The sequence below is a fragment of the Nipponia nippon genome, unplaced genomic scaffold, assembly GCF_047370975.1.
Source record: "Nipponia nippon isolate SJK-2023a ecotype South Korea unplaced genomic scaffold, ASM4737097v1 scaffold_2, whole genome shotgun sequence".
NCBI lineage: Eukaryota > Metazoa > Chordata > Aves > Pelecaniformes > Threskiornithidae > Nipponia > Nipponia nippon.
Window position 1 is genome coordinate 59493586 of NW_028262336.1, and position 60979 is coordinate 59554564.

Below are 60979 nucleotides of genomic sequence, written 5' to 3' on the forward strand. Positions count from 1 at the left end.
CCCGCTGGCCGGCCCTGGCACCCTGCCGGGATTAAACTTGGTAAGCGCCAGGCGGGCTGCCATGGGGCCGGCCGGCCGGGCCCGGCACTGCGGCGGGGCTGGGCGGTGGCGGGGTTCGGTGGGGACCTCGGCGGGGGGCTCAGCGGTGGCGACCGCCGCTCTCCTCGCCGCAGCACTGGCGGCCCCTCGCCGTGCCACGGCCGCTGGGCTGCGCCCCTGCCCGTGCCTCGATGGCGGCGCGCTCGCCGGCCCGCGGCCGGGCACGTGTGCGAGCAGGGCCTGCGTACGTACGTATGCGTGCGCGTGCATCCATGTGCAGGCACGTGTATGTGCGTGTCTGTAACGTGCGCACGTGCACACACGAGCATAGGTGCCTGCACGCGGGCACGTACGTCCCCCGTAGGAACGCCTGTATGCATGTGTATGTGCACGTGTGTGCCCATCGACGCACACACGTATCTGTGTGCCTCCGTCTGTGTGTACGTGCGTGCATGTATACGCTAACGTTGGCGCGCGTGCCCGCGGCGACCCCTCGCGCCCCGCCAACGGCCGCGCGCCTACCCCCGCCACCCCCGCCCGCGGCTCGCCCCCGCCGCCTGCGCAGGCGCACGCGCGGCTCCCAGCTCCGCCCCGCCCGGGGCGTCACCACCCCGCGCGCCAAGCTGACCGCCGCTCCCTACGGAGGGAGCCCCCGCCCCCGCCCTCTTCCAACATGGCGGCCCCCGCCTCGCGCCGGCAGGCACGCAGGCGCCGCCTCCGCTTCCTTCCGCCGGGCGCCGCGAGTGGAAAAGGCAGGAAGGAACCGGCCCGGGATCTCTATGGTTTCGCGCGGTGGGTAGCGCGGCGCAGCCGCCTCGTCCGCCCGCCCCCGCCCGCGTTGCACGCCGGGACACAGCGGGTCCTCCTTCCTGCCCCCCACCCCCGCCCGCCGCTCGTCCTCCGCGCCTGCGCCGCGCCGACATCCGCCTCGCTCCCAAGATGGTGGCGCGGGGCTCGGGCTGAGAGCGAGCGAGTCCGCGAGAGGAGGCGCACCCGCGGGCCCGGCCCGCCCTCCCGCCCCTGCGCGCCGCGCCGCCGGCCTCGCCAGGCCGCTCGCCTCTCCCCGCCCCGCCAGGCCGCGGCCCCGTCTCCTCCGCCCCGGGGCCCCGACGGCTCCACCGGCAGCAGCGGCGGCGGCGGCGCCTCCTCCTCGCCTGCGGCCCGGCCCCGAGCGCGGCGCGGCCCCCGCATGAGCCCGGGCGGCGGCGGCGGCGGGAGTGACCGGGAGCAGCAGGCCGCGGCGCCCAGGTCGGTAGGCGCTGCGCAGCGCCCGGCCCGGGGGAGGGCCGGGAGGGGGGATGGCGCCCGTCTGACGCCGGTCCTGAAGGGGAGGGGGCCGGGAGGCGGCCCTGCCCGCTTCCCTCCGCCGGGGAGATCCCCCACCGCGGGTGGGAAGGAGGGCGGGAGGCGCCGGCGGCGGGGGTGCGTGGCCTCCGTGGTCCTCTCCCTCCTCCCCGTGAGGCACATGGGTGCGGGGCCGCCCCGTCCCTCCCCGGGAGCGGGAAGGCCGGGCGGGCGGGTGGCTCCGGGCTTCAGCCCGCCCCCGGGGAGACCGGGCTTGCTGGGCGACCTTGGGTGAACCCAGCCTGCCCCTGCCTCGGTTTCCCGGCCCGGCCGAGCGGCGGTGCCCGCGCCGCGGGGCTGCTGCGGGCATGGAGAGCCTGGGTGCCTTCGGCAGGGCCGGCCGTGGCAGCTGGGGAGGCAGGGGCGTGTGGAGTGCTGCGGGGGTGCGTAACTAGTCTGCAGGGCCTGCTTAACAAAGTAGGTACGTGCACTTGCTCGTGTTGCCTCCTATCCGGCGTGAAGAGTTGGACCTGCTAACCTGTGAACGGGCTGCCTTGCTGTTAAATATGGTCTGTCACTCCTGACCGTGGGACGTGCTGGGCGTCGGTGTTTCAGTGTACCTGCAGTATTTCTTCTAAAGGAACTCTGTGGGTTGTTTTGGTTCACAGTCGGTTTGCAAGTCGGATGTCTAAGATGGTGTGACATGGTCATTCAGAAGTTGCTACTGCTTAGGAAACAAAACATGTTCCACAACTCTCCTTTAAGCAGCAAGAGCCTGTAATCTGTAGACTTGTAGTTATGCTTTTTTTCCTCCAGTTAATGGAAACACTTGTTTATGTTTCCTTCTGTGTAAGCGATGTTCTAATTCTGAGACAAAGCCTGCGTTCGCACATCGCTTCAAGGATGGTCCCTCTGTGTCTGTATGGAAACTTCCCTACCTCAGTAGGAGTCTGTGCAAACCTGAGGCTCTGTGCGAATCAGCTGCTCGGATTAGTTTTACCACGCCTCTTGCATGTCTACCAAAAAGTTCCTCAGTGGGAAATTGTATCAGATTTTAGCTTTGATTTCCTAAGGAAGTAACACCTATGTGATTGTATTGTCAGGTTTGGTTGGTTTTTTTTGACTGGTTTCAAAGGGAGAGGTCTAAAAGATAAGATTAAGTTCCTAATTCATGCAAATAGCATCCAGCTGGAGAGAGATTCCGTGCTAAGGGAGAAGCTATACTCTAAGTTTAACTGCATTGTTAGATATCTATGACTGGGTGGGAGAATAATGGAGATGGTGAGAGGTACCTCTTGATAAGTATGAAAACTGCTGGAAAATGCACTTCACAGTTTTCACAAACTGCTTGCTTTGGGTGGTGGTACTAAATACTCTGTGCCCTTTCATCTTGGAAACACTTAAAGGTACTTGGTGTTTGGTTTTTTTTAATTTGAAAATGCTGTGAAACTCAGAGTTTGAGTGTGTTGAATTGAAAATATGTGCATTATCAAATTGCTATGGATATTCGATAGTTTTCCTCATGTAATTTGTCTTTTAAAACAAATGCAGTTTGCAGTGCTTATGACTTGTCTTTGTAACAGTAATGTTCTGTCAATTCAATACAGAGAAACCTTGGAAGAAAAGCTAGACCACTATTTAGGTTTACAGGGCTGAAAAATACCTTTAATTGAAATTATTTCTGTGCAATATTACAGATACTTCATCTCTCTTTTTTTTTTTTATTAATACCTTCTATTCCACTCTAAATGTCTGCTATTTAATGTAGCATCTTTCATACTGGAATTAGCAAGTTATTTTTCTGTTTACCAGAGCTGTTTGCTATTTTTCCTCACTGGAGTATCCTAAGTATCTCCCAAGAACTTAGAAATAAAAGCACCAAGCTAGATGGCAAAATAAATGGTTTGATTTGTTTGGGGGTTTTAGGGGTATGATTGTGTGACTGTATTTAAAAAAAAAAGTTACTGAAGGAAAGGCAGGCTTGAAAAAGCAGAGGTGTTTAACTTTTTCACAGCAGTGAGTTTCAAAGCCTAGATTTCTCAGTCCAGGTCCTCTTCAGAACTCTTAACACTGTGTAGGTTTGATCCTTTTTTTTAATAGCAAACAAAACTTTTAGTCTATTTTGTTAATTACTGCTGCTGCTTAAAGACATATGCAAGTGATGATTCATTTGTGAATGGAAGTTAAAACTGTGTATTTGTTAAATATATCTAAGGATGTTCTCAGCTTCTTAGAGTCCTTGTTAGAGCACCTTGACTTTGTCTCTGTTCTAGTCAGTTTGAGAAAATAAAACAGGTGCTCTTTATTTTCATTTGACTTCGTTTTTTGTAGGAGAAAACCTGCTTTAGAAATATGAAATGACATGTACCCCAGTGTAAAATCATGCTTGTTTTGTTATGAATATGTGCTTTGTTGACATGTTTTTCATTAGTTCTCTATGAATTCACAGGTGTTCTACTTAACCAAATACATAATTGGGGGTGGAAATATCTTTGAGTCAAGTTTTAATAGTCATAAACATGTTTAATTGTGAACATGTTTAAGCATATAACACTTTGTATAAACAATAATTAGTGTAGTACATGATATGACACTTATCATGGCACAGATTTAGTGTTTACATTTTTGTAAATATGCATCATCTTAGTTTTTGCTATGCAAGACAGATTTTTTTTTTTTTTTTTTTGCCTCTGCTACTTTTGGTTTCAGTTTACTTAGTGAATGTCCAGAGAGAATTGATCTTTTTTTAAAAGCAGGAAATGTCTTTCTCCCTCCCCACACCAGTGTATTCATACACTGGAAGGTAAAAGCCGCTAATTCTTATAAATAGAACATGCAATTGAGGGACAAGAGGAGAGAATTCCTAAAGTATGTAGGCATATATCTCATTTCCAGTGTCAGTCTTCATTTCTGGTACTGTGGGCCAGGTCTTCACTTCACTTTAGTTAATGAATTAATATTGATTTTTAAACAAAGGAGGTATGTTTTACACTTTTTCTGAACTATCCAGTATATTTAAGGTAGCTATGAGTTTTATAGAGAAGCAGTGTTGAAAGGTTTTCTGTCATTAATCAAGTTGTGATTTGTACATGGAAGGAGAGGGGTAATACATTTGCTATCAGGGTCTGTAACGAATAGTTCAGAATATGATATTTACTTTTTTAAAAAATAATCTCCTCCTCCTCCCCCTGCTCCCAGGAGAGTGTTGTAAGCTTTGCTAAATAGTTGGTTCCCAGAGACAACAGCAATGAGCAAATCACATGTTTGAAGTTACTTTTGTCACCTTAAACACATTGACTTTAACATTTACTGCATTAACTTCCTGTATTTACGGGCAGTCCCTCACAGCCTCTTAAGGCTGTATGGCCCATGAATGAAAGTTTGGAAAAAGGCTAGTTCATGTGAATAGTTATGTGTGTAACGTATCTCGTTGGTTAGCAGAAAGTCAGCAAATACAGCGTAAAGTTAATATTTTGTAACAAAGCAACGCTTCAGTAGCTATACCAGCTGGCGAGACATTTCTTCAGGAAAATAACTGCATAGGAGAAATATAAAAAAGATCAAATCATGTTGAGATCCAGGATTCATGCTTGGCAATGTAACATGTGAACCAATAGCACTTTAAATTGCTATTTTTGAATAGTTCCACCTTCTTGTGGCTAGGAGTGACAGAACTTATTGATGACAAAATAACTTACTGGTTGCAAAATTACATTATAAATTAAATATTACCACAGTGTTCTGTCTCACAAATACTCTTATGAATGAATCTCTTAAAGGAAGCATTAACTACTTCTTACTTTTAATAGGTTGAGCCTGCTTCCCTGTATTATGCAAACTGCTGAATGGAGGAAGGGGGCGGAAGTCAGTCTTTACCGACACTCTTTCCGTTACCATCCTGCATGGTTCTTTACCCATGTTTTACAGGGTGGTGAAGAATTAGGAGAAGCTGCAGTTGTTCAGCTGAGTGGAACTAAATGGGTGGCTTCCCTCTGGACCCTCACTTCACTGTCTTAGGTAAGAGGGGTGACATGCTTCTTTTGAAGCAACGTGCATTTCCTTAGAATGCAGGTATAGGTGTTTTAAGAGAAACTTCTAGTTAGCGAAGCAGAGGTTTGAACTCTTTTTTTTTCCTTTTTGTGATCTGGTGGCTTGAAAAGGATATTCACATTATGTAGCTGTTCAAGACTTTTCATCAAAAAGCCTTACTGTTTGCAACCATCCAAATAGCTTTAAAAACATGCTCTATGTTCACATACTTTACATTTGAGAACCATGCTTATCTTGTGTAGTATGTCAACAGTGGGACTGTACCAGAGGTGAATTACAGTGGTGATGTTTTAGCACAAACTTGAATTGATGTACCAGTTGGCTGCTTCATATGGAGGGTGCTACTTTTTTCATGTTCGGTCCTGGTATGACGTAATTTCAAAGCTGTGGCCTAAGTAACTAAATAACAAAAAATTTAAGTGTCTCAAAACCTGTAAGGTACAGTATCTCAGTTTGAAACCCAATGGAATATTGGTCTTGTTGGGCCTTGCATCAACTGGTGGGATCACAAGCAGAAAATCATGGAAGCCATATTTGGGTTTGGTGGTTGTTGCATAATTGTCTGGCAGCGATTAGTCTGCATGGTTTGCTTTTCACGCTGGTGTGCTGTGAGGACTGTGGCAGGACTTCTGCTGTCTTGACCGCGCTAGAGTTGTAGGGGTGAAGCTAGTTCTTCATCTCTCCTTCATAGAGGAGACCATGCTCTTACTCCCTTTGGTGGACCCCTCTTTGGACTTGTTGATACTTCCTTGGTAATCATTGCACCAAAGAAATTGGTGAAATGAGATTAGAATGACAAATACACACCCCCTCTCCTGTACCTTTAGAAGCTGCGTGCAGGGGAGGCACAAGAGCTCTCTCTAACATGTTGCCAAGCTTGCGCAGTGCTGAGAGATGCCAGACTTGTCCAGGCAGCCAGGCTCTGGCACTACTTGTGTACTCCTGCTCTGGTATGCTCTGTGGGACCCAGGTTGGAGCAGCTGCAGTTCAGCAGGCTTGGGGTGTTGGGGGGTGGTGGAGCGGCTCTTAAAGGAGCTGAACTTCTAAAATGGGCTGCAGGTCAAAATACTTGAGGAAATGCTACCATAGTTGTAGACGAGTTTTTCTTTTGCGTTATGGTTAGTCCTGTGTTTGAGCTGGTTACTTTAATGCTTAAAATCTTTTCATTTTGCAGTATGGTATGTTTCATTGTCTTAAAAGGTATCAAAAACTCTTACAAAGCTAGATAATACAGAAGAGGTCTATCACTACTTCAAAATTTCTATTTCCAATATGATGTTTTCATTTTTCTTATTTGTATAGCCATATTCAGATAATGATTACTTTTTATTTCATAGCAAAATCTCATGTCCAAAGCCTTGGTGATTAATATTGTGGTTTAGTGTGTGTATATACCCTATTTTATTTTTAGAAAGCCCGAGGTATACTAGCATACATTGATTGCAGTAGCAGCACCTCGATGTATTTCAGCTATTGTAGCAAAACTTGGCTGTTGTGGACCATAGAAAGACATACTTACAGTCCATACAACCTGCAAGTCCCATGGGAGTTCAAGGACATGCACACTCTCTTAAGAGCTGCCATCACTTCTGTGAAATACTGGTATTTCTTGGTTGCAAAGGTTGAGCCCTTTACATTGTAAAGTGGTGATAAATACTCCATTTGCACGGTTCCTATGACCTGAATATCTTATTGAAAGAAGCGTGTTTGTGAATACTTGTTTTTTATTTAGCTCACATTGTTATATTAAGAATGTCAGTCGTGGAAGAAAATGATTCTTATTTGAACTTATATATTTGTCTGAGACAATCTATAATATGAGGTAAAATACCTGCTATTTTCTTTAGGGTAGTGCGCTCAGAACTTCCTCTTCTACTCCTGTCTTGTGACAGTTATTACAAAAATAAAAAGTGGAAAATGTTGTTTAAGCACCTGATAGAGGCGACTTCATGATGCCTTTCATCAGGCCAGACATGAGTTGCGAAGTATTTTTCATAATTTATAATTCATTTCTTAAATATTTTGTAGTTTTGTATGCTACAGTTTGGTTAATTCAGTAGCTTACCGTCTTTGTTAATATCATTCAATGTGCCTTGAAGTCCGGTTTGTCTTTTTGTTTTTAACCAAATCTCCTGTCTCCATCTCCTCCACTGTGGTCTTGTTTCTTCTGTAAATTGTACTGACCTAAACTACATAGCCTCAGTTGTGTTGGGAACCTTTGTTTTCTTTTCTCCTATTGCTGGGCAATAATCATAAGATCCCTGATAGATGTGTTTGTGATACTTTTTCATGCTGTACTTTGTGCTCTGCTCATACTCTGTGCACACCGAAGGTTGGTGCTTTTGTGCCTTAGAGGAGAGTGAGTGAATTTTATATAGATGGCATTGCTGTGTGTGTGTACATGAACAAATACATACATTGGCATTTAAGCTGGAAGTCCTGTGATATAAGGTGTGAAAACATTCGTCACATTTGTCAGAATACTTTTAACTGAGTTTGCCTAATAGCGTCACAGTGAATGAAGAATTAGTCTTCAATAGAATATATGATAGATATTCTGGATTTCTGCTGTTGGTATGGAGTGGAAGTGCTACTTCCAAACAGGAAAATCATCGGTTACAGTCTCATACTGTTCAGATAAATTTATTCATTTTTTTCTTCTGAATGGTAGTAAAGTTTTATTGACACAGTTGCATAACATTAGCTCATTAATCCTAATTGTACGTAAATCCATATAATTATCATAATTGTTTGTTGAAATAGCAATCTTGTTTCATGAAACAGGTAGGGTGCCCTATTTAACTTTTTTCTTTAAATACAAAAAATTGTGTACAAACTGGTTGTGCTGTAGAGCTTTACTGGCATGACTGTGTCAGTCCAGGATCACCCTATTTCACATCCCTGATAAAGAATTGGGCCTTTGGTACTGGATGGGTTCTCTCTGGTTTGACATCTTTTAAGACAAACCTGAATGTATTCTTAAGGTAACCAGATCAGGGTTTCCTTCATGGGAACTCAGATCTATGTTGGAGATCAGCCTAAATCAGCTGCATTGGATTTGTTTGCTCTTAATAGAGTTTTAGAACCAAGAAATTAAGAATTAAATCTTCAGAGTACTGAAAATGTGATACTCTCTGCCAAATGAGTAACTTTTTGGAAAGTAATTACTAGATTTCTTTAGTTATATGCCTGTTTCTGTCACTTTTTCCACTGAAATTGGTTGTGCTTTTAGGTGTTTGTTGACAATTTTTGGAGTATGTTTTAGTCATGCATCCCTTGTTAATTATGGCTTCCCTGAAAATGAACAATTTATAGAAAAGCTTATCAAACTCCGGCAGTTTTGTGCAGCCAGGACAAAGATGTGATTCTATTTGTCACTTCTTTTGAGTGTCTTTTTTTTTTTCTTGATATAAATACCAATTCTTAAAAAAAAAAAAAAAAAAAAGGAGGGGGAGAAGGAGAAACTTTGCCAGAATCTTCCAGAATAGGGAAATGGATATTTGTAATGAACTGGATAAATGGAATTGTAAAACTCTATTGCATCACTAGAGAGGAAAGAATAGGGAACACTGTGTGTGGGTATTTTCTGCATTTGTAGTTTCCCTAACATATGAAGTATTTTCTATTGTGGCTTTTATGGGAAGTATGATTTAGCTTGGGAAGTCCTATATTTAGTTTTAGGTAGTCCTGTGAGGAGCAGGGAGTTGGACTCTGTGATCCTTATGGGTCCCTTCCAACTTGAGAGATTGTATTCTATGATTCTAATTATATGTTTCCTTTAGTTGCAAAATTGTGACTAACTGAATGGCCATTCTTGAATGTATTGTTCTGAAGTTGTACTGAGTTTCAGATTGGTATGGAGCATAGTGCGAAAACTGAAATGTAGTGTTTTGCATTATAGGTACAAGAACTGTAGAAGTCCACTTTAGAATTTGAAAGAACAAGTTTCTGCAGCTCTGGAAAGATATGGTATGTTTATGTTTTCACTTATATTGTGTGTATGCTAATAGTCATAATAACAAATATTTATATTTTTGTTCCCTGATTTAAAAAAAAAAAGTTGAAAATAAATTCAGGAAGAAACACACGCATTCATTTTTCCCATTTGACTGTGATGTCTATTACTTCAGCATAGTTCTCTAGAAAACTGAGTTACTTAGTTTTTCTTAGAGAAAATAAATACTGATGATAGAACATTTATGCATTCCCTTTTAATTTGTTTTACAAGCTCAGCTTCATGCTGCTACCATCTATCTATTTCTCCATGGATTGGATAAGAATCAGTACTGTTTCTGAAAGTTGTTTGGATTTTTTTCTTGCTGCTGAGCGTATTTGTAGTAAGGCTTGTACAGTTTTTAGGTATGACTTGCAAAGTAAGTTCAGAACTACTAGAAAACTTAAGCAGATGTCAGTGTAAGTCAAATTTGCAAATTGGAATGTTGGGAAATACAGAAATGTAACCTTCAGTAGCAGTGCTAACATGAGCCTATGGCACATAGTATCTTTTTGTCTATGCTCTTAAATGTCCAGCCAGCTTAAAAATACGTACATGTGTTACAGCAAGGTTGAAAAGTTAACTTCTAGTTATTTTAATTTCCATTTTTCTAGCTTTATTCTGGTGTAGTCCAGTGGAGATACCTGGTAGTATGGAATAATTGCACCACTCTGTACTATCTCTTAAGTTCTGTAGTTCTGCAACTTGGTACATAGAGAATTGTTGAATCTTTTTGCTTCGCTGCATTCAGAAAAGCAATTATTGTTTAAGTTCATTTTTCTACCATATTAAATAGGTCTGTTAATGCATACATAGAATTGAATGTAGTGACTTCAACAACTACTTCTAAGCCATGTGTGTACTTTCTTTTTTGACTACTTAAAATGTGAGGAAGAACTCAGTAACTGCTGATGGAAGTTTTATACCCTGTGTGTTTATGTCTAGATCTTTCTTTTGAAGATACTTAACGTAAGAACATATTTAAAGTTCTGAAATCTCAACCTTGCAGAAGGGTTGTTGGGTGTCTTTTTTTTTTTCCCCTTAAGTTCTGTTTTGTAGGAAGCTATAGACAGGAGCTAAAATGATTAATTCTAAGCTGAAACTTTAAATAGAGTGTGAGCTAATTAAAAACTGTAAATCTCTTAAAAAGCCATAATGTTACATTATCACAACCCAGATGTTCCTGAGAGAATTGTATAGATTGGTCCTTTACTCTAGCAGGCATCTGGCAGGTAGTGTATATTCATTTTTGCACCCGCAGCACCACTGGGACCACCCACCTGCTTCTTGCTCTCCAGTTTCAATACCAGTTGTGTATATGATGACTCTTCTTCAAACCTAAGCTGTTATTTCTTTATTGTCATTATTTTTGCTGGCTGTTTTTTTCTGAAGGTTTAACTGCTTGCCACTGTATGTATGCACAGTGTCTTTAATGGTACGCGCTCTGTAAATTGATGAACAAGAATTCCCCTCTAATCCCCCACAACTTGAGTAATGCATACTAAAGGAACATCAGAAAAGCTGAATATTTTGCTACAGAATTGCGTGATTGCTTGGTCTTAATATGAACTATATATCAACAAACATGCTGGTGACACTGGAGAACTTGGTGAACAGAAAGGTACTTTACAGGGAAGGCTATGTGGAAGATGGGTGGCAAAAGAAAGCAAAATAACAAAGTATAAGCAAAAGGACAGATGGAATAAAAGTTTAAATGTTAACGCTGAAGTGAAGCTGTAAAACTTACCTGTTTGGAAAATAACTTAACATGATACCTAGCTGGTAAAAGGAGAGCTACTAAAAGAAATTTAAATAGATGATTGGATTTCACCTCCTGATGTAGGAGGGGCTTTCCATTCATAACTGTGTATCATTTTGGAGGGAGCCTGATGTAGCAGGCATAACTGAGAAATGATTCTGCTGCAAAACATAAGGAGTGTGTGTAGCGGAAGAAAAATCAGCTATGGTCTAAGTGAAAAATGCAGAAGCTAAAGATATTTTCAGGTCTTTCCCTCTTTTACAAAAGGGAATAAAGTACATCTATGATATTACTGAAATATCGAACCAAAAACAAATGTTGAAGGGAAAATCTAGTGTCCAGAGTTGTGGGGGCAGTTGTGGAAAATGAGAATAATGCACAGGCCTTTAGCTTTGGGGTGGGAGGAGGGAATGGGAGCAAACACTAGACCTTTTTCTGTTACTATGTGATTTGTGGAATATTGACATCAAGGCAAAGTAAGTATACAGATGTTATAGGATGAAGCTTTTATATAAATCTACAGTTGATCTCTGTATATTGAGATGCACCAAATTCTACCTTTATTAAATTCAGTAACTTGTGTTTTTACTGAAGTGTAAATTCCAGAGTGGCACCAGCTTTAATTTGAAGATAGTAGCAAATTCAGAACCCCACCCCAAATAATGTATTCAAGTGTTAATTGTCCTTGCTATCCTGCATGGTTGTGTTCCTACTCTAATTTGAATTTGTCAGCCTTCAGTTTCTAGTCATGTGGGGGTTTTATATGCTTTCTTTTAACTGGAGGTTCTTTTTTTATATATTCTTTCTGTGCTGTGAGAAGACTTAGTTTCTTCCGGTGTCCATATTGATTAGCTTGATTAACTTCAAACTCTTTCCATTATCTAATCACAAGGCACTTTCTCCTATCTTCATGCTGTCTTTGTAGCTCTTTTCTGCTACTTCTGGAATACTTTTGAAGAATACTGAATAATTGGAGGACTGGGCTCAAGTTTTGAACATGTCTGAAGTATTTTGTGCAGATGAACAGATACCTTTCCAGGAACCCTTCAAGAGTCATATCTGGTGTTCTGGCTGTAATACTGGGAGCATGTGTGTGCTCATCAGTTGTGACTGCCTTAGTGACTTTAGGTTGGCATTTTCCAGGATAAACCCCAATTCTTTTGGTCTTCTATCTATGTGATTTTGTATTTGTTGTTATTAGTTGAATGGTTTGGTTTACCGGGCAGTGGAAAAAAAAATTGTATAGATGCCTTATTACTGTTTTTTTTACAGCTCCATTAGGATTTATGTGATCAGGTTTTATTAGTGGCTGTTTTATTTTACTTTGGGATCATTGATAATTTGACCTGTTATTAGCTGCATGAAGAAAACTTCTGGAATCTGATGCCTTTTCATGTTTTCTGTGTTGGAAGCAGCATGCAGGCAACAAAAGCAATTGATGTTTCCAACCTTATCAGGAAATGAAAAGTCTCAAGCATGCCTGTTACATTTTTTTTTTTTTTTTTTTTTTTCCTGCAAGTGACAGTTAAGATCGAACTTAGGGATTTGGTGAATGTTCTACAATTTCCTCCAGGCCACTTGGTGCATCAGTCTCAAGTTATAAAAGGCCAGTTTGCCTATTAGTTGGCAGTTCCTTTTTTGAAGTAGTAAGCTAGCTAGAGTAGTTCTGAGGGCACGTTTTACTGCATAGATGACAACTGTCCGTTTCATGACGGTACTCAAAGTTATTCTGGAAATGTATCAAATTTGAGAAGAGCATTCATTCTTGGGAGTTTCAGAGGGATTCTTCAGAAAACATATAAAAGCTGTCTTTAGTTGTATCTTGAGAGATGGTTATTTTTAATTAAGCAATTCAGATTCTGGCACTGGAAGGTAAGGAGGGTCATGGTACTTCTTTTGTACAGGTGAATCACCCCATTTTCATTAGGTCATCTGTCAAAAAGAATCAAAAAAGTTTGGATCAAAGATTACTTGGGTGGAAACTTAAATTCTTTTGTAAAGGAAACATAAATTCTTAAAAATGCCACCTTGCAGGGCACCCATCAGTCAGTAAGGTCAATAAGAAGTCATAGTTTAAATAAGAAAAGTGTTCCTTCACTCAAGTATCTTCCTAGACCTCAGATGTTGGATGTCAGGGGTCAGATAGCTATGCTGAACACCTATACATTGAATAACATAGGGAAAGTAATAGGTATAGGAAATGCGTGTTAAGTGACAACTTTCAATTAAATGATATGTAGCTGGAAGTTTTTTGGCTTTATATTTGATTGGTGACAGATAGGTACTTATGTTCTCCATGGTGTGGCTTTAGGTTCTGGGTTTGGAAACTGGGGCCCTCTTCTTGGCTCATGTTTGTGATTCCAGACTTCCAAGACTAAATGAAATATGCAAAGAGATCTCATCAGGCTATGCAACAAAGTTGGGTTTTAGCCCCTTTTTTATGCACCTGAACTTGGTTTCTAACTTCTTATTCTTTCACTGATTTATTATTTATTTTCTTCTTCTTTTTCAGTTGGTAGGAACATTCTTTTCAGAAAATCCACACTTTTTTCACCTTAGAGAAATGAGTGTAGTCTCAAACTAGTGCATAAACATTGTTTATCCTGTTCCCTCTTGATGAATGCTACTCTATGCCGTACAGGGTTCTTCAGAGATATGGGTTGAAGGCATGAATCTGTGTATTGTCTTGCTGATTATAACAGGGGTTGCTGCAGTCCTGGTTGAATCTACGTCTTGTAAATAGTCACTAGGCAGATGTAGATGTGTCTGTGCTGGAGCCTGCCCAGTCCCAAAGAGCCTCTAGCAGCCATCTCAGATTTCTCAGACTTATTCAGAGGCACAAACTGCGTTTGATACCTTCAGCTGCTCTGTGTCTGTGAAAGCCTAAGCTGTAAGCCCTGCTAATCATGACAGTGAAGACCCGAGAAATCTGTTTGAGTAACTGTGCTCTAAGAATAAATATTTGTTCTGGGGCTGCGGTTGTAGGGTCTTACCTTCTAGAGAGTAAGTTATATCCAGAGGTATTTTGTAAAGGAATTCCTATGACAGAAAAACAGCTGGTTTAGGTCGGTTTCCTATTCTTCATAATCCTCTCTTCCAAAAAGTTAGTCTACTCATCAGTGTGGTTTCCCTTTCCTGATCAAGTAGTGTCCTTTGACTCTCTTACCGTTGGGGGTTTTTTTCTGCCTTGTTTGGATACACCAGTCAAAATGTCCTTTGTTCAAACTAGGTTCAGAATAAGGGATCTATGATGGCAGTCTCCTTCACCACCCACTCCATGTTTCAACATGCTGGACTCTTTGCCAGCAGACAGTACTCTGGTGATGCATGAATGAGTAAGGTTTTAGAAAAATGAATTCTTTCATCTGTGCTAGGAAATCCTTGCCAATCATATTCTGTCTCACAGGAGTGGCAGCGAGGATAGGTGGGGAAGGTAGGACAAGAAGGAGATAGAAGGGAAGATGATTTATTAAGATTTCTTGCATCTGGATTGTTGAAAAGTATCATGAAATTTTTAGACCCCGCTACAGTAAATCTAGCCTTAAGGTATCCTGTAGCAGATTAGAAATGCTGCAACTACCTGATTCAAAGCTCTGATCCACGATAAATTTAATTTGTAGATACAAATTTCACTGCAAAACTTAGATGGATTAACTTCAGCTCAGTGAGATTCATGCCGGTTTGAATACTGCCTCTCTTCATGGAGCTGCTGTAGATACTATGTTCGGTGGTGTGGTAAATCTGACTAACAGAGTTGGATCTGTGTCAGGCCTGGGCACAAACTTGTCTTCACCATGATTGTGGAGCTGCCATCTCAGTGTGTATTCTTTAACATTCCAAAACCTGGTGTTTTTTAATCCAGCACCAATACTTCATGTGTTCCTTCACTGCTGACAATCATGTTCATGACTTCTCCCATATGAAACAGCCTCAGGAAAACCCTGTTTTACTAAGGCTGCAGTCAGCCTGTTGTTGTCACATGCTTCTGTTTGAATGGAAGACTAGCGTAATTAGCTTTTGCCCATGGTCTGCGTGATACAGGACACAAGTCTAGGTAGGGAGTGATTGATTCGCTGCACTCCAGAACGTGAGCTGGTACTTCCAGCAGTCAGACAGAATGCGGGTGTCCCAACCAACGAGGCATTAGAGATTACACCACTGTCCTCTTTGACCAGCATACTAAAAGTTACTTGGGCAAAGAGCTAGAAGGGGTTTTAATTTCTAAATGCATTTTTACAGAGCTATTTCACATCAGTTCAGAAAGCAGCAAGAATTTAGATTCAACTTTAGAAGAAAGCACTGCCTTAGAACAGGCATCTGTTTCATTAAAGCTAAGGCTTGCCTGAAAGTGCACATTGTCAGGTCTTAAACAATCAGAATGCCATAAGCAGTGTTTTAAGGCTTCTTGGTTTTGCATCAGCATCTTGGTTTTTGCTGTTTGCTTTTCTGTACAGCTGATGGTCAGCAAGCATTAATTTGAAAATCTTCACCCTGTTTGTCATTTAATCTTGACAGATGAAGAACCTTTCCGACTGACTTTTATTCCTGTACTATGTTCCTGGCATTGTCTCAGTTAAACTTTGACAATTTACACATGTAAAACATAGGTACTAGAGAACCTCTGTTTTGTTTTGCAGGTTTTCGGTAGCCTGCTTCTTTTTTTACTTTCCTTATGTCAACTGCACTTGCGTTTAGATAAGAAGACTCAAATAGTACTGATGTTAAAATAATTAAATGGCACTTTTCCTACCTCAAGGAATGTACCCAATAAAACTAATAAGCATCATTCTGAAACTAATACAGATTTTGTTCCCTTGCAGAGTTTGTAGCAGAACGGCAAATTGTAGCAGAATGGCAAAAGTCAGCAGCTTTTCTGACAAACTTTAGAAAATCATGGGCCTTGCTTACTGATCAGTGATTTCGTATCTCTGACAAGTCAACAGATACAAATTAACATTGAGAATGCTTGATTGCCCATCAAACCTAAGACCTTACTGAAAGACTCTTGTCACAGGTTGGGCTGAAGCACAAAAGCTTTCTTTACTGAAACATTAAAGCTGTCTGATATGCTCTTAGTATTTGCACCAGATCGTTATGACTGCAGGTGTTGCAGAGAGCGGCAGGGGTGCCCTCAATAGCTCGCTAGCCTTTCTGCACCTTGCTTCTGTATGAGGCTTCTGCTGCACGGCAACCTACAGCTGTGGGGTTTCGTCTGGGTTAGAGCCACAGGAATAAACTTCTCAGATACTGTACAGAGGTCTGTCTTCATAGCTGCTGGCTGTTAGAGAAAGTAAGATAACTTTTTATTTACTAAGTACAGTTATAACATTTCAATTTTAATCAAAACTTTATATTAACAGAAAGTAAATAATGCTGTTTGTGATCCGAGTCTCCATCAGAAGCCTTTTTTCTTTACAGTCTTTGTCCAGTGCACCTAGGAGCTTGGGTGGGAGAGAGGATGGGGTGAACTGAGTGTTGAGGGTTATGTTTGGAAGTATTTTATCAGTTAACTTTAGTTTAGAGTAGATAATAGCAGTAGGTAAGAGACTAACTGGTTCCTTTTCAGCCATGGAAGTAATCAGCTGGGGTGGTCCCAGGGCGCTCTGGGCACGAGTATTGCTGAGTGATCATTGGCTGCCACCTGCGTGACAAAGTAAAGGACCAACCCTTCAATTTATACCGGTGGAGCCAGATCACAGGAAACAATTGACAGGTAAAATACACTTTTGAAAATTTAAGGGAGAGGAGAGAGTACATGTGGTGTAAATGGAGCAAAGAACCTAAAAGATTGGCCACAGATATCAAAGGTTGCTCCTCTGAAACCTTTATGTAGCTTCAGCTCACTTCATTTTGGGGAGAGGTGCACAGCAAAGTGCAAGTTACATGTTGCTCCCCTGGGAACATAGAGCCTCATTAGGAACCAGTATTAATTGAGTTGTAGCAGGGAAACAACTAACAGAATTTTATTGTAGTTAGAAATTACAGTTCATGTTTACGCACGTTTCCAAATCTTTGAATGCTTGTTGTCTTGACGTCTGGTGATTTTCACTGGTCCAAGAGATGGATTTTGGTTTTGTTTTTTTAGAGAGGCTAAAAATAAGTTGATGAATTTTCAAGTTCACCAGTTGAGTATACTGTAGTGAATTACTCTATAAGTCTTAGAATGCCATTCAAAAATGAACTAATTTTTGTGCAGTAGGTCTTAATCTCACAGATAAAACAATGCTTAGCATCAATATTTTTCTTCTGTTTTATGGTTTTAGTGGACTGGCTGAAAATAATTTGTAAGGACTTTTAACTAAATTATTTTTACTTATTTAGAGTTGTTAAGCTTATGCTTAGCCCAGCGTGATACAGGACTGGTGTGACAACTCGTTTTTAATCAGTGACTCAAAATTGTGATCACCCTGATGTCACCGAATGGCCACAGCTTGTAAAAGGTAAGCATAAAGTATATTGTGTTGTTTCTCAGGATCATTTTTAGTGTAATGTTTATTTTTAAAGTATTTCATTTGTATGGCTTGAAGTTAGTTTTCTAAATACTATTAAGGTGTATTGTTTGTTTTAGATAAGTCAGCTGGCAAAGTTGACTTACCCTCTTGCTTAGAGTGATTTCAAAGCTCCCTTAGCTTGTCCCTGTTTGCTTTTTAAAATATGAGCACTGTGGTGCTCTGAGGTATCCCTCGTAAGAGCAATATTATCACTTAAAAGTCTCTGGTGGTTTTTACTGTCACACTGAAATTCTGTATAAATTGTTTAGCGTACTTATTTAAGCAATTTGTTAAATTTTTTGGAAGCATTTGTCCAGGAGGCTTGATGATGATAAAATTCGTAGGCTTGCATACCTTTACTTTTCTCTCCTAGGGAGGTACAGTGGAGGTAAAAAGAGTTGCTTGCACAATGGAAAAGTTGCTCCCTGTGTTATTGGAAGTGAGCCACCATTTGAATTTGCTAGCTCATACTGCAGTATTCAGATTAGTTGGTGTCTTGTGATCAGTATCTACGATCTAATTCAAAGCTGAAATTTGTAAGAGCATTTGCTCTGAGATTTTCTCTGAACAGATCTCTTGTTTCAGATTTTAAGCATGAGGAAAGGATGTCTTGCCATACTATATAGTTGTTTTTCAGTACTGTTGCCTGCTTAGAGGAATAACAAGGTATCTTGTTTGTAAACAATTGGGTATTGCAGAATAAATAGCTTCTCAACAAACAACTACAATTCCTGTAATTAGATTGATCTTCCACGTTGTCTTAATGAGTACTGAAAGCTCATTTTATTTAGTGCTTACATTGTCATTTGAAACCTCTTAAAATCTGGTTAATAAGCGCATTAATAATTCTGCAAATCATAGTGGTGGTAGGTCTGCTCATATTGTGGAAAACAGTAAGCTGAAGGAATTTGATCCCTGTTTTCTGTAGAACCACTTACCTTAGAGGACCAAACCTTTTTTGACTCGGCTAGGTTTTATTTTTTGTGAGCTTCCCTGAAACTTTGTCTTCTCTTGCATCGTTTGTCTTATAGAAGAAACGGTTGTTGCAGAATAGCACGTACTGAACTGCACTGTCTGCTCAAAGCCCAGATAAAACTCACACAAATGATAAGGATAGGGAAAGATTTTTGGATATACTGATAGCTGTGTTTACATGACTGTACTGCAAATCACCAGGCTACCTTTTTTACGTGATAAGTTTAGATGCCAATCTGCTCTTATTCTGTATTTTTTCATACTTCTGTGTATTTTAAAGGCTCAAAGTGATTGATACTCTTGATGTTTTTGTTTTAATACCACTAGTTCACTTGTATTTTCATAGCAACTTAAAGCACTGCTCTTATGCAAAGCTTCATTGTGTTGTATTTCTTATGACTAAAAGATAGCAACCACCTCAAACTTCCAAGCTCTTTGCTATCAGTTTCTGAAGTCCTCGGTGTGAACAGAGGAGCTAGCCACTGCTATTTTTCCACTGGTCCTCAGGTTGTATGGCTTCTAGCACCTACATGCTTAGGTGAATAATTAGAAAAAAGGTTCTTTTCTCTCAAAGTATTTAGTGACTTGTTTTGGTCACTGGAGTTGAAGGGAAATGAAGTTTTGATTTGTTTTGCTGTTGAGTATTATTTTTGTCAGCAGCTATCTCATCGGTCCTGAACTTTAATGAGTAAGGGAAATGTCATTTGGAGGGAATAAATAGAGACGAAATTTTGGCACTGGCCAGTTCTTGTTATTTTCCAGTTAAAAGGTATTTGCATTTTAAGCATGAGTATAAAGTTAGTTGGGTAGTAAGTTCAGAATTCTGTCCCTAGTGTCAGTTGAATTTTATAACTCGGTGGAATATAAACAAATAACTTCCTGTGTTCTGCATCATCTGTCACTGCATAGTATCCAGCTAGCCTAGGAATTTTAAGTTGTCTGCCAGAAATGCTTTCTAGGCACTGGGCCTGTTAACATAGTACAGTTTGGTAAAATCCAGAAAGTTGCTAAGATCTGGTGTGTCAGTAAAGGAACTAAGATTTTAGTAGAGAATTCAGAGAACAGTCCAGGCTTTAATAGGAGGGACCATCCAGTAAGGTAGCATAATGAAACATAGAAAAAAAGGAAATGTTTCAGGCTACAGGTGGAGATTTCCAATAGTGTTTAGAGTAGTATAGACAATCATATAGTAAATAGAGAAATTCAGAAATTCCATTCCTATAAACAAAGATTTTTTCCCCGTAAAGCTATAGCAAAGCCTGCTTAGCTGTGCTAACTGAAGTCCCCGAGTAAACTCTGTTGAAACCTACAAAGTGAGTTCTATTTGCAGATTTTAGCTTACTTCTGTTTTCAGAAAGCTCTGTCATGAAAGACATTTTTGTTCATGTAAGCTACAGAGTTTTACTGTAATGGCTGTGCTCTATTACCACTACTCGTGCAATATAGCCAACGTGGCAGTTCTGGTCAACTGTACTAAGATTTATATGCAAGTGAAGGTTGGGTAAGATTCTTCAGGATATGATTTCAAGGCAGCTTAAGGTGATTGAAGTCAAAACTGCTGCATTTGTACTACCTTGTCTCCTGGCTCATCCGGCTACAAACTCTCACCTAGCTACAAACTCACCGGGTAGGGGGAGGTCCTGAAGGAAGGAAAAAAATAATCTGTTTAAAAAAAAATTAAATATTAACTTCTTGAATCAGTGCTGGCATAAGGAAGATGATGGGAATAAGGAGGAGCTAAATAGCTGTAACTTAGCCTACTTAAGTTAATATGGAACTATACCCCTTAATTTACAGAGTAATTTAAGTCAAGGGGGTTGTCAAGCTGAACACAGGTGCTGCTTGTGTGTTCAAAAATGCCAGGCAATAACACCTAATTCTGGATATTACTGGCTGACTTGTTGGCTAGAAGGAAGAAACAGAAAGCTGCCTGTGAGATTATGTCCGTAAATTCAAGTAGAGAGAGACATGAAATTTGTTTTAAGATTCTGTTGAGACCTGCTTCTGAGGTGCTGCTTCTTAGAGTTCAGCTGTGCAGAGAATCTGTTTGTAACAGTTGATCACTGATAAACTTTTGAGTATACGTTTTGGTTACAGAAGTGGTTATGAAGAATTAGCCCAGAACTGGTGCACTATGCAACCTCAATACGGAAGTACTGCCAGCAGAACTGTCCTCTAATGACTGCTGCTGTGTAAGCTGTGGGGAAAAAGTGTGGTCCTCCTTAGAGAAATTTGGCTGAATTATATTGTCAGGTTTTATAAACTGTCTTCTAGAGTTTGGTCAAACAAATTAAATGTGCAAGTGCATAAAAGTTGTTTCTTTTAGTGGCAATAATACATTATGGTCGCTTTCCACCTTTCCTAACTCTTCATATTGTAATATGAAAATTAAAATTAAAATAACAAACAATGCTTAAGGTTTTGTTTCTGTATTTGCAGATCACCAGGAGAACCTCACTCTGAAAACATTGAAACTAGCCGAATGTAAGTAAATGAGTGGATGAGTTTGGTATATCTTGTTTAAAAGCGTTTTGAACATACGTAACAGTTACTCTTGCACCTCCTTAAAAAAAAGAAGGCAAAAGCTGAGTAGAACTGTGAAATGACCTTAGAAAATTTCAAGTTAGTATTTTGCTACAGAAATATAATTTTAACCCTCTGTAGAAACTGATTCTTTTTTTTCTTTTCTTTTTTTTTTGGAGGGTGAATGAGTTGAAGGGAAAGTTCAGAGGTTCAATTTAACGTGAACCAGTAGATGGTAGCATAATACAGTGTCAGAAGTCTTCAGGCCTATATTCAGGCTTGACAGTAGGGGTGTAATTTCTACCTGCTATTCACTAACATTTTGCATGGGTTTGAAGACACTTCAGTACTAAGGCACAATACCTGCTAATACTTGTTGTGGCAGATGGGATGCTCAACTAAGAAGGAAAAAAAAAAAGAGGGTCTGACTTAATTTGGCAAATTTATGTACTAGTTACTTCTAGAAACAGAAAACTAGCTTTCTTTCACTAAACAGTGTTCATGTAGCATCTTGCTCACAGTTCTGAACCTTGTTTTGGTCTGTCTTCATTAGTCTAGAAGCCAAGATTCACTAGAAGCAAGATTGTGATAGGCTGAAATGTTCATTTCAGTTTCAAATTCAGAAGGGTTGCAGGAATGAGAGGACCATTTTAAAAAAAGAAAAAGGTTATTTGAGACTATTCTGTGAGTGAGCATTCTTTTCTAGCTATTCGAACTGTCCTGTCACAGAACTCAAATAGGGAAACCACAAACTCTGCTTTTCTGGCTTAGAGCATAAGTTCCAAAATAATAGAGGGAGCATAGCCAGTAGTTAGGGTACTGTCTGAGGCTTCAAAAGATCTGGGTTCATTTCTCTTCTACCACAAACTTCTTCCCTGACCTTAAATAGTCTCCTCCACACCCTCCCCCTAAGTGGTGTAGCATGTTACGCACTGTGGGCTGAATGCCAGTTTCAGGATGTTTTGCAGGGTAGGGACATAGTGTGAATTGCTCAAGGACTTCTCTGCTATAGCTGCCCAATGTGGGGAGGAGCAAAGCTGAGGTGGCCCCTCCACATTGGGCTGCGTACCTAACCTTAAAAGTGATGAGAAGGAAACAAGGAACGCTTTTACCGTGTGTTTTTAGCAATTCACTGCAGTGAAGTCTTTTCTTGCACTAGGAGGAGCATTTCTCCTGGGATGATGAATTTACTTTCCTCTCTCTGATGCTGTCTGTTACAGAAGTGCTGTCTAGCTGCTTTCTTGGGAGTACAGGTTGCAGGGATCCAGACCTGAGAGGTGACTGGCTGTTGCCACGTGGACACATGGTAGAGACAGAGGTTGCAGGGCAAAAACCCAGCCACAGTCTCTTCTCCTGCTCCAGTAGCAGCCCCTGCTGCATTATGTTTTATTGTTCCTGCAGCAAGCTGAGTTGTGTTCTTGTGTTTCCCTGGCCTAGCCAAATGGGAGGACTCGGGCTGTAGACTGGCTGTAGTCCACTCTGGGTATTGTCAGTTGGACTACTGCTTTTTACACGTTGTAAGGAAAGATGTGTCAGAAACAAGGATCTTGACTGGTGTGAAACAAAGACTTTATCAGGACCTATGATACATCAGAAGGAAAAGGCAGTACAACTATTTTTCCTTCTAGCAGTTTGACAGTTCTTTTTTTGTGTGTGTGTTTTATCTTCCTTAAAGCTGAACCTGAAAAACTAATCTACAGTAGCAAGCTTTTCTGTGTGAAAGCTGAATATTTTTTTGGCACAGAATGATGATCAGAGTTGCCCTGACTGTAGATTTTGGGTATCTGTCCAAGAGAGATGTAAGCCAGTCAAGCTGTAGGGATTCACAGATTTGTTTGAGTAATAGTTATATAGTATTAATGCATGGTATACTTGCAAAACTAAATTTTTTAAAACTGTATCACAATGTGATGTGTACATCACATATTACAGAGAATTTCTGCAAACCTGCTGCATAGTTGCTCTTGCCACATAAGGTGGAATGGCAGGCTGGGTAATACAGTGTGACCTGCAAGTCTACTGTGTAGCTAAAATAGTTACTATGTTACTTACATGCCTATAATTCATTAGTAAATGCAGGGACTTAAGCAAGTGTTTTGTTATTTGCACAATGAATGGTTAAGTTGTTTTTGCTCTGGTTGGCTGATATAATTGCTTTATTTGTTTCCATGTTTTGCATTGCAAAGCTTTATACCAAGAGCATAGTTACATATGTTTCACATGTGTGAATTAAAATAAATTGAAAAAAAAAAATCCACTGACTATTTCAGACTCTAATACAGCAGATTCTTCCATGGATAAGTCTTGCTTATCCCAAGCTTTTCAAATTTTGGCTCTATGCGTGACAAACATCTTGGTGCTAGTTCAGAGTCAGGAGTCTCTTTTCCTTAGCATTCATTCAAGTCTTTGAATTTTTAAGATCAGCATCTTCTCTTGTCTGCTCTTGTCAGAGGTCTGCATCAATTTTCAGCTTCAATTAGTGTAACTTTCTTAAAACCTCTTCAGTACTAGATTACATAATTTTTAATTGTTTAACTTCTTATCAGTTTGTGTATTTTCACTCTGTGTATTGTATGTTGTCACAAATCAAGGCAAAGGTTTGGGAACTTCGATAGGACGGCTTTCTGTGCATTCATCTTTCCTTCTTTCTGTTTTGTAAGGATGGGATGCTTTGCAATTTTGAAACTTGTCTCTCTCTTTTTTAAAGTCATTGAGCACCCCTCCATTTAAAGTGTTGTTACAGTTAGTTGATATATAGTCATCTCACATTGGAGTAGATTTGATAGCTGGTTTGTTTCCCTTGAAAGAATGGCAAAATAAAAATTCTGCAGCAGCCTCAAAATATGCCAGAAAAACAAATTGCAACCATTCCAAATATATATAGTAACTGTATGAGTATTAGTGTTTCATGATACATACTTTCAGATGCCATCCTAGTGCTTTCTAGATATAGAATGCCTTAAATTACTTTCCTCATAGCCGGAAACACAGGTGGGTTTGCATAACATAACCATGGGACATGCTGATCATGGCCTCTATATCAAACCATGCCACATATAGGTATTTTTGTGGCATTTGCTGCTTGTTTTATTGCCATTCTTGGAAGGAAAAGATGTAAGAAGTATCTTTATGTACACCTGCAGCCTTGCACTGTATTCTACTGTGATCTGTCTAGGATTAATTAAAAAATTTCTTCTCAGAGCCTCTTGCAATGCATCATTTAGCCAGGCAGTGATTCCCTTGAGGAAACTTCATCAGTCAATACAACTGCATTGACTCTACTCAAGAATTATTACTTTCTTAAACTTAGCAACTACTTAAGTTACAATTAAGTGTCTGTTTTACCTTTGCTTCCAAGAGCAAAAGCACAGTAAGATAAGTTGAGCAAATTTTATAATGATTTGCAAGAAAAGGAATTCCAGATTTTGCACTAGAAAATAGAACTGAAGTGAATGTATTGTAGACCTTGGTTCCCATGGAGCTTGGAGGATGCTGTAAATTTACTGGTTAAAAATAATTTAAAAAAAGAAGGCTTAAAGAGGAGATATTTTGCTCTGGAGCTGTCTAATCCACAAATGCTAGACTGTTCTTAAACTGGAAACTCAGGTGTCTTATGATCCATGTTATTTGCACTTAGTTTCTGTGTGATCATGGTCATCCTTCTAGGACAATGTCATGCAGAAGGAAGGCATAGTAAAAGAATGCTACCATGGAAACCTAACTTAAAAATATTCTGGAGTTCTTAACTTGAAAACAGAGTTGTGTGATTGTCTCTTTCCTGTACTTGGCCTCTTTTGTTCAAGTTATACAAGAAGAGTACAACATTGATCAGCATTTAGGTCTCTTATCTGCAGGTCAGTCTTACATGTTGCAATGGTCAGTCCTCTTCTTATATCAGTATTTTTGTCTGAAATAGTTTTTCTCTTATATCATGCTTTCTACTGAAACACTCCAGTGGTCCAGAAGTAGACAATCAGAATCAGTGTCTCCAAATTACTGTCTGTATCTTTTGATATCTCACTGCAGTGGTAATATTAATCTCCTTTCTTTGGTTGGGCTGCTGATCAGAATACAGTGTATAAATTTCATACTTGACAAATTTAAGCTTGTTCGGTAGAGTACAACATGAAGTTTAATTGTATTTGCTTGAGTGCCAGGACCTCTTTAACCACGGGAAGACAACGTGGAAGGTACTAAACAATATGTATTTTAATGAATATTTTATCAAATATTAAGCATTTGTTTTGTCCTGAATATAAGACAGACTGAAGGATTCTGGCAAGTATGTGAAGTCACTGTCATTTAATTTCTTTCCAATAAAGACAAAGTTGGTCGTCTTGTGGCCTCATAGCCAGTACAGAGTATTAGAGTTTAGGGCTCCTTACTTGATAACTTAAAACAAAATTTGGAGAACTGTTGAAATATTTTGTGTGATTAGATGTGATTATTCTTTGTAAGTTTAACAGCTGATAACAATTGTGTACTTTTTTCTTTAAAATATTAAGAATAACAAATTTGTTCAAAGAGAGTGAGATCTTATAAGTTTATAGTCAGTTCTAAACTTAGTAATAAGTTTATTCCAGCAGTAATTCAAGTTACTTTTTCTTTGTAGTTAAATGAATTTATGGGCTTTTTTGAGGGCTATATTTCTCCCTGCCTTTTCAAAAGGTACTGATTCTGTAAATGTGAGCATAGTATTTAAAAAACAGTCAAGTATGCTTACAGTCATTACCATTTACATATGTTGACTGCTTACAATAATTGCTGAATAATTGTTTCCCCATAATCAGTTATTTAATGGCTTCGGCCTGCAATGTTTGGGGCGAGGGGGATTGGGGATTTTTCTTGGGTTGAAAAGCCAGGGTATAATTGATACATTATTCATCTCTGTTTTTTGGCTAATTGAATGTTGGAGGGATCAGATAGGTGACAGGGCACAGCGTGCCTTCTTAAGAAGATAGCAGCCAGGGTATGAAACCAGGTGGTCTGTGGAATGACGTTATCTCTGTAGAGTCCTGGAGCTAATAACCTGGAGAGGAAAGGGCAGTAATGAAGGGTGCTTTTCTAATAGGACTGTAGCAAGGTAATTTGTCTGTGAGACAAGACAGATACATGCTGACCATGTTCTTCACCCCCTCTCTCTAGCCGTCTTTCTGCATTGCTCCATAAAGCCCGGACAACTCTTCTGTTCTCAGGTTCGCCCTTCCTGAGGAGGTGCCGTGCCTGACTTTGTCAGCACACGACGTTCCCGGAGGCAGAGTGGATCTAGAATCCGTGGTGGGGCGGGAGGCCCCGTGGGTGAAGGCAGTAGGGTCCAAGGGAGTTCCCAGCTATCAGGGCCCACTACGCTGGAAAGGAGGAGGTTTGGAAAATGCGAGCTCCGTGTGCGTGTGCATTTGCAGACGTACGTTCGCTGGGGTGCCAGGGGCCAAGGCGGGCAAAAGGTTACAACACTGCTGGATCAGAGGGCTCGGCTCCGGCTCTGGGCGCAGCATTTGGCAGTTTGGGCACGCAGGCCGCTTCAAAAGGGTCTGTGCGGGCAGTGCTTCTACTGGAAGCTTGTCTTCTCTAGCACTGCTCTTCTTGCTCTAACTAAACAGAAAACCAACACACAAGGTTTGAAACTGAAACGCTCAGAAAGCAGTATTTAACTTCACAAAGATGTCCATCTGTAACCCATGCTTTTTTTTTAACAGCTTTTGATCTGCTGGTCATCTTATTTCCACAGTGTAGTATAATTGTTGCAGATGTATGCTCTTTATGCTCTTGCCTGTTAAGGCATATACTGAAAGTTGTTTTGCTGTTAGTACTAAAAAAACTGGTCCCTGTTTTTTTCCTATCCAAAAGACAAACATAAATTTTCCTCTAGTTTCCATGCACATTAATACTTTTGTTGGGGCTTTTTTGTGTTGAGAAAGAAAACAGCCTATGAATGTTTTGGTACTTCTGAATTCCTAATGGTTTTGTTAAAACAGACTATTGTAAATTTCCACTTACTAAAATTGGCCATCTTGGAGCAATGTGAGACTTCTGTGTAGAAATAACATGAAAGTTGTGTAGCAGACACAAGCAGAATCCATTCAGAAATATGTCATTTCATACTGATATTGCCAGACAAGTATGAAACCTTTTGGTACACTTAAAGCAAAAATGATGCATTTATGCAGATATTTTTAACTTCAGGCAAGTGTTGAAACTTTGATAAAAATTCTTTGCTCTGAATTCTTTGCTTTGAATGATATGCTTCAGATTTTTCTAAAATTCCTTAAATGTTTAAACATCTGATTTTCTCTGTTGCAAAAGTTTCCTTTATGTAGCATTTCTCTGTATTTAGTTTAAGATATTGGGAAAATACAAATTAGATGCTGTTCCATGGGAACTTTTGAACCAGTGCATTTAATCCCTTGTTTTGTATGTGGTTTAGATATTTAAAAGCTACTTAACGACCCAAAATGCAGTCCAATGCACCTTTGTCTTAGTATCTAGAAAGGCAGAGGCTCAGTGGTGTACGTTTCTAGTGATACTCCACAGTTTTGGCAGCATTTCAATTACAATGCAAAGTACTTATTATCTGGCTTTTTATTAGTTAAAGAACAATTAAAAAGTCTAAAGGTGTTCTTTTTTCTTAAGTACTACAAAAGTAAGTCAGTGAATACTTTTTTTTTTTTTAAATGGAAAACTGTGCTTGTGAAATTGTTGAAGGAAGGAAGTCGATGTCTATTTTAGATGCCTCTGCCCCTCACTGAAGTAGTGAGTCTTGCTTGAGGAGGTTATACAAGGCCCACTGTGTGGGAAGTTACCCTTGAGGCTTCAGAATATGCCTGTGATATGTCTGTAAAATGTTTACAACTGCAGCCATACCAGTGCAGTTTCATACTTGGATGTGCAACAGCAGTGTGAGTCTTTGCAAACATATATGCAAGTCAGTCACTGCAGCCTTAGCCACACTAGAAGGTATCTGTGTGCTAATGTACAGTGAACTAGTGATTGAGTTCATAAGGGACCATTTACTCTTCACTAGATCCCTGTATAGGAACTTAAAGGGAGCTGCAGTCTTCACTGTATAGCGTGAGCTAAGAATAGAGGGGGGGTTTGTGTTACCTTGCTTGATGAACCAGTTTTAATGCCTCAAGCTAAGAACTTAAGTTTTCTACATGCTAAATGAGCAGGGGAATGTAGAAAGAGATCAAGTTGTCACCTCTGGAGAATGGAGAAGGTATGCTACACTTTTTTTCTGAATGATATAGAAATGTGGACTGTTGGCACTGGACAGTGACAATAATCCCTCAAGTACCCCAATGGGAATGTGGTATGAAGTATCTTACTGTTCTGTAAAATCACACATTGGCTTCCATGGAACTGCGTTCTCTGTAAGTGCTTTGATGGATGGACCTCAGAAAGGGTAGCTCTTGATGGAAGGCTTGGTAAATTCTGTTCTACCTTCTTAGGTCTGTATCCTCACTTTAAGTCTCCACCTTTTTTATTTACTTAAATAATTTATCTGAGGCTGTGTCAAAAGTCTGTGGACTAGCTGCCAGGGAAAGGTGGGGGGGAAATTCTAATACTGTTGTATTCTAGTACCGTTGTACATTGTATTGTTTGCTTCCATAGTTGATTTTTAAAAAAAAAAAAAAGGTAGAAATTCTAACTTTCAGTCAAACCTTCCATCTCTAATAGAATTTCACAGAACTTGAGTCAGTGAGTCTGTGGCCATGAGTCAAAATGAAAATGTTTGTACCAACAGCATTATTATAGGCACGGCACAGTTTGAGAAGTAATTGGTAGTTAAAATTAGAAGCAAAAAGACTTGAGTCCCTCAGAAGTTAACTGTTAGAGACAAGTCTAAGCTTAGCTTTGTCTCCTGGCATCTTGGATACGACCTGATTAAAGTGGAGTGTTGTTTAATATAATAAAATGTGTTGTTAGTGTATCGGTGTTTATACATTGAAATAACTTTATTCAAACTAGATGTTACGTAAGCTAGAAAGGTGTGCGTGCTTCTTTAAGACTGATAATTTCTCCAGTTTGAAAACACAAATTCTTTCTTCTTAGGGAATTGGTCAGCTTTTCACAATGTATTTAATCTGAATAACAACTCCAGCTGCTTTAGGTAAATAAATAAGTACACATACACCCCCCTCCCTAATATATATACACTTAGAATATCTGTGAGAAATAATCCATATAACATTCGTAGGTGTATTACATAGGTCAGAAAACACCAAAATTATGGCAAAGACCTTGTGATCTACATGTAGACTGCAATGGAGAAATAAGATGGAAGGAAAATGCAATGAGGAAGGATAAAGTTAAAATGACAATGTGTATATGAAATTACTGCCATTTTTTATGTGCTGTGGAAAACATGGTCAGTGACAGAGGGGGCGGAAAATTAAAGGAACAGTAAGTTTCAGCTTGGGTTGGAAAGAGCTTTCATAAAGGCATCAAGGTGATGCATAGGAGAGACTGCAAGAGGAGTAAATAAAGAGCATGTTGGTGAAGACAGGTGGCCATAGCCCAGGTGTAAAAATTCAATATTAACAAAGAAAAGCTTTCACATGATATACTTATCTGCTTACAAATGACAATGTTTCACACTGTAAATCTGAAGGTCTGGAATGATTGAAAGTCAAGAATGATCAAAGCACAAAATCTTGGCATTCAGAAATAGATGTCTATGAAATCATGTACTGGTCTAAGCTGTATTAAAAAACTGTTAGTTTTTTAAAGTCCCTGTACTAAAAGCTGAAGTATTAAAGACGATCAAAAAAACTTAAATTTTTATATGTATGTGGAGAGAGGCAGGTTTTCCTAAGTCCACATATAAAAATTGGAAAGGCTAGAACTCTTTACTTGGATCAGAATACAACTATTCCCTGTTTATACAGTAGTGGTTTTGATGGTACTGCTGGTGCTGCTTTATTTTTTTTTTATGGTCTTCCACCTCTGTCTTGATGTGCCAGGGAAACCTTTCTCTTCAATTTTTTCTGTCTTGGAACTCACTGGGGCATTTGGAAGGTCAGGTAGACATTGAGGTAATGGTTTTCTTTGTAAGAAATATTTTCTTCTCTAGGATGATGAGATCTTGAAGAGTGAAAGGGAAGGAGCAAAGGTGTTATTGCTGAATAATAGTTACTTTCAGAACTTGAGGACATTTTCCCTTCTGAAGCAGCTGCATTGAAACTCTGATACTTAACCAGCCAGTATTAACAGCTAGGTGCAGCAAGTGCTGAGTAGTACCAGTGGGTCTAGCACTTCAGTTCTCAAGTGCTTGTTTTATGCAGAATCTCTGCATGCATCAGCATCCAAAAAGGTAACTTTAATACCACAATTTCTGATGAAAATCTTCCTTCCCGTGTTCTAATCTTTACAGTACTGTATCACTAAAGTTAGGTAAAAAGCCTGAATGTTATAGCTAATCAAAATGTTTGAAGTGTTTCATAGTTGATATTTTTCATTAATAACTTGTTTAATTCATTAATAACTTGTAACATGAAGTGAAGTTTTGGGGGTTTCTTTCCAAAATGTGGTGAAATATGGTACTCTTGGTGCTGTCTGCAGCTTCTTCTGTCCCAATTACCTGCAGCTTTCTGGTGATTTCTTTACCATTTGCATGTTTCTGTAAAAGTCTGTGACCTTATTAATTGGCCAGTTAAATTTTCTTGTGTTTGTATATATAGTACTGAGCACATTGACTTGTACAGCGATACAGTTGTAATTCTTCAAAATACATACTTGCCATGTATAATTGCAGGAGAAAGAGGAGGATTTGGTGAATAGCTTTTTTTGGAGAACAATATACCTTATTAAGCTGAGGAGACACATATTCAGCCTTGAGCTCATCTTTAATCATGGTTTTGTTGTCAGTTTAATTAACCAAGGAATATTTTTCCTACAGATTTAAATAGACTAAATATCAGATAACTTGGTTACCTGGAATCTTCTTTTTAAAAAATGGTTTAAATTTTTAAAGGGTCTATATCCAGTTGGTGTAGTATTGATAGTATTACTAAATAAATGCCTGGATCATTTGTATTTCATGCCTCTTCCTTCTGACAGTGGCAACCATACCTCAGTACTATACATCAGACTCAATCACCTGTATGAGATCCAGTTCTGTTTCACTTGCAGCCTTGCTTTGCATCTAAATTGCTCTCTCTTTCAGTGACAATTGAGATTGTTCAGAACTGAACAAGATTGTGTCCATTGTAACACTAGAATGTAAAGCTGAAAACTCTGCATAAACAGGATTTACCTTTCAGTTGCATAGGACCCACAAATTAAATTGTGTGTTAAATATATTTGCATTTGTCAAGGTGAGAATCCTGTGTTTAAAAAAATCTCCTGATGTGTCCTCTCTGATACAGAAATCTTGTGTTTCAGTGCCTGACTAATCTCTGCCTTGCTGATGCTTTTGAATGAGCTTTGTATGTGAAAGCTCTACTAATCCTTGTACTTACTGTTTGAATGTTTGCTACAGGAAGCGAGCAGCTGCAAAGCATCTAATAGAGCGCTACTACCACCAGTTAACTGAGGGCTGTGGAAATGAAGCCTGCACGAATGAATTTTGTGCTTCCTGTCCAACTTTTCTCCGTATGGATAACAATGCAGCAGCCATTAAGGCCCTCGAGCTTTATAAGATTAATGCAAAACTCTGTGATCCTCATCCCTCCAAGAAAGGAACGAGCTCAGCTTACCTAGAAAACAATTCCAAAGGTGCCCATAACAATTCCTGCACTGACAGAAAAATGAACAAGAAGGAAATGCAAGGCCCAAGAGATGACTTTAAAGGTAAGATATTATTTTACAATTTTCCTAAAATAAAATGCATTTAATATGCACGAGTATAACCCTATAGAATTCACTGTGGTGGTATTCTGCTGACTTCTTAAGTAAAATACAATATTTGGCAATCAGGTATTTTACTATGGATTCTGAAAAATGGCTGGATTAATGCTGAACACTGATTCCAAATCTGGATCTTTACCACATCTCTATTAAAATCCATAATGCATTTGTTGCCTTCTGAGATTACAGGGTTTGCAAATATGGAGAGTTTTTTAAGTGCTGTTGTATGACTGTTTTAGTTTCCCTAGTTTCATAACTCTTCTGTAGTCAATGGGTTAAAAAAAGCTATACTTTAACTAATTCCAGATTCTGTGTTAAGAAACTTAACAGATGAACAAAAAATGATACAGTGGATGATGGGCAATACATCTACCAAGCTCAAAAAAGTTTAAGCAAAGTGATTTCTAAGCCAGTGTACAAAAATGAAATACTGTTCTGTATGTCTTTTCTGACTTCTGTTTAGCTTTTCAAACTCTCTAGAATAGTAAATACATACTACGAGAATAATTTTAGTTGTCATCAAAACCTGTGCAAACAGAAATCACAAACTAAATGAAATGAAAGCCGTTAACCTTTGAGAAACCTTTGAGCAGACCTTTTTTAAATACCATTGCAGTAAGTGGTTATAAACACAGAAGTTCAGATTCGTTCATTTTAGGTAAAGAAGGTGAAACTGTTTACAGCAAAGAATTAAAAAGGCCTGTAGAACCAGCAATAAAGCATAGCACTGTGTTATAAGGGACCTAAGACGCTCCAGTCAATACCTGCATCAGTTTGTTCTTTATCTGATGCAAGGATAAACTTGTCCCCAAATTATTTATGATCTGAGTAAGCAAAGAGGCAAAACAGTAGGGTGAGGAGAGGGGAGCCAGTGTAGTGTTAGACAGACAAGAGGCTCATTAGGTCTGTTTTATGATTTGTCTCGTAGTTTTGGGTGTTTTTAATGGAGGTGTGCACGTACAGGATTTTCCTCCTTCTCCCCGACCCTACTGTCCTCTCTCCCCAAAACAGATATCTAAGAGTTTTCTCAGCCTATCTCCAGAGACAGTCTGTTGTCTAAAGCAATGACTTTTCTGTCTTCTGACTTTATCTGTTGCAGCATCACAAGTATTGACCTGTCTTTAGCTGTATGGACAGAGAGCATTAATGTGTTCTTAAAGCCCATCTGAGACTCTTAGTTACCTCTGGAACTGGATGATGTCTAAGGAATCCAGCGCTCTGAAATTTTTTAAGGTCCATCTGCAGCAACAGTTACTGGGAAAACTGCAATTAAGTTTAAGAAAGCCAAGGAAAAGGATGCGCAGCTTGCTTTTATGCTTGACATAGGATTGAAAGTTCTAAATAAATTGAAAGAAATGCCCTTGAGAAAGAATTATTTAAATTACTTTGCTCTAGTGCTAAGCTGTAAGACTGTTACCTCAGGGAAAAATGTATCTGGAGACCATTGGCAGCATCTCAGTAATATCTAGAGATGGCAGTCCAAAGAGGAAAGAAATAGAGAAATTGCAAACACATAAAAAGCATGGGTTTCAAATGTAGTCATATAGAGACAGAGCGCCATTTCAAAATCAGTGTTACAATTACCTGGGAAGCTATTTTCAACTTCCGTCACCAAAACATTAAATTGGGAACAGAGAAGGTCAGTAGACAGGCAGTGAGCACACAATCATAACAAAGTTTCTATAAGAGATAATGAAAAGATAATTAATAAATTTGCTAATTAGGGAGCGTGTTGGCAATATATAGATCACATGCAGTCTTTTTCACAGTCAAGGACCACTGTTAAAAGCTTGACTTCACGTACAGATCTGTCATGGAATATTACTGAGAACAAGATCTGAGAGGAGATAAGTTTACTTCACTGGATCGCTTAGTTGCAATAGAAAGGGTGAGAGGAGAAGGCATGTAAAAGCTCACATACTCAGACACAAGTCACCTAAAATTGACTTGAGTTAGAAGAAAGCTTCACTTATGTTTGTTTTGCTCCAGCTGTTCTCACTGCTGTAAAGTAAAAATGGGGCAGACCTTTATGGCAACTCAGACGATGGTTACAGGATATGACTTAAAACTGTTACGAAACTGCTGATGGTAATACTAAATATTTTAACTGGAAATAGCATATGGTTTGTTCCTTAAATACTAAAACCTGTAAAAGAATGACTGGGGAATTCCTGTCGTAAGTATGGAAATCTGAAATGTGTTATATTGTTATATCGTCAACTTTACTGATAATTTTTATGCTGTGAATAAGCTCTGCAGTCCAGAGTCAGTGAACTTGAGGCTATGGTCCTCACTTTGAGGAGCTATGGAACAGCATCTGTATCGCAGTTCAATTTCTTTTAGGCAAGTTGAGCATGCACTGCAACAGATAAAAATAGGAGATGTTGCACTAAGCTTGAATCCTTTCATAATATTTTCACGTTTTTTTTTTAACAGAACATTTTAGTTTTGAAGCTTTTTCACTGTCTTCAGATTGGTTGGAAGTCAATCTCAGTAGCCTGACATAAGCTTAATCTTTCCTGTGTTTTGTGCTCCAAGAATGGCTTGGGGCTCTGCGAAAATCAATAGGTTGTCTGTCTTTGCATTGTTCAGTTTGTATTTTTAATTTGATGACTGCTTGGAATGAATGTTAGTGTAGGCAGTCACATTTCAAAATACTTTAACATATAACTGTCTTTATTAAAATGATACGCTTCCTTCTTTCTGCAGAGCTAGTTCTAGCATGGTTGATGAACACAGTGCTGTGATGTGTGGTTTTTAGATCTCAAGAGATGCTATTAAACAGATTCAGTTTTAGTTCTAAATTACGTGTCAGTTTAGAAGAATCTGCTTAAACTAGAACGTCTTTTCAGGGTCTGATCATGTGGTAATCCTACTCTAAATCATCACCTGATGTGAAAGCACCTGTGGGTTCTGTTTGAGAAGAAGCATAGAAAGCTATAAATAATGTTTTCTCCTCATTTCTAAAGAAAAAGGAAGATTTCAAATAACAAATGGACGACCAAATGACTTCTTTCATATCAGGGGCTTGGGGCAGGGGGAGAACAGGATCAGGGGCTTGAGGCAGAGGGGGAACAGGCAGGTATTTGGAGCCCATGGAGGTGATGTGTGTACACCAGCTTGGTCATCTGAATAGCACGTTGATGAGTGTACTCAAGTTGTTTATGCCAGTGAGGCCAAATGTACAAAGAAATAACCCACATGCCCAACTGTGCCTGTAATTTAGAAGGCAGCATAAATTTCTGAGCATGTATTGCGGGTTTTGGGGATGATTTTCAGGCATCAGTTTGGTATAAAAACAGTGCAGAAAGCATTAAAAACAGAAATAAGAAATCTTATATTCTCGTTAATATACAACAAAACAAATTCTTGAGTTTTTTCTTCAAGATCTGCTTTTAAGGGAGAAAGAGTGTGAAGTCCATATGCATGTGCTATGTTTGAAAAAAGAGGTTGATGTAGTTTAGTTTGTGTATAGTTTAATCACTTATGCATTAACTGTGCAGATTTACCAGAGGACTGTATTGTCACACAGTCTTATTCATTTAGTCTTCTAAAGTTTAAGCATCTTACTGATTGATTTAGTTGCTCTTGTTTAGATGATACAATACTGTTAACTACCAAACGTAGTTAATTGGCTGCAAAACAGTTCTACCATTGAGCATGTTCTCCGATCAACATCCATGAATAAAATATTTTATAAAACCATAGTGAATGAAATCATGTTTCTTCAAGCCAATGAAATGATAAGTGTCTTGAATTTATCCAGCACTGACACTGTTTTTTAGTGTTAATGATGATCATGATACACAGATTTCTTGAGTAGAGCAAATTAAAAGTATTTTAACTTTTTAATTTTTATCTTAATAAAATTAATATTTTATCTTTTTATAGATGTGACTTTTCTAACAGAAGACAAGATATATGAAATTCTTGAACTATGTCGAGAGAAAGAGGATTATTCCCCTTTAATCCGGGTGATTGGGAGAGTATTTTCTAGTGCTGAAGCATTGGTACAGAGTTTCCGAAAAGCCAAGCAGCACACCAAGGAGGAGCTCAAGTCTCTTCAAGGAAAGGATGAAGACAAAGATGAAGATGAAAAGGAAAAAGCTGCCTGTTCGGCTGCTGCTATGGAAGAAGATTCAGGCGCATCGTCATCTTCGTCGTCAAGAATAGGTGATAACACACAGGGAGATAATAACCTCCAAAAACTAGGCCCGGATGAAGTGTCTGTAGATATTGAAGCAGTCAGACGGGTCTATGATAGATTACTTTCTAATGAAAAAATAGAAACTGCCTTTTTAAATGCACTTGTGTACTTGTCACCTAATGTGGAATGTGACTTGACTTACCATAATGTGTACTCTCGGGATCCTAACTATCTGAATTTGTTTATTATCGTTATGGAGAATGGCAATCTTCATAGCCCGGAATATCTGGAAATGGCTCTACCATTGTTTTGCAAAGCAATGAGCAAACTACCCCTTGCAGCTCAAGCAAAACTGGTCAGATTGTGGTCTAAGTACAGAGCAGACCAAATTCGGAGAATGATGGAAACATTTCAGCAGCTTATTACTTACAAAGTCATAAGCAATGAGTTCAATAGTCGTAACCTAGTGAATGATGATGATGCTGTTGTTGCTGCTTCAAAGTGCTTGAAAATGGTTTACTATGCAAATGTAGTAGGAGGGGATGTGGATACAGATCATAACGAAGAGGAAGATGAAGAACCCATCCCAGAATCAAGTGAACTAACTCTTCAAGAGCTGTTGGGTGAAGAAAGAAGAAATAAAAAAGGTCCTCGAGTGGACCCACTGGAGACTGAACTTGGTGTTAAAACTATAGATTGCAGAAAACCACTTATCCCTTTTGAAGAATTTATTAACGAACCACTGAATGATGTTCTAGAAATGGACAAAGACTACACTTTCTTCAAAGTAGAAACAGAAAATAAATTCTCTTTTATGACCTGTCCCTTCATATTGAATGCTGTTACCAAGAACCTGGGTTTGTATTATGACAATAGAATCCGGATGTACAGTGAAAGACGGATAACTGTGCTCTACAGCTTAGTTCAAGGACAGCAGCTCAACCCTTATTTGCGACTTAAAGTGAGACGTGATCACATCATAGATGATGCGCTCGTCCGGGTAAGTCATGCAGCAACATGGAACTTAGGTTTGTTGGTTCTGACTAGTGCAAACTACGTGGGCTTTGACTAACTGAAAAGGACTGCGTGTGAGTGCAGTGTTTTACGTACTAGATTTCCTCTAGAAGAAACTCAAATAGCTTTACCATATTAAGTTTGAGTGATAAGCGTGCTGCTGAAGATTTGTATGTTCAGCAGAACCACTTCTCCTGAGAGTGGTTGCAGACTTAGATGTTTTAAAGTGTCAAATAGTTCTTATTCCCCGTTGACAGATTCTGCGCTGCTACGGCTATTAATGGTGAGAGTGACCAACTTCTGTTTCAGTACTTTGTCCTCTGGACTGTCTTGGATCATCTTCTGATAGTATGGTTTTTCAAATGGAAGTTGGAATTAAAGCCTTTCAGTTGTGTACTCTTCTTGTGGGCTTCTGAACGTCTAGATATGAAGTGTGTGGAGTGACTGCGTGATAAGTAGAACTTCTCGCTTCTCTAAGCGTTGTTGCAATTTGGTGCAAATAATGATAGGACTGAGAAAGGAGAAGTAAGACCTGTTAGTACCTGAGAACTGTGAGAACAGCCTGTTTCTGAATATGCTGGCTTCTTAAAGTAAAACTTAAAGCCATTTGTTCACACATTTTTTGGAAGGTGGGAATTATACAGGATACAAATGATAAAGAATATTTCACAGTAAACTCTTTTCATAAATATCCTTTAATTTTAGGAGTATTTCTCCCCTTTATTTTTTGCTTAAAGCTGTTATTTTTCAGAAGGTCATTTTTCTGTGTTCTGTTACTAAAGCACACCAATGTTTGCAAAATTTTAAATTTAACCATGGTTTTAAAGCTTGTTGCTGAAGAGCCAGACAGGTATTTGGAGACACTCTGGGGAAAGTACCTCTTTTTGCCTCTCAACCCAGCTGTTACTTCTAGTTAAATTTGACTTCTTTAACTGCTACTGAAGGTCAATTGTGAGAGCCTTAAATGAGCTCCCACCTTGATCTTTCTGTGTACCTCTGAATTCCAGATGGGTTAGCTGCTTCATGGGAATTGCTGATATTATGACTCATCAGGGGAAACCTTTGTCTCCAGTACCAGTAAGAAAAATAAAATTGCAATGCAGAAATGGCTTCTGTCTGTAAACCCAATTATTATATTAGGCAAATGAGAAATATACTGTTCTAAGATTAAACCCTACTGTGTACCAGTTTTCTAATTTAAGAATAGTCTTTGTAATTTCACTGCCTATCAGACTTACAGTTCTATCCAGTTACGTTTTGTCGCATTATTGCAATGGAGTTTATTTCCATTTCCAAAGCTCTGTTCAGCTTTGGGGTACATAAATACTGGAAAAAAGGGAGGGACAGTACCATCCCTTTAGGAGAGGATGGGCTGAAAGAGGATACAAGCTAGTTTTAGGGAGATTTTCATTTTAATGTCAGTTCTGGCAGAGAAGAAGCAGACCTCCCTCTGATAATGGTAAGGAAAATCTGTAAGTATGAGAAAAGGCATCCTTCCGCATATTGCTTGTTGTGGAAGGAAGTTGAAATCTTTGAGGACAAAAAAACCTGTGTAGTGTTGCTTAGAAAGCTCATGGGCAACATCAAGTTGGTGCAGCTACTATATCACAACAGAGCCACAGCAGTCATCACTGTGCACACTCTTGGTCTGTTGGAAATTTAGGTAGTTTAAATCAGATTAAGCTCAAGCATACTAATTTAAATTGTGATGCACTTGCAGCAGCCCTTGCACTGCCTAGCAGTCTACGGGTATGTGTCTGGGCAATTGCCATGGATCCTCTTATGGCTGTTAATTTAAGCTATCAGAACATGCTGAGTTATGGTGATCTGGCTCTGTCAAAGCTCCAAGGAAAGTAAGAATTTTAAACTGTTTATTCTGGGACAGAAAATGAAGGAAAAAGATGAAATTGTTCTAAATTCAAACAGTCTGAGCTGAACTGTAGTGTTAGTCGATGACAGCAAGTACAGCCCAGGCATTTCTCAAAAGTGGAAAACAGATTACATTCAGTAAAATGGAGATGAATGAAGACTCGCCATCCTAGCTGGAGGAAGGGAGCTGTGTGTGCCGTTTCAAACAGATGCAGCAAAGTTACTGTTCTGAGACGATGTGGAATATTAGAGAAAATTGTGTTGATAAAAATACGTAGTGGGTACAGAAGTCACCTTTTAATTATTTATGTTTTAACTGATGATATGAAGTATCAGTGTTCAAGGAAGAGATTTTAAGTATTCCTGAGGAAGTGTTAGAAGGTAAGGGGCAAATGGTGCAATACAATGTCTCTGTTTACTATGGTGTGCCTATGTCTCTTTTTTTCTTTGTTCTCATTTTAATATCAAAAAGGATACAATAGGAATACGTTTGGAGAGTTCAGAGTCTCTTCAGAGAGATTGTAAAGTCCTTTTAATAGTAAAAAAAGATGACAGAGACGACATAAAAGATGGCATGGAGAAGTTGAATGGGAAATACCAGTTTTCTCAACTGGTAGCACCCAGTCGTATTATCAGGAAGCAGGCTTAACATCAGCAAAAGGACATATTTTTTTCCACACAGTGTACCTTAAAACTATGGATGTCATTTCCCAGAACTTGTAGCTCTTCATGAAAGAAAGATCCAGCAAAACCTAATGGGCATTACAGGCATTTTGCTGTGACCCACACACAAACCTCAGGAAGCCTGCTGGTAGCTGGAAAAGTATCATAGGGAAAATACTGTTCCGCAGTCATCTTGCACTTTCTTCAGTGGGTGCCTGATCTGTTTAAGAATTGCATGCTGTTGTTACACAGATGCTTCCTGTAACAGGCTGAGAAGTGATTTTTTTGTTGTTGTTAGTAAGTTTCACAATTTGTTTCCACTTCCTAGTTGCCCTGTAATTGGTCTGGGTGAAGATCTTCAGTCTTGCCTCCTAATCCTTAAAGTGACTTGCTCTGTCTCTGATTGTAGTCGAAAGTTGGCACTGCAGGTCAAAGATGGGTACCACGTGCTTCTGTAGTAGCACTGACAGCATCAAACCTGAGCGAAGGCTATGTTGTATGGGTTTGCTTCAGTGATGGTTGCAGCTTTGGGTGCGGTATTGAACTGTGGAAGGGTCTCGCTGAAAACTGTCAGAAAGATCTTGCCAAGATAATAGTCTCCAGTAGTAAAAGTGTATTCTTAGATCTGTTCAGTGACAAAATGTTTCCAAACATGCTTAAATTACGGGTAAGTAATTATGATTTCCAATATCTTTACCCTTGCATTGCACTTCTTACTTCTGGGGTTTGAATGCATGTAGAGTTGTTTGAAATGTAAGTAATTACATATTCATATTACTAGACCTGTGTCTTTACAGAACAACCATGGCAGATGACTTTGACTATATATGGAGTAACTTTGATAATTTCATGATAAAAGCATTTTCAGAAATATTGATTAAAATTAGGTTGAGATGGTCTTATTCACATTTTCCTTATTGATGCTGGATATTTTTCAAGCAAATATATTGATCAGTCTTCATAATTTCTTTTTGAAAATGGACTAAGTACAGGTCTTTCTCTGCTAATTAGTTGAGCTAATTAAGCTATCACCAAGCTGGTTTTCTCTTCTCAATATTTAATATTTAAACTTTTAGAATTCACTGTGTACATCTTCTCATTTTTGGACTTCATTAAAACCAAAATGAGCACTGGTAAGTGATTTTTTTAAATTACTGCAGGATTTTTTCTTTTACTGCGAATTCGAAGCAATAGCTTTTAAATACCTTTGAAGCAATAACTTGTTTAAAGCTGCTTATTAAGAGAATCGTAGTTGACCCTGGAACAAATATATCCAAGCAAAAATTTTATTTACGCATTCATTATTAATTTCTTTGCATGTGTGAAACTTGCCTCAAACTTATTTTTCTTTTTTTTAATTGAAATGGACTTAATGAAATATGCTTTCTTTGTATTGTATACTTATTGTGTACTTATTTGTATGTATGTTAGTCTGAAAAGTCACTGGGGGCATGGGTTGCAAATAGTAAAAGTGCTAGTCCCCACTTTTATTAAGGAACCCTTACATTTGGGAGTTGGTAGCTGAGTTTGCAGTTCTTGAAAGCAGTTAACACGCTTTTTGTGTCTAACAGGTTTCTTTTGAGATGTTAGCTGTATTCCTGCTGAGTCATCTTACCTCAGTGTGATAGTAATGAAAGGAAGTTTATCCTTAAATCCCTTCTTCTGCCTCTTCATTTCCCCAGCAGCAATTTCTTTCCTCCCCTTCTTCTGAGTTTACTTTTTTTTTTTACACAGATTGTATGTGGCTTTCTTCTCAGGTAGCAGTAATATAAAGGGTGTGAGTTGTGACACACGAGTTCTGCAAGTGAAAATGTGGTGGATTCTTTCAGCAGAGTCTGGCTGGTACTTGCTCGCAAATTAGAAACTCACTCTGACGAATTTCATGTTGAATGTAGACAGCTGGCAAGCAGTGAGCCTCTCCTGCTTGTAAATGACTCTGCTAAATATATGGATGAGCAAAAATTCTTATGTGACAACGGAAGCCAGTAGGCAGATTCTCTGATAGTATATTAGCAACAAAGTACTCCAGAAGCTTTGAGGTTCTCTTAGACTAAGAGGATGTTTATGTGTGTTCAGTTGAATACCTCGGCATTAGTGTGCCTCGGCTGCGTGCAGAGTATGTCTGACTGTGGTGATGGATGTGTGAACCACAAAGTACAGCTTGAGAGGATGCTTCTTAGTCACTTAAGTATTACTTCACCTGCAGTTCTGCAGAAGATGTAGTGACTGACTTATGTCATGATGTGTCACTGGTACTTTCAAACTTAAATTAGTTGTGTTCATGTCCTTTTTGCCTTCTAGCATGGCAAGTATTTCTGCCACTGCCTTAAAGAGAACTTTTATGTTACATTGCTAGAACTCAAGGGCTTTTTGATCATTATTAACTGAATAGAGATTTGAATTAGTATCAGTTTTAAGAAGGTAACCAAACTCTGGTGTTAAGTTAAGCTTTTAAATGTTGTCATATTTCTGTCATCCAATGGAAGGTTCCTGTCTCTCAGGAAAGCACAATGCTGTTCTGTAAGCAAAGAAAATCACTCTCTCATGCTGTGGCACAGTATCATGTTTCAGCCAACAAAATACAGATATTCTTTATAACATCATGTCTCAGCTTTCAGCTTTTCAGTTTGTAGATACTCAATTTTTGATGCTACTGCTTCAGACATGCTACATGCATGCTTTCTGGGAAGTCCCTGGAAAATTTAATGATGACTTCATCTGCTTGGACAGTCGAACCATCATGACGGAAAACATATTAGCTTCTAAAACTTCAGGAATTCACACACACACACATAGACTGGGTTTGTCTAGCAGCATCTGTGTTGACACAGTTGGGGTAGCTCTGTTTAAAAAAAATAAAAAAAAATAAAAAAAAACCTTCAAACTGAAGTTCATAACTTCCTTGCTATAGAAACACTGCTGCAGTTCTGCTAAAATTCAGTGCATCTCTACTATTGTGACTAATGCTGTGTTTTCGACTGAGTTCCAGTTTTCTTGTGAAGCATCAGTGTTGAGAGACATGGAAGTTCAAAGGAGCAGCTAAATTCGTAATCTTCAGTTGAGCAGCTTAGCAACGTTGTCCTGGTTATAGAAGCTACTTCAAGGAACATTAGGCTTTGACTCAAAACACTGGCTTTTTGGTAATCCTTTATCTGACTCCCTCGCAGACATCAGTGCAGCATTCCAATCTGCCCAGCCAGCATTGCTTAAGGAAGAGTGTTTCCTTCCCGTTTTTTGATACTGCATTTCTTTTACATCGCTCATTGCAGCATAGTTCTCAGCCAAAAAATAATTTTGAAAGAGCTTTTTAAATTGCTTTATAGGTATAAATATGAGCAATCTCCTTAATACAAGTGTATTTCTATGATACAAGAGAGCCTTTGCACCATGGCAAAGGGTTGCTGTCCCAAAAGAAATGCAGAGGTAATACTTGCTTTCTCAGAACTCATCAAAATTCATAAAACTTGCAAAATAGTAAATTGCTGGTGGCAAATATTACAAAGCCAACAAAGTCATGACTGAGGAGAAAAAAATAAAGTAGTATTAGTGCCAGTTGTAAATGGAAGCTTTCAAATAGGAGAACTTCTGTCTGTCCAGCCTGAATGTATAACCTGTACTTAAGGTCTTAAAATAAATGCTACTTCTCTGTTTTTAAAAGGTCTCAGTTCTATTAACATGGCTTAAGCTCCATTGTTGTCCTATTCAGGAACAAAAATTTTTTTACGCATCTGTAAGATGCATAATTTTAAGACTCACATGAAAGGCAAGATGCAAAACTATACTGTTATGGGAAGCATGTGATGAGAATACCAGTGGGGGCAGAACTGCAACATGTTTTTGCTGCAGAAGTATTGTTGATAAAATATGGTGAATTTCAAAGAATAAATGTTACTTCGTCTCCTTAGGGACAAAAATAGCTCATTGCAAATTATATGCAATAGAATACCCAATGGACAGACTGCTTTAGGTAGTACATACCTAAGTTTTCCACATAATCTTGTAATTTAATATACATCTCGATCTACTAATCTGAATTTGCCTGCTCTCGTTCTTGGGGTCTTCATGGCTTACCTCCATTTATTTAACTGAGCTTTATATGCTATCAAGTTACACTCTTTCCCTTCCTGATACTAGTTTTCAGTACCAGTTAGTGCAATTCTTTCCCCACACGCTCCTTTTGCATGAGGAGCTTCAGAGTCTTCGAATCTGTTACGCTAACCACCTTAGCTCTGTCACCCATCTACCCCTGCTGTGCTGCTTGCAAGACTGCTGGCTGACTTGGCGGTTACTGGGAGAAAATGTATCTTACTGGTGGTGTCATTTTATGAGTTGATGGTGTCATTATTGCTGCCTTTATCCGCTCTGTTCTGTTCCTGTTTTCCTTTACGCTTCTGTAGTAAAATTCTGGGACATGATATGTTGGCGTGTGTGTGGATAAGGTAGGGTAGTGAAATAAAAAGAAATGGTTTGGCATGTCAAGGACACCTGCTGGTAAATAGTTTGTGCTAGCCCAGACTAGAGGCGAATCTCAGCAGTAATATGGTCTTGGCAGAGGAATGTACAGATCCATCCGTGCCTTACTTTACATTAAACATACCTACATGGCAAAGAAAACTCAACAGCAGTAATCACGCTGCACAGGTTTAACCGATATGTTTATGCTTTTAAGCAGCATATTTTTTATCAACTGCAAAATATTCTTGTATCCTTTCAGTAAATCAAAAGTTATACGTTTTTTTGGTTGGAAGAAAGTGAAAGACCTGTAATGGCCTTTATAGAGACATGAAACCCTTTCCTATGAAATGTCATAACTATTTGACCTTAACTGAGTTTTCACTTTCTTGGAGCAGTGCAGTATATCTATTTAAAGATGCTGAAGAGATAAGAGCAAGAAATTTCTGAGACTTCTTCAAAGGGGGTTGATTTGACTGTAACATTAGTGTCTTTATTTCTGTTGGGTTCCCCCTTCCCCCCCCAGCTCTTTGTTTGTGAGGTGCAACCACCGGTCAAAGGCTTGTCTTCTGTCTTCCACTGTAAATTATCACATGAAAGTTCTGAAAACATCTGTGTAATCCCTTCACAAAACCATTCATTGTCAGATGTAGATCAGATTGCAGTCTTTTTTTCATTGTCAGATGAATTTAATTATCCCAGTAGTACATCTTGTTTTCACACTGTATTCTGTGAATTTTGTGCAACGCAATGCTTACTTATTTAAAATAAGTGCTTAAAAGAATAGAAATGGAGAAGCCTAACAGTCTTAATTGGCTAACAGATCAGATCTGTGGTGAGTTTCTTGCTGCATTAATCCCTGAATTCTAATCCATGCTTAGGGTGATTTAGCATTACTATTGGTTTCTGATATTTTATTGTTGTGATTTATACGCACTTTCTTCTTAGGTTTGGAGGGTAGTTTGGATTTCATTATTTGATACTCAATTGACTCTTCTAGTAAACAGATTTACTAATGAAATACTTTCTATCTCTTCACTCAATAGCTAGAGATGATTGCCATGGAAAATCCTGCAGACTTGAAGAAGCAATTGTATGTTGAATTTGAAGGAGAACAAGGGGTAGATGAAGGAGGTGTTTCCAAAGAATTTTTTCAACTGGTTGTGGAAGAAATCTTCAATCCAGATATTGGTATGTGTTCTAATAATTTACTAATTTATCAGATTTTTCCTGTGAAAGGTTGGACCAGATGATCTTTCAAGGTCCCTTCCAACCTGGGCTGTTCTATGGTTATGCAATGCCTTTCTACATCTGCTGCTGCTTCTCTCTGAACCTGTCCAGGTTTCTTGGTGATCATGAGAGTACTTGACCCATTGAGGCTCAGTATTTCATCGTCAGTCATCCTCCTAAGGAGGAATGATGAAAGGTATAACTGTGTATAGTTAGTGAAAGCTACCATTGCTTGTTTAGATATAAATCAGTATAGGGTTTCTTTGCAGGGTTCCTTTGTTTGTTCTCTCACCTTTCTCCTCGCTTTGCTTTGTGATTAGCTTCTAGAATTAGTAATCAAACCAAAGAGGAAGAGCTTCTGCAATAAAACCAGAGTAGGACTATGGTGAGTTTTTGAGTTATTTCCTCCCCTTCCTCCAGCTTAAAAAAAAATCTGATAGTCTCAGTTCTTCTAACGATTTCTTCTAAAAGGGGTACAGATCCAAAGTGTGGCAGTAATGTCGAGTTTAATTGTAGTTAGCTAAGAACTAAGAGTCATTTGCTATATCAGAGCCCCAGTTTTATATTTGTGTTTTAACAGTCACATTTCCATCTTGCTGTTTTTTCCCTTGCTCCCTGCACCGGTCTTTTATGCTTCCGTTTTTATACATGCAAGGACAAGCTGCTTTTAATATGCAGCTTGTCTGCTGCTCTGAAAAGATTAAAATGTTTTAAAACATTATGAATACTTTGTGTTAGAATAGAAATGAGACCTACCAGGTTCCTATACTAATTTCATAGTTTTGTGAAATATGATGTCGCATTGTAGTTCCTGTAATGGCTTCCATTAAAGAAGCTCAACAGCTTATGGCCATTAGTTAATTTGGGTTCATTGAACTGTTTTAAAACAGAAAGCCGTTGTTCTTGGTTTTGTAGCTTAGAAAATTGATGAAGAAACACAGAAATTCATTTTGAACCGGTTAAAGAGGAAGTCCCCAGAACTGGTAACAGAATCTGAACCTTGGCACTTGCCCTTCACTGTACACAAGCCAGCTCTTGTAATGAGTGATACAGATCCACAGACAAACCTTACTCTGAAAACTGCTATTAACTTGGAGAGATTTGGAATCTGAATTAGCAAGGTTACTTGGAATAAATTAGAGTATGGCAAAATAAGGAAGTCTTAGTACTTTGACTGACAAAGTTGTATTTCCAATGAGAAATACATTTTTGACCTGAGTTTATATAAACAGAAGTTGTATGGGGTGCCTATATTGAAATACTCCTATTTAGTAATCGAAGTCTGATTCAGCTAAGATCCAGCCAGTGTATGTATTCTCCCTGTGTGTAAAGATGGGTGATAGATTAGATGTGCATGCATGTTTTAAATTTTACTTTTGTATTCAAAATACAGAAAAAAGTACGCTTTTTTCTATTCATATCAACTTTTTTTTAAAAAAAAAAGGCATTTATTGGCTTTTGGCGTAAATGTGTAAAAGCAGAAAATGTAGCTTGCTTTCACAGTCGTCTCTTCTTTTACACCTATTAATATGCACCACAGGATAACAGTTTACACACCATATATACCAAGTGTGACTTTTGTTGATTTGTAAATACTTCTATTTACCTGAGAAAATGAAGGAAATCCTTTAAATGGAATTTAAAATGTCTGTCCTCTGATAGGTATGTGTGGAGTGATGTTTATTGCTGTAATAGTTTCTTTGCCATTACATTTCAAGTGTTTTCATATTAAACTACCTTAAAGTTTTACTCAAAGGAGGCAATAACTCAGGCAAAATATCAGATTTATGACCAACAGTCACCCTGGTAAAAGGGAAGAAGGAGTAAGTTCATATAATATTCCTAGCAACACTATACAATTGTTTTCCTCTTATTGCAGCTTCCAGTTTCTTCTGGTGTTTCATTATGTTTTTAATGTACTATAGTCTTACTTGTGGTCAGTGAATAAAATATTGTATTTCGTGTTAAAGTGTTTCCAGATGTAGATCTGGGTAAACTGTTAGTCCTTCATTATTAGACATTTGCTGGAGTTGTTTGTTTTGACTGTTTAACTCTTCCATCATCTTCCAGAAAGTACAAGTCATTGGTTTTATTGTGCCAGTAATCCAGAAGTTACTTCAGTCAATTCAGAAAATGGAATGCAGGCTTCTATTTGATGTTTCTCCTATATATGCTTGTGTTGCTCATCCATTTCTGATTTCCAGTTGCCTTACCTGATTTGTTAGTCTGTTACTTGTGTGCTCCCCTAATAGCTGACCCTGACTTAGTACCTTACTGAGATAAATAATCTTCAATTTTGGGTAATAGCCAGAGTCTCTGAATGAGTTTACAGTTCATTTCCTTACGTTGAATGCAAATTCAGGCTTTATCTCTTGGCTGAAGGTGACGTCTTATTTTCAGTCTTACGAGTTATTTTGTGGCTCTGTTCATGTGGCTTTGTAATCAATTTGTACATCTCCATAGGTTGTAAGTAAGCGTATCTTTTAAGACTTGACAAGATAAATCCTAGTGGCAGATACAGTTCATGTTCTTGACCACGTGCATCTAACTTCTCGTGTGTGGGGAGGAAGGAGCCTGGGCACTTTTCCTTAGATTCTGCCTGGAAATCATGAGACTTAGCTGTACAAGCAACAGGTCACTGGGACTATACTGGTCCAGGGTGGTGTCTCTCCCTCCCCTTAAGCCTATGGGTTTTGCACTTACCTTGCTTCAATATCTAGTCAGGTAAGCAATGGATTTTACCATGGGACTCATTTAAATAGTTTATAGCCTGTACACAAACTCCAGTTTCATAAACAAGAGCTAATCTAGTGGCTTGCTACAGCCAAAAGGGTAAGGAGCTCTTTGCCCTTCCCTTGTCTGTACACTTCTACCCGCTCCCTCCAGCTTCTGGTTCAGCCATTTGGTGAAGCCTGCTGTGAAGGGAGCCAGCCTGTGAACTTAGCAGGAAATCGGTCACCTGAAACAGTGAGCTGAATCAGGTGAAGGGATAGGGGAACAAAGCGAAACCGCTCCCTTTCAACAGTTAGTCTGTTAAAATTGCAACCCCTCCTGTGAAACAACAGTCACAAGTTATGTTTTCCCCTCAAGTTAGGATGTATGTGATAGCTGCAGCAACTCAGTGGACCTTGTTGAGTACCTTTAAACAAACAAACGAAAAAATCTGTTAGGCATCTAACTCGAGCTTTATATGTGATGATTAATTCCTGCTTTATCAATCATAGCTTCCAGTTCAGTCATAGGGCTGCATCTAGTCCTGTTCCTTTCTTGGAACTGGCCTGGAAAAGTCTTTGAGGAAAGGCTGTCACTTTATAGTAGGTGAATTATTTCATCCACGTGGTTTTTCATTGTGTTCTTTTCTTGCACTGTTGTATTTATCGAAGTTACCATCTATGTTGACAATGTGCTGCTGCTTCCTCGGTAACGGAAGGGGATGAAAGGCTGTGCATGTACAGCTTCAGTGAGAGTGCGGGATGTTGTATCGCAGGTCTTCTGCGTGCTTTTAATGGTATTGTGGGTAACAGTATTTTGAGCAGCTCCAATTACCCTGAGGTAAGTAGCTTCTCTTTGCCATTAAATTCAGTATAATATTAAGTTAAAGATGTTTTAGAGGCATTCTAATGCAAATGGGTTTATAATGGTATGTTTTGCATGTCATTTTTATTGAAATGTAACCATAATTGTTCAACATCATTTTTTTTACAGGGATGTTCACATATGATGAATCTACAAAACTGTTTTGGTTTAATCCGTCCTCTTTTGAAACTGAGGGTCAATTTACACTGATTGGCATAGTACTGGGTCTGGCTATTTACAATAACTGTATACTGGATGTACATTTTCCCATGGTTGTCTACAGGAAGCTAATGGGCAAAAAAGGAACTTTCCGTGATCTGGCAGACTCTCATCCTGTAAGTTCATTATGTTCTTTGAGTTTATTAATGTGTTTTTCATGCAATAACTTAATCTAGATTTCAATTAAATGCAAGATCACTGTCAGAAGTGGAAGCAAAATAACCAGTGACTTGTGTGAAGAGTCTGTATTTGTTAAAATAAATTCATAAGCAATAAAATCTCTTACTACATCTGGTTTGGAGGAGGCAGAATTGTCAAATCAACAAATAGGGCTTGGTATCAATAAAGCTTTGTTCTGTTGGTTTTTTTTTTTACGTACTGCCTAAATTGCTTAATATCACTGAGCACTATTAAGCATAAACTATTATTAATAGTACCTTCCCAAAGAGACTTCTAAAATTAGGCTGTTTATATCCATTTGTAGAAGCAGATTTCTACAAAAAATGTGAAAGTAACACAGTAGACATGCAAAGGTGTGATGCTCATATTTGGTTTTGTCTAAAGCAAAAGACAGATGAGGCAGCTGATGAATATCCCTGCAGTTTGGGAGCAGTGATCAGTGTCCATCTTCCCCCACTCCTCCCCAGCCAGTGGCTATACAAAAACACTAAGCCATGTGCATGCTTTAGTAGATGGAGCATAGAAGCACGTATGCAGGATGACTCGGCCCTGCTCCATCTTCAATCAAAGATCATCGGCAGCTTTCCCTCATGGTAGCTAGTATGAGTTATTAGTGTGCTTCATTTCATTTCAAATGGTGGGACGTTCCCCTTTTTATAAGCAGTTATGCAAAATCTTCAGCTATTCAAAAAAGATGACTAAAATGATACTGTTTAAAAAGAACTTGCCTTTTATTTTTGTTTAATCAGAAAATGAGGCATGTGTAATCAAAAAAATAGGTTATCCAGTCTGCTTTGGATAGCTACATAAAACAGCATGCCAGCTTTGACCAGTTTCTCTGTAAAATAATGTTGAGAGATACACAGTGCTCCCAGTTTCCTGTAGTTTTTATTACATACTTGCAATTTTTTGACAGAAAACGCGGATTTATTTCTGTGGAACAAGGCAGGACATTTCTTATTTTTTCTCCCCTACTCTTAGATAAGTTTCTCCTCTGACACCTACACTGACTTCTTTTAAAATAATCCTTTTCAAATTCTTAGTATTCTAATGTAACTTAAACACTTACTTCAGAGCTTCTCAAACCAAAAGTGAAATTCGGAGTAGTCAAGCCTCACAATGGTTTTTCTAATGCTATAGAGCATAGAGGATAGGGTGTTCACCAGCCCTCACCACCAGCAGTTCCAAGTCCAGTCATTTTCAATGCAAGATATTTTTAAAGGTGCCGTGGAAGAATGAAAAGGATACAGATAGCGAGAGGATGAGGCTTACATGTAAACTTTCAATATTTAAAGCATTGAGGGGAAATTTATTGCTTCTACTTTACTATAAAAAAATATGCTTGCACTCAGTTGTTGCTTTTACCTTCACTTTGCATTTCTGAGTCCTACACCTCTGTCTCAGCCAAAGAATTGCTCCTTTTCTGCATAGCCTTTGGTTTCCAAGAGAGTCTTGGGCTTTTCCTAAGGCATAGCAGGGAAGAAGGCTGGTTGCTCCTTTGAATAGAGCAAACTCTTACAGGTAATTTCAGATTCCACTTGGCAAATTCTGACCTAACTTGTGATATTTTTTTTTGTGCTTACATGTTTTCTTGCTTTAATGAGTGCCTCATCTGTGTTGCTTCAAGATTACTTCCTAGTTCGTTTGGGATTTAAATCAAGATGTAGGAGATAAAAGCCTGCTGCCTGAATTTTATCTGATACAAAATACAGCATTTTCTTTTATTTTTAACACATATATATTCAACTTACCAGTGTAACATGTTCTAGATGCCAAAAGTCAATACAGTTTCAAAAGAGTTAAAAGAGGAAGAGGTAAGCAGTAGCTTTAAAGCTACAGGTCTGACCATTGCATTTAGGAAGATTCCTGGGTACTGGTAGTCTCTTCTAAGGGAGTTATCGCTCATTGCTGTGTTTCTTTTTTGCCTTTCCTTTGTATCTGCTATTGGTTGTTTTTACAAACACTGACCTTAATATACCTTTGTTTGGACTGTTAGGGGAGATCTTAGGGAACTCATGTCGTAGAATGTAACAGCCCTTTTTGAGGCAGGTGATTTCATGTCTTCTGGTAGTACTCAGTGAAATCTATTGAAACTTATTTATGACAGACATGTATTTCTTATTCTGTTAGGTTCTTTACCAGAGTTTGAGAGACTTACTAGAGTATGAAGGAAGTGTGGAAGATGATATGATGATAACATTTCAAATATCTCATACGGATCTCTTTGGCAATCCAATGATGCATGATTTAAAGGAAAACGGTGATAAAATTCCTATTACGAATGAAAATAGAAAGGTACGCTCGATTTTTTTTTTTTAACATAATCTGTAACTTTTTGGTACTCTATGCGGAATTATGTAGGACTCTATAAAGTTTTGTTCTCACTTATAATTTAAGTTCAAAAGCCTTTTAAAATTGCCATAGCACAGTGTAGTTGTAAGCAGAAAAGGCTTTTCTTAAAGAAAACATCGATACATGCATGCATAGCTTCTGGGTGTTGTGTTTGACCTGTTTGAGAAATATTTGAGATGTGCTCTTTATTGTTGCTTAGTAGAAGCTGAGTCCAGATAATCTACATAGAATTATATAGAATTAAATGTATTTTGGGGTCTTTTATTTTTGGGAGATACTTCAAGTGGCATGTGTCGAAGTCCTAAGGTTTTTTTGGGGATTGTTTCCTTACAGGAATTTGTCAATCTGTATGCTGACTATATACTCAATAAATCAGTAGAAAAGCAGTTCAAGGCCTTTCGGAGAGGATTCCACATGGTGACCAATGAATCTCCTTTGAAATATTTATTTAGACCAGAGGAAATTGAATTACTTATTTGTGGAAGTAGGGTAAGAATCCTGAATTTACACCAGAAAAAGTGGAGCTTTTTTGATCCTAAGTATATAATTAGTGGTCATTTTTAAAAATGTCTTCTTACAGAATTTAGATTTTCAAGCACTAGAAGAAACTACAGAATATGATGGTGGCTATACAAGAGACTCTCTTATTATTAGGTAATTTTTTCTAATTTCTGAAAGGTTAAAAGCACTCTACATGGCTGTTTCTTCATAATGAATTTAATATTGTAAGATTAAGTATTTTTGTAGTACTGGAGATGCAAGTGTCTTACGTATAATTTCACTTTACTCAAATACCGTCATTAGAAAAAAGCAGATAGTGTAAGCAGTGTCTTTAGCTTCCAGTGAACTTTAGTAAAGCTTAAAAGGGATTTTTCCCTGGGTTTTTTTTGTCTTTCTCTTATACTATATAGTTAAATAATCCCCAGTATAAAAAGGGCTGTTTCAATAAATTACCACTGCTCTGTTGTTGTTTTAAAAAAAAAAAAAAAATCACGAATGCTGAATTGTTTGAATGGGTCACATGCATAGAACTTTCTTCTCTAATTAGAAATCAAGTAAATTCAGTGTTTTTAAGAGGGAAAATGTTTTTCATGTTTTTACCTTCTTGTCCCCTTTGACTAGAGAACTCTGAAGACAAGGGTCAGAGAAGTGTGCATCTTCAGTCCTCTAGACTTTGCCAACTGCTTAACTAGTTCCTGCTAGGGTAGAAAGCCTTTGACAGCAGCTGCATTTGTTTACTGTGGTGTTTAAGAAGTGGTAGCAATGGACAGTGTAGCAGAACCAGTATAATTGCATAGGAAACAGGAGTAATAAAATAAAGGAAGAATATCTGCAAATCCCTTATGAGCTGAATTAACATTTAAAAACAGTTAAACTGCAGTGTTTTGGTAATATTTCTGATTTTTACTTCTGATTCTCAGCGACTGGTAAATATGTCACTGTTAGTTTCGTTTTTATGAATGCAACTTGTAAACTGATGTTAAGATTGATTAGAATTACTAAACCTTCAAAGTTCAATTACTTCTGAAAGTCTCATTTATACCAAAGAAAGTTTTTGGTTTACTTACTTTTTGATTTCTTCCTTGATAGGGAATTCTGGGAAATAGTCCATTCATTTACAGATGAACAGAAAAGACTATTCTTACAGTTTACAACAGGCACAGACAGAGCCCCTGTGGGAGGACTTGGAAAGTTAAAGATGATCATAGCCAAAAATGGCCCAGATACAGAGAGGTAAAAAAAAAAAAAACCACAACCAACCAATCTACATTTTGCTCGTTTGTTTGTAAATTCAAAGTGAGTTCTGTGTTTTTAATTTATTAACTTAGTTAAATCTCAAAGTTGAATCTCTCAGCAAAGGAGATTATCTTCACTGTTCACTGTTTTGGATTTGTGAAATAGCAACGTATTTCTTTGCATGTACTGCGTGTTCCCAGATCTGAATTCTTCTTTTTTGTTTTCCTCACAGGTTACCTACATCTCACACATGCTTTAATGTACTTTTGCTTCCGGAGTACTCAAGCAAAGAAAAGCTTAAAGAAAGATTATTGAAGGCCATCACATATGCCAAAGGATTTGGCATGCTGTAATAAATATAACAAAAGGGATTAAAAAGATGATGGTGGTGATGTCCCTGTCCAAAAAGGCCATAAGATAGTGAGCTACAGTAGTCACCTGTGTTTGTGCCTCCCTTCTTTACTGGGGACATTGGGCTGGAACAGCAGATTTCAGCTGCTTATATGAACAAAATCTTTATTTTTTCTTTTAGCGTGAAAGTGTTACATATTCTTTCACTTGTATGTACAGAGAGGTTTTCCTGAATATTTATTTTAAGGGTTAAATCACTTTTGCTTGTGTTTATTACTGCTTGAAGTTGAGCCTTTTTGAGTATTTACAAGAAAACAAACTGTACTCTCCCAAGGAAAATATTGCCATCATTTGTAGACCATGTAACCTTCAAGTATGTGCTATATTTTTGTCCCTGTATCTAATCAAATCAAGAACTGTACTTTTTGAAGAGTTTGCTTTTGAAACTTGAAGTCTTGGAAAACAGTGTGATGCAATTACTGCTGTTCTAGCCCCCAAAGAGTTTCTGTGCAAAATCTTAAGAATCAATAAAGATGGAAGGGAGAACTTGGAATGTTAAATTGCAGCCTTGAGAACTTTACTTTAGTCACAGCACAACAATTAAAATTCATTTCACTATATGTTGTCTTCACATGTCTTGTAATAAATTGTGTTTTCAATTAGGAAACATTTCTTAGCATATGAAAGAGTAGAAATTTTAGTTACTTTTTTTAAAAAAGAAGTTTACTGGGGAAAGTGCATTTTCAACTGAACAGCTTTAGAGTAGGGAGTGAAGTGTTTGGAAAAAAAGATAGGAAGTTTTTGCTATATTATAAACAAAGCATGTGGAAGTGCACTTAAAATGAAGTTTTATTCTTAATTGCCTATTATGTTGACATTTTAAATAGACAATCCAAAGTCTTCCCTACGTGTGACGTCATCAGCATTTATTTAATGAATCGTTGTTCCTACTTATCAAGGCACATGATCAGTGTTGCAACATAATCTAAAGGGATGGCTACTGTATTTTGATCTCATCTAACAATAAGCAAAATTGAACAATATTAAACGTAAGGCCTACTTCATGTTGTACACTTCCAACCATTAAATAAACTGTTAGAAAGTAAGTACTAAGGTTCTGTTCATCTACTACATAAAGTATTCAGTAGTTTTTTAATTTAACTCTACAAATCATATCAGAAATAAATCCTTTACCTTTCGTAGTCTGTGTTTTAATGTTAATTTCTCCTGTTGCAATATTCGATAAAGGGATTATGCGTTTTTAAGCAAAGAGGTAACTGGCATATCTCTTTTATAATACAAGCTGCAGCGGATGTGCAGAGCTGAGCTTGTGCCTTGACAATTGCTATAACTGACTACTACCGATCAAACCCGTGGCTGTGTGGAATTGGCATTAAAAGGCACAGTTTTGAAATCATTGGAGAAAGAAAAGGTATCTTTCAGGACTATTTTAATAAATTCTTTCTAGTAATAGAAACAGACAACTGTTATGTAACTATGATGCTGAATAAAACAGTGACCTTTTTTTTCACCACGGTTCAGTGAAAAAGAAAACAAGTGACTTCCTTACTTTGATAAATTGGATATTAAATTATTTGATTAGAAAACGTTGTAGTGCAGCATAATTTGAGGATCACAGGTACGTAAAACTCTCTAGAAGTGACCGGTAGTGATGTGGAGCCCAGCGATGTTCCCCTCTCAAATCCAAGCCAATGTAAGGTGGCCTGGACGCGGGGACTGAAACTTGCTGGGGAGGGAGAGGTGCTGGCTGTCTCCTGGTCTTTGATCTCGAGGTGGCACTCAGGGCATGCCTTCTTGAATGTTCACCTCATTGCATGTCCTTCAAGAGGAAAACGCAAGATACCCTACCTCTCAGTCGGGCGGTTGACAACAGTGCATGCCGATTCCTTCAGATTTGGGGCTGCTTTTACTGTAGGTGGTGAGAACAAGATTTGCCGAGTGCCTTGAGGTGTTTTGTTATGAGCACGAACCACATCATGATACTGCTATGTGGTATGTACTACGTCAGTAGTCTAATACTGTCTAATATACCTATAACTTGGTTTATTCTGATGTAGCTATGAATGGTGGTTATGCCCAGCTGACAAGTGTGTAAGATTCACGTTGGATTTTTTTTATATATAGGTCCAAAAGCTGGGCAGACCACATAATTGGATAGCAATACGAAGTTCTCTCACTGAAGTGTTGACGTTGTAAACATGCTTTTTCTGTCTTCCTTTAGCATTAAGATTAAAATAATACATAATTGTATTGGCCTTTAAAAGCCTAAGTTGTTTTTCAAGGAATCATTTTCAGGTAAGATATGGGTATGTTATATTTGACAGGTTTCCCATTTAAACATATACCACCTCCCCCAAAATGCCACTATATTGAAGCCTTATCTCCTTAGTGGTGTTATAACTATCCTAATAGTCCTCCAGCAGCAGCAGGTTTAAAAGGTTTAAACTTTGATAAGGTTTAAAATAAATCCTGAAGTCTTGTAGCTGCGGGCTGCTCTCCTGCCCTACCATAGTTCCAGTCAGCCTTCTGTTGCTTGAAAGGTTTGTCACAGTAGGGAAAATGAGGTTTAAGTTCTTTTTTCTGGGCTCCAGGCACGCACAGAATGTCTTTCACCCTCACTTAGTCTTTGAGCAGCGTTTAGTGAATTTTAGGTCTACAAAACTTACCCCGGAAACTTGGGTGTACTTACCTGTCTCTCAAATGCCTCTCTGGAGTGAGACAGAAGACTCCTTTTCCAAGGTAGCAGTCTGATGGCAGGATGCTGGTGCTCTCTCCCCTCAGGGTGTCCTTAATACCTTAAAGAGAAAATATTTTGGGCATCTCAGCATTGTCTCATTTGACAAGTGACAAATGCCTCAGAGCATTTCCTTCTGCAGCCTAATAGACTGCCAAGGTGCTTCCAGCCTTGGTGCGAAGGGGACGTCAGGCTTTTATCTGTATTTTGGGGTATCTTATGCCTCAAAAATGATAGTAATGCAAGATACACTGAAAAGAATCATCTTAAGTACTGAACAAATACAGATTTTCTTCAGATTCCATGAGGAGTGAAGGAATAGTTTTGTTTAGCTCTAAAGGTATGTTAGCGTGTGACTCTGCATGAACAGAGCATCACCTTTTAAAAGATGAAAGCTCTTGTTTGTTGGTATAAAGATTTCAGGAGCAGCCGCCAGGAGTAAGCACAGTTCGGTTAACTGAGGAGCAGTGTTTTTGTGAACTCCCGACGGGGCTTCTCTGCCGCTCGGCAGGCAGTAGCCTGCGATGGGACTGTGGCCGCCAAGGAGACCCTCTCCAGCCCCGTGCTCTGAGGAAAGCTGATGCTGGAATGGGCTGGCGATGAGCCCCAGGCTCCAAGCAGCTCTGTTCCATTAGTCAATCCATGCCTCTCATCCAACAGTGGTCTTCACTGCTGAAGCAGGAGCTTCATACCATGTGTCATACCACGCAGGTGTGATGGACCTGACGGGCTGAGCCTCCAGGTAGCCCATTGTGCACAAGTGCACAACTTTAATTAAACTTTCAGAATTACTGAAGTGATCAAAGTTGTCACCAAATTCGCAAGACCATCAGGGACTTGAAATGAATTTTATTAAGAAATTCAGTTTTATACCGTATCGTAGGAGGGACACTGCTTTGGAAATAGAGCTGATAACTGGTATTTGCCTTTAGGTCACTTCTTATTCAGGTGAATTCATTTGGAAAACCCATGAAATAACGGCACGCATTTTTCTCCTGCTCCATCTAAAGATGTCTTTAGCTGTTGATTTTTATTATTTTTCATTAACAAAATTGAAAAGAGTGTCTGGCTGCTGGATTTCTCTAAGTAGTACTTTTAGAAGTTACTTGCCAGGTGACTTTGGCTGTATGCTGCACAGCTATAAGGTTTCTGTCTTCGTAGCTTTGCTGTCATTAAATCACCAAGTGAGGGGCTGGCCTGCAGTCGGAGGGCTTTCCTGCCGCTAACTTTTCATCCTGACGTACCACCTTGTCACTGAACATGGGAATCTCCCTCCTCCCGTCGTCCCAGAAGTTTCCAGTGCGTCTTTGGTTGAGTTTCTGGTAAGTGGCGTCGTGGCCAAGGCTGGGACGGCGCAGCTCCTTCGCTGCAGCTGCAGACCAGGTGGGCCAGGGACTGCCCAGCCTGTTGGAAGCTGCTGTGACAGAATCCGTGGGGAGCAGAAAAAGCAACTTTTTCCATGATGTGTCCATGGATTGTGCCTCCTGCAAGCTTTGCTCTCTGAAGAGTGGAAAGCGGGGTATGGTAGGTATTGGCTTGGGATCCCACATTCTCCTTGAACGGAAAGGGAATTTCGCAGGCGTAAGATTGCAAGTAGAAAAGGGCTTGTGGTCTTTGAAAGCCGCAACCAATCCTTTTTTCTCTCTGCCCCCCTGCCCCGAAAAATGTAGTATTTCTGTAACTTGGATGCAAATTCCCATTTCTCTGAAACCTACTGTATGAAACATCGGTCCCTCTTTTGCAATGGGTGGTTTACAGGATGGGCCCCGAGCGGGAGCTGGGCTCGGCTGGAGAAGTCGCTCGCGTTGGCTGGTGGGGGGAGTGAGTGACAGGGTGAGATGGGAGAGGAGGGGATGGGCTGGCAGGAAAAGTCACGGTGGGAAGAGAAGCAGTTGCAAAACGGATTTTGATTGAGAAAGCGGCTAGGGAGGATGAAGGAAGTGGAGGTGTGGTTTTGGTTTGTTTTTTTTTTTAACTGAAAGGAGGGTTGTAAGGGATCTTGGGAAGACAAGGGATGGTGGGAAGGTGGTTTTAATTGCAGGTGCGCTGCTTTGCAGTACGCATGCGTGGTTTTGTTCTGTTCTGCAGTATTTGTAGGATGCAGCCACAGAGTGGTCCCGATAAATAATTGGCAGTCTACCTAGTACGCTTGTGTTGGTGGATGTCTGGTGCTCAATAGATACCCTGCTTCAGGATTTCTATGCAGGGAAATTTCTAAGAGACACGGGCATCGGAGATACAAATAGAGGGCAGCAATGGTTATTCTTTTTTAGGATAATAAAGTAACATTAGGAACTGCTATAGTATCTTCCTGGGTAGGTTTGTGCATAGTTTTGAGACTTAAAAATGAAAGCAGAGCCGACTGCGAGAGTCGGCCAGCGATCGCTGGGATGGGACTTCTGCCGTTGGAAGGGCACGCAGCACAACCAAACGGTACGCAGCCACGCGTGCGGGGATGCTGCTGCTCCTCGCACCCGCCTGGCTGGCCACTAGTATGAGCAGTGCCAAGGGAAGATAAAAAGTGCCGCAGCTTGAAGATTTGTGACTGAACTGTTGTCATGCACAAAGCTGACGTGAAACCTTTCTTCTTAAAAATGTCACTGAAAGCTCTGGTGTACGTTTCTGCTGTGCCAGTGGGTTCCCGCATGGAGAAAATCCCTTAAATCTGTCTTTGCGCTACATCCTTTTGCTTTCAGATCTGTGTAGCACAGCAGCGCAAGCAACGATGCTCACAAGTAACTGTCTGTAAAATGGCAACTAGTTGAACATTTCTGTTCTGAGTTTTGAGCTGCGGTCCATTATGTGCTGCTACATTTGAATTATTCCTGTTGCAAGCGCTTGGTGTTTGAACAGCAAGAGGCAAAGATCAGATGAGCTAATACGATACAGTTAAGGGGGTTTTATTATTTCCTAATATAATTGATTTTAATAAAAAATTGGAAACTCGGCACCAGAACGTTTCCTAGATGAAAGCATGTTTTCAAAAGAATAATCTCGTACACTGATGTTTTTAATTAATTTTTTTAATTGTCATCTGCATGTGAAGAATCCTATGAACTTTGTAGCAGGTCACCTAAAATAAAGCAGGTGACATCTTGACCTCACCAACAGTGATACTTCCTTTTCAAAGCACAGCAGACTTTCTTACGAGCATCTGATAAGGGTTGCTCTTGGGTCAGTTTTTTTCACCTTGAATCTCTCTGGGGAGGATCTCATATCCCCAAACTAAAATCCCCAGGTGGATATCCTTTCTAACAAAATTCCTGTCCGGCTGCTCTGGAGCGGGGCTGCAGCCATTGGGCTCTGCTCTTGCCAGGCTCCGGCTTTCTGCCCCGGCTGTATGTACACCCCGCAGCCAGCCCAGGTGAGAGCATCGCTCCTGTGCCAGCAGTTGTTCCAGGCAGTGATCCTCAGGCCTTTCAGAGGCGATCCTGCTGCAGGCCTGCAGCTTTTTGGATGAGCAGTTTGACTTTATCATCCAAGCCAGTTTCCTCGTGGGCTTTGCTTTTGGAGAAGAGAGGCCTTCTCGGTGTCTCGGCCCTAGGAAAGGTTTACTGGATCTGGAACTCTGTTTCTGGGACCACTACTGCTGCCATTGCCACCTTCAGCGGACGGTTTTAGCCCCTTTTCTCTTTTGTGCTCTTGGCTTCTCCCAAAGGGACAGCGGGTGGCCTGGAGCCAGTGCTCCGGCTGCTGCGTCCTGCTGCAGACCAGCGGTTGCAATGGGGGAAGCTGGAGGTGCAGAAGCAACCGTGATCTGCCTGCTGGCCCTGAGCCTCACTGCTGCAGGGCTGTGGGTAGCAAAAATGGGCTGTTTTGGCAGATTCTTCCCAGCATCTGCAAGGTGGGAGCCTCCAGCAGCTGTATTATGCTGTTTTTCACCTCTCCTCTGGAAATCTCCCATCCCAAGGCTGGTTGCAGCCTCTGTAGTTTCCCAGTGGGTGATGGCAGCATCAGTTGGGCTCATCACTTTAAGTTTCCTCTGCGATTTTTTTTTCTTCCCCTTAGACAGATGAGAGTGAAGCCCTGTGGGACTGAAACCTCTACGGAGCAGGTTGCTCTGCTCTGCTGCACAATGTTTTTCCTGCCCTTGGGGCTGGCAATGGCTGAGGAGGGGGAGTGTGCTCCGCCGGGAAGTCCCTGTTGCCCATCAGTCATTCTGGCATGGGCCCCTTCTGGCCACCAAAGTTGAAGTGTAAATCAGTTGCAGAAAACTGCCTGGTCAATAGAAACAGGCCTTCCCCGTCTGCTTTCTCTGGGGCTGCATCTCTTCCCCAACAGCGTCTCTTCCCCAGTGGTGGCAAGCTGAGCCTCTGGGTGCTTCTCCCTTGCCCAGAACGCCCCTGATCTCAGCTGCAGTTTTGAACTACCACCGCCTGCCCTGAGGTGCTGCATGGCTCTTTCCTCACCCCTCTCCCTTCTCGCACTCATCCTCCTTCAGCCGCCAGCGCTTGCGGCTGGTGCAGTCAGG

The 60979-nt window shown here is 39.5% G+C and overlaps 1 protein-coding gene across 10 annotated transcripts; it reads left to right on the forward strand.

Moving 5' to 3' along the window:
• Positions 1-712: 712 nt before the first annotated feature.
• Positions 713-54952, forward strand: UBE3A (ubiquitin protein ligase E3A). 10 transcript variants are annotated; one of them, XM_087756131.1, is made up of 15 exons: positions 861-1287; positions 5133-5340; positions 9275-9342; positions 16693-16839; positions 17448-17566; positions 21032-21076; positions 31596-31906; positions 35855-37110; positions 45155-45299; positions 49044-49249; positions 51444-51608; positions 51999-52154; positions 52246-52319; positions 53256-53399; positions 53635-54952. In XM_087756131.1, the coding sequence occupies exons 5-15, from the start codon at positions 17547-17549 to the stop codon at positions 53753-53755; spliced, it is 2643 nt and encodes an 880-aa protein (XP_087612257.1). In that variant the 5' UTR covers positions 861-1287; positions 5133-5340; positions 9275-9342; positions 16693-16839; positions 17448-17546; the 3' UTR covers positions 53756-54952. The 10 variants fall into 10 exon arrangements, with proteins under 10 accessions (XP_087612260.1, XP_087612263.1, XP_087612265.1 ...); XM_087756132.1 differs by having other exon boundaries at positions 5251-5340; XM_087756134.1 differs by lacking the exons at positions 861-1287; positions 5133-5340 and adding an exon at positions 713-831.
• Positions 54953-60979: the final 6027 nt, after the last annotated feature.

Bases quoted from the DNA above. Each gene is read 5' to 3' on its own strand.
- UBE3A (XM_087756134.1), top strand. From the start codon at position 17,547: ATGGCCACAGCTTGTAAAAG. The intron at 17,567-21,031 runs GTAAGCATAAAG...CTGTATTTGCAG, and splicing joins ATGGCCACAGCTTGTAAAAG to ATCACCAGGAGAACCTCACT. The intron at 21,077-31,595 runs GTAAGTAAATGA...TGTTTGCTACAG, and splicing joins AACATTGAAACTAGCCGAAT to GAAGCGAGCAGCTGCAAAGC.